Raw genomic sequence first — 72,089 nt, 5'->3', positions numbered from 1 at the left:
CTAATTTCTACAGATTAATAAAACAAAAGAGGTTTAGTATAGATAACATTGCCACTACGCTTTTAAATATGTGTAAAGCACCAAGGAAGGAATGAACTAAACCCACACATAATATTCTATCTTTGTGAGATGTGGAAAATCTATATAAAATGTTGTCTTAGTTTGGGTTGTCCCCCAGAAGCAGACCCCAATCAAGGATTCAAGCATAAAGAGTTTATTAGGGAGATGAGCCGAGGAAATACCAGTAGTGGAATGGATAAGTGACAAAGAGAAAGGGAGGAAGTAAATAAAGTGTGTTATCAAGCCAATACCACTTTGGGCACCTGGAGCTAACCCCTCTGAATTCTGTAAAATAGTGCAGAGTATGCCTCAGTATGCCTCACTTGCCCCAACTAAGAAGTGAGGAAGTCTATAGTTGGGTGAGGGCTGCTCTAGGAAGATTAACTCTCTGGCGCTTCCTGCTTGCTCTGCTGCTGGACCAAGGCTGAGGCCAAGTGTGAATGTCAAGGGGATATGGAAGGAGCAGCAACAGTGTTTCCTCCTAAGGAAAAATGATGGAAAGTGCAAGACAAAAAATTCCATACTCTTGCGATGCACTACTGAGATCTAGAAATTAGTTCCTGCAGAAAGTAACTTGCAATGACTAAAAGCAGGAGAAAGAGAGTCTGAAAACCAAATGAAGTAACCAAAGATTTCCATTAAAGCAATATGTTAAGCTCAGTAAATATTCATGATACCTCCCATAATCCCCTGGTAATGACTCAAGGGTTTCCTGACTAAGAAATAACTTCTTTAATATGATTCCCAAAATTTCAAGTCACCGTGCCAATAAACGGGCATCCAAAGATGAAGATGGTTAGGATACATTCCCTGCCGTATTTGAAATATTGATTTCGGCCTTCTCAAAATTCCATTAATTTTTAGGTTGGCTTTTTTTTTCTGGTAGTTACTTAAGTGACTCATACATGGGGATTTTAATTCTCCCTATAATTGGAAGCTTCAGGTTTGCAGGGTAGAGGGTCATCCAGAAGCTGATTACAATGTAGATGCAAATCATGTGAGGGGGAATCTGATGACTGAAGATCTTTGGCTTGGAAAATAGCGGGAGTGGGAGAACTGTCTTTGGATCATTTCAAAATCAAAAATAGAGGTAATACTGGTCTATTCTCTTTTGCTCCCCTGTGTCCATCTAAATAGACTGTATGTGTGGGGAGGAGGACATGAGAAGTGGGCCAAAGAAGGAGAGAAAGGGTTAAGTAAATAAGAACTAGAATCAGAGAGGGGTTCCTAATGAACAGAGGACAGGGATGAGCCAAGATCCAGGGAAAAAGCAGCCACCATGTTGTCATTATTGCTAAGAACAAACAGAGAGTCCAAATGACCACAGGCAGGATTTGTTCTGTAAAATAAGATTACAGAACTGAGAGTTTGGATTAAGGCAAATGGGCCAAAATGACAGCAATTGGACAATAAGTGAAGAGCGCCCTAGATGGTATGTGTTGGGGAAGTTGGGTGGGGGGAGGTTATATTAACAGACCAAAAGCTGGGAGGGACCAGAGCTTAAAACTAGGATCAAAGGATGGAAGGAACAGGAAAGCACAGCCACCAGACAGTCCATCATTCCCCAGTTGTGCCCTGTACTCTTCCACCTCCCTGCCTTTGCCTGCGTAGGAGATCCTAACTCTCCTTGCAAGTTTATTTTGAATGTTACCTCCTTCACAGGGCTGGTGGTAATCTTCCTCTGTGCTTCCTTAGTGCCCCTATGATCATTTTTAGGACATTTTGCCTTACTTCATCTCAAACAGACACATTAATTCTCTGAGAATGAAGACGTCTTGCTCACTTTTTCAGACCCCCTCCCCAATCTCTAGCACAGTGACTGCACATGGCAGTTCATCACCATATTCTCTGAACTACAAAAGCACTTTCTCCATACCTCGTGCAGGACACTTCCACAATTAAAAAAAAAACAAAACAATGATAACAATAAAAGTAGCTACTACTTATTGAGCACTTAACTATGAACCAGAAACTGACACTAATAACCTCCTGTGCCTCACTTTCTCATCTGGAAAATGGGAATAATCACACCTATTTCATGGAAATGTTGTCATGGATACATGAAGAAATGCAAGTGAGAGTCTTATCACAGGGACTGACAAATATCAAGCACTTGATAAATATTTTTCCACAACGTCTGTTTTAGTTAACAGAAGGAAAAATCCATGAGCTCAGTAGGTATAAAGGGATGCTATTGGCTGAAGGAGAAATGAAATTCTAGGGGATTGCTGAAGACCAACATACCTCGTCTTCCTTTTATGTCTACTATTTTATCTATTCTTTCTATTGGAGAAAAAGAGTCCATCTTCTGTGGGCACTAGCTTTTTAGTAAGTCATGGAAACACACTGCTTATTTCTTCCTTAGTTTGACCATGAGTCATCTGAGAGCTTGATTCAAGAAAATGCTGCTCACAAGGCCTTTACATGAGAAAGAGGTCATTTATTCAATAACCTTTTATGGGCATGTTAACATCAAGCACTGTGCTAGATGCTGGGGATACAGTGCTGAACAAGATAGCATCTCTCTTTCATGGATATTTCAGTGTCAAATGAGAAATAACTAAGCAAGTAAGTGTGAGAGGTTCATCACACAGACTCTATCTCACACACACACACATACACTTACCATGCGTAGTTTAACCCTAATTCTCAAAGATCTGGCCAGGGAAGAGGGCAAGGAACCAGGAGACACTGGCAAAATATGAACCCAAGAGATTACACCACTCCAAAATGGGAGAAAAAGAGGATAAATTATTGAGTGGGGATATGAGGGAGAGAGGGTAAGAGGTTGATATCTTTGATTTGGGAGAGTAGATAGGCTGGAGAGGACCCAGCAGATCCCAAAGCTTAAGGGAGGCAGCGTCAAATACAGTGAGCTTAGCTAAGGCAGCACCGAGAAGACAGGAGCTCCCATTTTTAAAATGTGTAGTAGAAAAAAGACAAATTAAGATGGAAAAAATATGTTTACTTGGGGCAGATAATGTAATGTTAATAGATGATAGAGAAAGCAACCGTACTCAACCCAAAGCCATTTTCTATTCTTCTCTATTAAGAAGAATGATCTTTGGATTGGACGGTATAAATCAAACAGTGAAGAGTGAATTGGAGACAAAGATGGGTGAGAAGACTTAAGAGGGTAATAAGTCTTTTTAAGTTCTTTGGCTTGAACCAGTTACATCCCAGGACTCCGGAAAAAACTTGGATGTGACATTATATTTAATAACTTTGAAGAATGATGACATTATATTTAATAACTTTGAAGAATCATGAGGTATGTGAGAGATACTAAAAGCATGAACAGATCAAGTAGGCTTAATTTTTAAAAGGGCAAAGAATTCTGTAGCTATAGGCTAATGAGCAATTTGTAAAACAAAATTATAGACTATCTTATTGAAAGGACTATTTATGAAGACTGAAAGGTGGATGTGGAACTCATGAGGGGGGAAAGATTCTCTCAGGACCAGTAACATCTGGTCATTTGAATCTCATTTGTAATGGGAACATCTGAATGGTAGACCAAAGAATGTGGTAGCCAGAGAGAATCTGAAGACTAGCAAGGTCATTGACAAAGTCTGTCAAGATATACTTGGGGACAGGCTGAATGAGAGTTGGGTACATTTTTAAGGCTTAAATATCCTTACCTCATAGCATCTCACTGCTGGGTCAAGTCAACATAGGGGAAAGTTCTCAGTGGCTGCCAAAAGGCTTTATTCTCACCTCTGACCATTTAACGTACTGATCACAGATTTGAAAGAGAAAATTGCTGGTATACATAGGAATTACAGGAAGCTGGATATGTTAAGTAATACATTGGGTGGCATAATGCTAATCCAAAGAAGTTTCAACAAACTAGATTTTCAGTTGTTTCATTGTGTGCTACCTGTCTCCTTAGCTTTTGAATTCCTCTAACATGCAGCTTAGTTCCTGACAGAAAGTTCTCAATGAAAGTTTTATGAATGAGCAAATGAATGAATGAGTGAATGAACAAATGATAGAAAGTATCTAAGATGAGATTAGTAGTGTAAACTGCTAGTTGACCACCAAGATTTGTCCTCCCCATCTTACACAGGAATGGAGTTGTGGCTGGGCACATGATTGCTCAACTAGGCTATATTTCCCAGCTTCCCTTGCAGTTAGGTTTGGTCATGAGTGAGTTTTCACTTATGAAATCTTGGCACACATGATGAGCGCTACTACTTCCAGGTCTGTCTTAAGATGTTGGGGTGTCGCTTATATATTCTCCTTCCTTTTCCCACTGGATGGAACTGGAATAGACTTGACAGTGGCCCAGCCCCAGCATCAAGGATGCCAATGAAGACAGTGCCCTGGGACAGTAGCTGAACTACAAGATGGAGAGGGCCTGAGTCCCTGGATGACCATGTGGAGCAAAGCTCCTCTGATGACTTGGATTGCTCACTTCATAGCTGTTACATGATATATAAGCCATTGTATGGAAGGTCTCTTTGTTATGGTTTCTTAGTCTTCACAAGGTTCAAGGTGAGATTGCCTAGTATATAAGCAGGGGAGCAGGGGTAAATGTCACAGAATGACCTTCTGTCAAAAGCAAAACCTAATGGCTGCACAAATACAGAAAAGACTTGAAGGTTTTAGGTTGATGGGAAGATGCATATAACTCAGTGAGCTAAAACTGTGGGGAGGGGGAAGGGAGGCTGGGGAAATGGATGCAGTTCTACAAGGGTACCATGTAGAATGAGGGCAGTGATGGTCAGATTGAAGTCTTTCTGCCCTAGTCAGACCACAGCTGGCAGCCCTCAGTTCACAGTCAGACTCATGTTTCTTCAACATAGCTCCTCCAGTACCTTATAGGAATTTGATTATACTTTAGTGTTCCATGGGTGCTACTGAATGTAGTTAAAATTATTATTTTTGCTTATAATTTTCCGGTAGACTGCATCTGAGTCAGGCAATCTGGATGCTTCCAACAAAGTGTATTCAGAGGAGATAAATTAGAATGATGAACAAATTTTAAATTATGTTCCATAAGGAGTATTTGAGTGGGAGGGGAGTGGCCCACCATAATGAAGAGGAACCTCAGACGGACAAAATAGTAAATATCCTCAAATATTTGGGGGACTGTCATGAGGAAGAGGAATAAAATGTATTTTGAAAGGGATCTGAAAATCCACAAATTGAAACTGCATTAAAAAGAAAAAGAATCACTCCATATAAACATGATGTATACACATCTAGATTTGTTTAAAAATTAATTAAGGGGGCTTCCCTGGTGGCGCAGTGGTTGAGAGTCCGCCTGCCGATGCAGGGGACACGGGTTCGTGCCCGGGTCCGGGAAGATCCCACATGCGGCAGAGCGGCTGGGCCTGTGAGCCACGGCCACTGGGCCTGCGCGTCCGGAGCCTGTGCTCCGCAATGGGAGAGGCCACAACAGTGAGAGGCCCGCGTACCACAAAAAAAAAAAAAAAAAATTAATTAAGGAATGCCCATTTAGACTTACAGAGAAATTCTTCCCTCTATAAAAATGATCCACCTCAGTGTCCTCTTAACAGTAAGTTACTTTATGCATTTAAGGTTTTTATCTTTTGAAATGTAGTTGATTTACAGTGTTGTTAGTTTCAGGTATACAGCACAGTGATTCAGCTATACATAGATATCTATTCTTTTTCAGATTCTTTTCCCTTATAGGTTATTACAGAATATTGAGTATAGTTCCTGTGCTATACACTAGGTCCTTATTGGTTATTTATTTTATATATAGTAGTATGTATCTGTTGATCCCAAAATCCTAATTTATCCCTCACCCCCATCCCATTTGGTAACCATAAGTTTGTATTCCATGTCTGTGGGTCTATTTCTGTTTTGTAAGTAAGTTCATTTGTATCGTAGTTTAGATTCCACATATAAGTGATATCATATGATATTTGTCTGTCTGACTTACTTCACTTAGTATGACACTCTCTGGGTCCAACCATGTTGCTGCAAATGGCATTATTTCATTCTTCTTTATGGCTGAGTAATATTCCATTGTATATATACACCACTCCACCACTCCTTCACTATTGTATAGTTCTGCTGTGAATATTGGGGTGCATGTCTTTTTGAGTTATAGTTTTCTCTGGATGTAGGCCCAGGAGTGGGATTGCAGGATCTTATGGCAACTCTGTTTTTAGTTTTTGAAGGAACTTTCATGCTGTTCTCCATAGTGGCTATACCAATTTACATTCCCACCAAGTGTAGGAGGGTTCCTTTTTCTCTACACCCACTCTAGCATTTATTACACATTTCGATGATGGCCATTCTGACTGGTGTGAGGTGATAACCTCCTTATAGTTTTGATTTGCATTTCTCTAATAATTAGCAATGTTGAGCATCTTTTCATGTGCCTCTTGGCTATCTGTATATCTTCTTTGGAAAAATGTCTATTTAGAACTTATGCCCATTTTTTGATTTTTTTTTATATTGAGCTATATGCACTGTTTGTGTATTTTGTAAATTAAGCCCTTGTCTGTTGCATTGTTTGCAAGTATTTTCTCCTGATCCATAGGTTGTCTTTTTGTTTTGTTTATGGTTTCCTTTACTGTGCAAAAGCTTTTAAGTTTAATTGGATCCCATTTGTTTATTTTTGTTTTTATTTCCATTACTCTAGGAGACGAACCCAAAAAGATGTTGCTGAGATTTACATCAAAGAGTGTTCCAACTATGTTTTCCTGAAGGAACTTTATAGTAACTGATCTTACATTTACGTCTTTTAGTTTTGAATATGATGTTAGAGAATGTTCTAATTTCATTCTTTTGCATGTAGCTGTCCAGTTTTCTCAGCACCACTTATTGAAGAGACTGTCTTCTCCACTGTATATTATTGCCTCCTTTGTTGTAAATTAATTGACCATAAGTATGTGGGTTTATTTCTGCACTTTCTATCCTGTTTTGTTGATTTGTATATCTGTTTTTGTGCAAGTATTGATGCGTTACTGTTATGATAACTGTAGCTCTTTGTAGTACAGTCTGAAGTCAGGGAGCCTGATCTCTCCAGCTCCATTTTTCTTTCTCAAGATTGCTTTAGCTGTTTAGGGTCTTTTATGTTTCTATACAAATTTGAAAATTTTTTGTTCTAGTTCTGTGAAAAATGCCATTGGTAATTTGATATAGATGCAATGCAATCCCTAGATTGCCTTGGGTAGTATGGTCTTTTTACAATACTGATTCTTCCTGTCCAAGAACACAGTATATCTTTCCATCTGTTTGTGTCATCTTCAATTTCTTTTATCAGCGTCTTATAGTTTTTGAAGTACAGGTCTTTTGTCTTCTTAAATAGGTTTATTCCTAGGTATTTTATTCTTTTTGATGGGATGGTAAATGGGATTGTTTCTTTCTGATCTTTCATTGTTAGTGTATAGAAATGCAAGGGATTTGTGTGTATTAATTTTGTATCCTGCAACTTTACCAAATTCATTGATGAGGTCTAGTAGTTTTCTGGTAGCATCTTTAGGATTTTCTATGTATAGTATCATGTAATCTGCAAACAGTGACAGTTTTACTTCTTTTCCAGTTTGTCTTCGTTTTCTTTCTTTTGCTGCTCTGATTCCCGTGGCTAGAAGTTCCAAAACTATGTTGAATAATAGTGGTGAGAGTGGTCATCCTTGTCTTGTTCCTGATCTTAGATGACATGCTTTCAGTTCTTCACCACTGAAAATGTTTGCTGTGGGTTTGTTGTATACGTCCTTGGTTAAGTTGAGTGAGGTTCCCTCTAAGCCCACGTCCTGGAGGCTTTATATCATAAATGTGTGTTGACATTTGTCACAAGCTTTTCTGCATCGATTGACTTGATCATATGGTTTTTCCTCTTCAATTTGTCAATAGGGGGAATCACATTGATTTGCGTGTATTGAAGAATCCTTGCATCCCTGGGATAAATCCCACTTGATCATGAGGTATGATACTTTTAATGTGGTATTGGATTCTGTTGGCTACTATTTTGTTGAGCCGCTTTGCATCTAAGTTCATCAGTGATATCGGGGTGTAACTTTTTTTCCTACTGTCTTTGTCTGGTTTTCGTAACAGGGTGACGGTGGCCTCGTAGAAAGAGTTTCAGAGTGTTCCTTCTATGCCAATAGTTTGGAAGAGTTTGAGAAAGGTGGGTGTTAAGTTCTTTTCTACATGTTGGATAGAAATAACCTGTGAAGCCATCTGGTCCTGGGCTTTTGTTTGTTGGACGATTTGTAATCGGAGTTTGAAGTTCATTACTCGTACTGGGTCTGTTCATATTTTCTATTTTTTCCTGCTTCAGTCTTGGAAGGTTGTACCTTCCTAAGAATTTGTCCATTGCTTCCAGATTGTCCATTTTATTAGCATAGAGTTGATTGCAGTAGTCTCTTACAACGTTTTGTATTTCTGTGTTGTCTGTTGTAACTTCTTTTACCTTTCTAATTTTATTGATTTCAGTCCTCTCCCTCTTTATCTTGATGAGTCTGGCTCAAGATTTATCGATATGGTTTATCTTCTCAAAGAACCAGCTTTTTGTTTTTTTGATCTTTGATATTGTTTTCTTTGTTGCTATTTCAGTTATTTCTTTTTTTTCTACCTTTTTATTGACAGTCCCAACTACCTTCAGAGTTTGTTGTCTACATAGTAAATGATCAGTTCAAATGAACACAACTTCTTCCTTTTATCTTATTGTCTTTTGAGCTTTTGAATGTTACTTCATTTTTTTATACAGCAGGTTCTTATTAGTTATCCATCTTATACATATTACTGTATATATGTCAATCCCAATCTCCGAATTCATCACACAACCACCACCAACCCCTCCACTTTCCCCCCTTGGTGGCCATACATTGCTTCTCCACATCTGTGTATCAATTCTATCCTGCACACTGGTTCAGCTGTACCATTTTTCTAGGTTGCATACATGTGCGTTTATATACGATATCTGTTTTTCTCTTTCTGACCGACTTCACTCTGTATGACAGTGTCTAGATCTATCCACGCCTGTACAAATGAACCAACATAGTTCCTTTTCATAGCTGTATAACATTCCATGGTATATAGGTACCACATCTTCTTTATCCATTTGTCTTTGGGTGGCCATTTAGGTTGTTTCCATGACCTGGCTATTGTAAATAGTGCTGCAATGAACATTGGGGTGCATGTGTCTTTTAGAATTATGCTCTTCTCTGGGTTTATGCTCTGTAGTGGGATCGCTGGGTCATATGGTATTTCTATTTTTAGTTTTTTAAGCAATCTCCTTACTCTTCTCCCTAGTGGCTCTATCAATTTGCACTCCCACCAACAGTGCAAGAGCGTTCTCTTTTCTCCACACCGTGTCCAGCAGTTGTTTTTTGTTGATTTTCTGATGATGCCCGTTCTAAATGGTGTGAGGTGATACCTCAGTGTAGTTTTGATGTGCATCTCTCTAATAATTAGTGATGTTGAGCAGGTTTTTATCTGCTTGTTGGCCACCTGTATGTCTTCTGTGGAGAATAGTCTGTTTAGGACTTCTGCCCATTTTTAGATTGGGTTGTTGGTTTTTTTAATACCAAGCAGCATGAGCTGTTTACATATTTTTGAGATTGATCCTCAGACCGCTGATTTGTATGTAAATATTTTTCCCATTCTGAGGGTTGTGTTTTCGTAGTTTCCTGTGCTTAGCAAAATCTTCTAAGTTTTCTTAGGTCCCACTTGTATATTTTTGTTTTCATTTCCATGACTCTAGCAGGAGGATTACAAAAGATCTTCTTGTGTTTTATGTCCAACGATGTTCTTCTTATGTTTTCCTCTACGAGTTTTATAGTGTCCAGCCTTAAGCTTAGGTCTCTGTTCCATTTTGACTTTATTTTTGTGTACGGTGTTTGGGAGGGTTCTAATCTTATTGTTTTACATGTCTCTGTCCAGTTTCCCCAGCACCACGTATTCAAGAGACAGTCTCTTCTCCATTGTGTATCCGTGCCCCCTTTGTCAGAGATTAGTTGAGCATAGGCGTGTGGCTTTATCTCTGGGCTTCCTATCCTGTTGCATTGATCTGTATTTCCGTTTTGGTGCCAGTCCCATGCTGTCTTGGTTACTGTAGCTTTGTAGTACAGTGCGAAGTCACGGAGCCTGATTCCTCCAGCTCCTTTTTTTTCCATCAAACTGCTTTGGCTACTCGGGGATTTTTGTGTCTCCATACACATTTTAAGATTTTTTGTTCTAGTTCTGTAAAAAATGCCATTGGTAATTTGAGAGGGATTGCACTGAATATGTTGATTGCTTTGGGTAGTATAGTCATTTTCACAATATTGATTCTTCCAATCCAAGAACATGGTATATCTCTTCATCTGTTTGTATGATCCTCAGTTTCATTCATCAGTGTCTTATACTTTTCTGTATACAGGTTTTCTGTCGCCCTAGGTAGGTTTATTCCTAGGTATTTTACTCCTTTACTTGCAGGGGTAAATGGGAGTCCTTCCTTAATTTCTCTTTCTTTTTTTCTTCATTAATGTATAGGAATGCAAGGGATGTCTGTGCGTTCATTTTTTGTCCTGCAATGTTTCCAAATCCATGGATTAGCTCTACTAGTTTTATGGTGGCATCTTTAGGATTCTCTAAGTATAGAATCATGTCATCTGCAAAGAGTGACATTGTGACTTCTTCTTTTCCAGTTTGTCTTCCTTTTATTTCTTTTGCTGCTCTGATTCCCATGGCTAGAAGTTCCAAAACTATGTTGAATAAAAGTGGTGACAGTGGGCATTCCTTGTCTTGTTCCTGATCTTAGAGGAAATGCTTTCAGCTTTTCACCATTGAGTATGACATTAGCTGTAGGTTTGTCAATTACAGCCTTTATTATATGTTGAGGTATGTTTCCTCTATGCCCACTTTCTGGAGAGTTCTCATAAGTGGATGTTGAATTTTATCAAAAAATTGTTCTGCATCTATTGAGATGATCATAAGGTTTTCGTTCTTCAGCTTGTTAATTTGTGTATCACACTGATTTATGGATATTGAAGAATCCTTGCATCCCTGGGATAATTCCCACTTGATCATGGTGTACGATGCTTTTAATGTATTGTTGGATTTAGATTGCTAGTATTGTTCTATTATTATTATTTTTTGTGGTACACGGGCCTCTCACTGTTGTGGCCTCTCCGGTTGCGGAGCACAGGCTCTGGACGCGCAGGCTCAGCGGCCATGGCTCACGGGCCCAGCCGCTCCACGGCATGTGAGATCTTCCTGGACCAGGGCAAGAACCCATGTCCTCTGCATCGGCAGGTGGACCCCCAACCACTGGGCCACCAGGGAAGCCCATAGATTGCTAGTATTTTGTTGAGGATTTTTGTGTCTATGTTTATCAGTGATATTGCCTTGTAAATTTTTTTTGGTGGTATCTTTGGTTTTGGTATCTGGGTGATAGTGGCCTCATAGAATGAGTTCAGGGGTGTTCCTTCCTCTCTCTGCAATTTTTTGAAATAGTCTCAGAAGGATAGGTGTTAACTCCTCTCTAAATGTTTGGTAGGATTCGCCTGTGAAGCCATCTGGCTTGTTGGGAGTTTTTTAATTACAGGTTCATTTTCAGTACTTGTAATTGGTCTGTTCATATTTTCTATTTCTTCCTGGTTCAGTCTTAGAAGGTGGACAAATTCTCAGAAAGGTACAATTTCTTCTATGTTGTCTGTTTAATGGCATGTAGTTGCTTGTGGTAGTCTCTTAAGTTGGTTGTAACTTCTCCTTTTTCATTTCTAATTTTGATTTGGGCCCTCTCCCTTTTTTTCTTGATGAGTCTGGCTAAAACTTTATCAATTTTGTTTATCTGAACCAGCTTTTAGTTTCATTTATCTTTTCTATTGTTATTTTAGTCTCTAGTTCATTTATTTCTGCTCTGATTTTTATGATTACTTCTGATTTGGGGTTTGCTTTGTTCTTCTTTTTATAGCTACTTTAAGTGTAACATTAGGTTGATATTTTTCTTGTTTCCTGAGGAGAGCTTGTATTGCAGTAAACTTCGCTCTTAGAACTGCTTTTGATGCACCCCATAGGTTTTGAACCATCACGTTTTTGTTTTCATTTGTCTTTAGGTATTTTTTTATTTCCTTTTTGGTTTCCACAGTGATCCACTGGTTGTTTAGTAATCCACTGGTTGTTTAGTAAACATATTGTTTAGCCTCCATGTGTTTGTTTTTTACAGTTTTTTTTCTTATAGTTGATTTCTAATCTCATAGTGCTGTGGTCAGAGAAGATGCTTGATATGATTTCAGTTTTCTTAAATTTACCAAGGGTTGCTTTGTGGCCCAGCATGTGAACTATGCTGGAGAATTTTCCATGTGCACTTGAGCAGAATGTGTATTCTGCTGCTTTCAGATGGAATGTTCGATAAATATCAATAAAGTCCATCTAGTCTAATGTGTCATTTAAGACCTGTCTTTCCTTATTGATATTCTGTCTGGATAATCTGTCCATTGATGTAAGTGAGGTGTTAAAATCCTCCACTATTATTGTGTTACTGTCCATTTCTCCTTTTATATCTGTTAACATTTGCCTTAGGTATTGAGGTGCTGTGTGCATATATATTTACAATCATTATATCTTCTTTCTTTGTCTCTTGTAACAGTCTTTATTTTAAAGTCTATTTTGTCTGATATGAGTTTTGCTACTCCAGCTTTCTTTTGATTTCCATTTACATGGAATACATTTTTCCACCCCCTCACTTTCAGTCTGTATGTGTCCTTAGATCAGAAGTGGGTCTCTTGTAGACAGCTTATATATGGGTCTTGTGTTTGTATCCATTCAGCCAGTTTGTGTCTTTTGGTTGGGGCATTGAGTCCATTTACATTTAAGGTAATTACTGAGATGTATGTTCTTATGGCCATCTTGTGAATTGTTTTGGATTTTGGATTTGTTTTTGTAGGTTTTTGTTTTTCCCTTCCTCTTTTGTTCTCTCGTGCTTTGATGACTATCTTTAGTACTGTGTCTGGATTGCTTTTGTGTATGTGTGTGTTTATCTATTGTAGATTTTTTGTTTGCAGTTGTCATGACGTTTTGATATAGCAGTCTATATATATTAAGAAGATTGTTTTAAATTGCTGGTCTCTTAATTTCAAATGCATTTCCAATATCCTGTATCTGTACTCTCCTCTTCTCACAGTTGCTGGTTTTGATAGCATATTTAGGTGGATGATTTCCTACCTTTACTGTATGTTTGCCTTTTCTGGTGAGCTTTCCCATTTCATAATTTTGTTTCTAGTTGTGGCCTTTTTCTTCCTAGAGAAGTTCCTAGGAACGTGTTGTAAAACTTCCATTTGTTGTGAAGCTGCTTTGTCGGTGCTGAATTCTTTTAGCTTTTGCTTGTCTGTAAAGCTTTTGATTCCGCCATAGCATCTGAACAAGAGCCTTTCTGGGTAGAGTATTCTTGGTTGTAGGTTTTTCCCTTTCATTACTTTAAATATATCATGCTACTTCCTTCTTGCCTGCAGAGTTTCTGCTGAAAAATCAGTTGATGGCCTTATGTGGATTCCCTTGTATGCTATTTGGTGCTTTTCCCTTGTTGCTTTTAATATTTTCTTTACCTGTAATTAATTTTTGTCAGTTTCATTACTGTGTGAATCCGTGTGTTCCTCCTTGGGTCAGTCCTGTATGGGACTCTCTGAGCTCCCTGGACTTGGGTGGCTGTTTCCTTTCCCATGCTAGGGAAGTTTTCAATATTATCTCTTCAAATTTTCTCTCAGGCCCTTTCTCTCTCTCTTCTCCTTGTGGGACCCCTATAATGCAAAACGTTGGTGAATTTAATGTTGTCCCAGAGGTCTCTGAGACTGTCCTCATTTCTTTTCATTCATTCTTCTTTATTCTGTTCTGCGACAGTGATTTCCACTGCTCTGTCTTTTCCATTTGAGTTTCAAGGTGAATGCAGCCTCAGCAGACAGACAACTCCACTGCAACCTCATTCATGAAAGAATCTGAATCAGAGGCATTCAGCTAAGCCATATCTGGATTTCTGACTCACAAAAACTGAACTGGATTGGAGACAAGATGTGGACTAGAAGGACCTTGAAGTAACCTCCTCTCATGAGCACACCAAAGTCACAACGAACTGTTGAAGAGCCACTGATAAAAAAAAAGACTGGAACCTACCAAAGAAAGAAAGATATTCTATATCCAAAGACCTAAAGAAGAAACCACAGTGAGATGGTAAGAGGGGCACACTTGCAATATAATTAAATCCCATATTAGCCGGGTGGGTGACCCACAAACTGGAGAACAATTATGTTTTATATGTTCTCCCACAGGAGTAAAAGCTCTGGGCCCCACATCAGGCTCCCCAGCGCACGGGTCTGGCCTTGGGAGTAGGAACCCCCAGAGCACTTGGCTTTGAAGGCCAGCAAGGCTTGAGTGCAGGAGCTGCACAGGACTGGGGAAACAGACTCTACTCTTGGAGGGCGTACACAAGGTCTCACGCACACTGGGACCCAGGGCAAAAGCAGTGACTTCAGAGGAGCCTGGGCCAGACCTACCTGCTGGTCTCATAGGGTTTCCTGGGGAAGCAAGGGGTGGCTGTGGCTCGCCCTGGAGACATGGCTGCTGGTGGCAGAGATACCCAGTGAGTGTTCATCTATATGAACTCTTGCTGGAGGTGGACATCTTGCCTGGGTCATTAGCACCAAAACCTGGCCCTACCCAACAGCATGTAGGCTGCAGTGCTGGCACACCCCAGGCCAAAAACCCAACAGGTGAGGGACACAGCCCCACCCAGCAGCAGAGAAGCTGCCCACAGCCACCTCTTGACATGGACCTGCCCACCAGAGGGCAAAGACCCAGCCTCACCCACCGGGGGCAGACACAAGAACAGAACAGTCCTACAGCCTGTGGAACTTAGTCTGCCAACACATGTCAGAACCTACCCTGGACCAGCTGGCCCTTGGGTGACAAGAGGGGCATGTACTGCTGGGACACAGAGGGCTACATCTGCAAGGTCAAGAAGTGTAACTAACCTACCACATTCATAAAAATACAAATAGAAATTTAAACAAAATGAGATGGCAATGGAATATGTTCCCGGTAAAGGAACAAGATAAAACCCCAGAAGAACTACTAAGTGAAGTAGAGATAGGAAATCTCCACTTCAAGAAAGAAAGAATTCAGAATAATGATCATAAAGATGATCCAAGAACTCGGGAAAAGAATGGATGCAGAGACTGAGAAGTTTAGTTTTTAACAAAGAGTAGGAAATGTAAAGAACAACCAAACAGAACTAAAGAATACAATAACTGAAATGAAAATTACACTAGAAGGAATCAATAGCAGAATAAATGAGGCAGAAGAACGGATCAGTGTGCTGGAAGACAGAGTGGTGGAAATCAGTACCGTGGAACCGAATAAAACTTTTGATTTGTGAAACCTTACAGGAATATATACTGCATCCCTCAAATCCCTGGCACAGCACAGTCAGCTGGGCTAATGTGAGGAGAGTTTCATAAAGAAATTGCTAACAAACGTGTGGGAGGCGATGGGGAAAATCACCAGGCACAATGAAGTACCCCAAGGCCAGTACCAACAGGGCACAGAAGAGCCAACAGGAAGCAGTTACTGGAACCTGTACACAGTGAGAGTTGAGTGAAATTGGCCCCAGTCCTTCCTGCAGCAGAGGGATGCAGCTTATGATGATCCTACAGGACAAAGTGGGGAAACAAATACCTGGAACTTCACTCTCTTCCCTTCCTGCTGTCAGCCATGTCTTCTCGTTGGCTGAACCCAGCCAGAAGCCAGAGGCCAGGAAGCATACTGATGGAATCCATGCAGGTCAGCCTTTGGGTCCAGAAAGGAGAGTAGAAAGGGTGGAGAGTTGGTCTGCAGAAGCAAAAGGAGGTGATCAAGGAAACAATGTGAACCTGAAGTTTATGGATCAACTTCTGTCATACAACTTTGCCTTTTGTTCCATATCTGAGCAATACTAAGGTCACCTTGGGTAGAACAGTGTCCAAAACAAGCTGTGTGACCTAATCTAAAGTGAAAAAGAAAATTCAGCACATGGGAAGTGAAGCCCGTGGTTTCTCATCTCTCTTCTTTTTGAAACACACTGACAGACTGATACGCTTCTCTTACATGCTAAACCTATGGGAAACCAAACGAGGAAAATAAATTTTGCTCTTGTGAAAAATGCCTACAACAATAAGATGCAGATTTTACTTTCATGAAGCATCAAATGATCCACTGTAAAAGCTTGAACAGGTCAGAATTCAAACAACAAATCTAGCTGCATGAAGTTAGGGCCCTGAAAAACAAAAAGGATACAGTAATGCTCTTGGGCTTAAACATTTTGTTTAGCGTTCAGACAGATACTCTTTCACTACCCTCTTTTGCTCAGAAAGAGTAAAACCTGTCTCATTGGCAATTTTTATTTCACCTTGACACCCTTTTGTAAAAAGCCCCTCTCATGATTTTTTTAAAAGGCCTTGGGCAGATTCACACATCTTCTGTGGCTGTTCATGCTCTCACGGCACTTTTTTCTTCTCTTGCTTACAGCATTCATCATTTTGCATCTAATTGCTTAACATGTCTGAGTCCCTTGCTAGACTGTGAGCCCCGAAGAAGAAGGATCGTGCTTTCTTTGTCTCTGCATCCTGCAGTCCCTGGAGTACCTTCCCCTGAGTATACACCCAACGAATCTTTGTCACATGAATTAAAGATGAAGCAATCTTGCCTTCCACTTTTTTTCTCTTGAGGGTAAGGATTGTCAAACTGAAAAAGAACACCATCCCTCCTGTGCATTCTCAAGAGTGAAGCTCATCGTTTGGGTTTCCTTTTTAACTATTTTGTACTCTAACTGTTTCGTACTTGTATTTGCATGTACTATAAAAGCATAGGTAAGATTTTGTTAAACTGAAGCACTTAGAGCTGAGGTCCATAAGCTTTTTCTTTTTTAAGCGTCACATAGTAACTATTTTAGGTTTTTGTGGGCCATATAGTCTCTGTCAGAACCACTGAACTCCTCCCTGTGGCACAGAAACAGCCTTTGACCATATGTAAATGATTGGGCATGGCTGTGTTCCAATATAACAGGCGTTCCTCACAACCTAGTGTCCTAGTGCTGGATTCTAGGTTGTGAGCAACGCTGCCATGAGTAACCTTCTACACACGGCCTTTCTTTTATGTACATGTGTATCCTCAGGAGCAATGTTAAGAGGTGGAATTACTGGGGCAGGGAAGAAATACATCTGGTACGAATTATTATGTATGAAATAAGCTATTAGGATGTATGGTACAGCACAGGGAATACAGCCAATATTTTATATTAACTAAATGGAGTATAACCTTTAAAAATTATGAATCACTGTTATACACCCGTAACTTATAAAATGTTGTACAGCAACTATACTTCAACATAAATACATAAATAAAGCAATCAATCTGCAAGTTTGGTAGGTATGGCCAAATTTGTATTACCTTTTCCAAAAAAAATAATTAACAAAAAAATAAGTATATTTGTAGCTTCTAGTGTCAGAATCACAATAGGAATTAAATCATCAAATACTTACTGAGTATCTAAATATCATCCATGCCTATCCTACACATGGGAAAACCAAAAGAATAAGACACTGTCTCTTCAGGTAAAAGTTCTAAAACCTGGTCGGTAGAAATCACTCAAAATGATTTTATGACTGGAGTGTTTTTTAATGATTGGCTAGTTAATGACTTACCCAATAGAAGATCTACCCCAAATTCATTATCATCATGGCTGAAGACATCCATGGCTAAAAGTAGTCATCCAGATCTGGACTAATGTAACAGTTTATTTTTGCATCTTTAGAATCTCTGTTTTCCTGTTTTGCCTTATATTAAGGATGTCCATATAAGTTTTTATGTCCCCCACCTTGCTACATACATAGACTGAGTCGTCTGTCTTTTTTCCTCAAGTCTTGTTTCCAGGAGACGTTTGATGAGTAACTCGGTCAACCCAGCAACACAAAGGCTGCCTGAAGCATGAAGTGGTGGTGGTGGTGCTGGAGCAATTGTGGAGGAGGTGCTGGTGGAGAAGGAGGAGGTGCTGGAGGCAGTGGAGCTGATGGTGGTGGCGGCGGCAGCAGAGGTGGTAAGAGAGGAAGAAGAAATGAATAAACTGAGTTGTTCTACAATACTGGAGTAACAACCATAACTAGTTTGATAATGAGCATATATTTGCAACATTAAAAGTGCTTTATGCATTATCAAAGAAGGAGTAAATTAAGGGCAATATAGCTTTAGTTTTAATTATATCACATTGTCTTCTTAATCTTGGAATTTGGTTCAGTTAAATATAACTGTTTCATCTGCAAGTTTTTCCCAGTACTTTAATTTCTTTATTAGAACATGGTAATATTATAGGATCTACAGTGAATTTGGTGGCCATGTGGCTTTTTTAGTTTCTTTATAACTGAACAACCCAGATGTTTAAACATGTAATACTGTTGGTAGAAATTAAATACAGAGTAAGCTGGTTAATGCCCAAACCAGAAAATTCAGTTAACTAGACTAATTCCCCAACATTTCTGAAATAATCAGTTTACTCACATGTTATGGGCGCTCTCTACGGCATATTGAGTTGAGCTAAACTGACTCTTCATTTCCATTTGTATTAGTTTCCTAGGGCTGCTGCAACATAGTACCACAAATTGGGTGGCTTCAAACAACAGACATTTATTCTCTCACAATTCTGGAGTCTGGAATTCCAAAATCAAGATGTCAGCAGGGTCATCCTCCTTCTGAGGGCTCTAGGAAACGGTCCTTCCTTGCCTCTTCTAGCCTCTGGTGGTTGCCAGCAACCCTCCACATTCCTGGGCTTATAGACCCATCACTCTAGTCTCTGCCTCTTGTCTCATGCAGTGTGTCTCTTGTCTGTGTCTCCTCTTCTTGTAAGGACACCAGCCATACTGGATTAAGTACCCACCCTAGTCCAGTATGACCTTATCTTTACCTAACTGCTTTATCTGCAATTACCCTATTTCCAAATAAGGTCACATTCTGAGGTAATGGGGGATTAGAACTTCAACGTATCTTGTGGGGGGGGGGGGGGCGGGCACAATTCAACCTGTAATACCTTCCCATAAGCAGATACTATAATTTAGTCCCAATGAACACCTATCCATCCATAAACTGAAGGAAAAAACAATTTTTCATTTCATGGTCACCTGGTTCAGGGCAGAAGAAGGTGATGTGCAAGTTTATATTATGTGCCTCATGTAACACCGTTGATGTCAATGTAGGAAAAACTACCAAAAACAGTACTAATATCACTTGTGAATACATATGTATGTGATGAAAACACATACAGTAGATAGTGCCAAATCCATGGTGGAGGTTGCTTCTGGGAAGGAAGGGAGGTAAAGACAGGAAGGAGAATAGGTTTGGGACAGAGATAACAGAACATTTCAATTTCAAGTGGTAAAAAGTAACACTAGAAGAAAATATGTTAATATTTAATTAATAAATGTTAATGTTTATTGGTTCAAAGTGGCTACTATCTGTCACATAATCTGTAATCATTTCTGAATCTTTAAAAATTTTTCAAAAATACATAAATTAAAAAATAATATAATTATTGTCAAGTAATAAAGAACTAGGTATAAATGAGCAAGAGATCATTTCCTCCTAGTCCTACATTGTGGTTAATCACCTGAAGGGAATTTTCCCAGCTCTGATGAGGATGACCTCAGCAACATATAGTTCCAGTAGTACTGTCTTCCAATCTAAATTACCTGCACAGAAGGTTACCCTCTGAAATGGAAAGAAACACAATTTCATTAGAGGTTTGAGTTGAGATGACCAGAGCATACTGTCTAATGTCTCTGACCCTAGACTAGCAGTGGTTCTCACACTTGGTTCTCACATCTGGCTCTCCTGAATGGCTTGTTTAAACACAGACTGCTGGACTCCACCACCAGAGTTCTGATTCCATGGGTCTTGGCCAGGCCTGAGAATCTGCATTTCTAACAAGTTCCCATGTGAATCTGATGCTGTTAGTCTGGTGACCATACTTTTGAGAAACACTGATCTAAGGAAAAAAGAAAACTTAATTAAAATGAAGGCTGATTTAAATGTGGAGAATTTATAATTACAGCAAAGTTTTAAATCCATGGTAGAGGCTTTTTAACATGATCATTTTATTTGACAAATAATATTGGTTTTATTAAAATATTCATTAATTTACTTGAGGCCCAATAAATCCAAGGGAAAGGAAGAATCCAACACAGCATTAAGAATGCCAAGTGTGGCTACCAAAAAAGAAAATTACAGGCCAATATCTTTGATGAATAGAAATATAAATATTCTCAACAAAATATTAGCAAACCGAATCCAACAACACATAAAAAAGATCATGACCAAGTTGGATTCCTCCCAGGGTCACAAGGATGGTTCACCATACACAAATCAATGTGATATACCACATCAACTGAAGAAAAGACAAGAACCACACGATCATCTCAATAGATGCAGAAAAAGCATCTGACAAAATTCAACATCCATTCATGATAAAAACTCTCACCAAAGTAGGTATAGAGGGAACATATCTCAACATAATAAAAGCTATTTATGAGACCCACAGCCAACATAAAACTCGATAGTGAAAAGCTGAAAACCTTCCTGATAAAATCTGAAACAAGACAAGGATCCCCACTTTCACCACTTCCTTTCAACATAGTAATGGTAGTTCTAGCCACAGCAATCAGACAAGAAGTAAAAGGTATCCAAATTGGAAAGGAAGAGGTAAAATTGTCATTATACACTGATGACATGATACTATATACAGAAAACTCTGAGGACTCCACACAAAAGCTACTAGAACTAATCAACAAATTCAGCAAGGTAGCAGGATACAAGATTAACATACAGAAATCACTTGCATTTTTTTTTTTTTTTTTTTTTTTTGCAGTACACAGGCCTCTCACTGCCATGGCCTCTCCCATTATGGAGCACAGGCTCTGGACGCGAAGGCTCAGCAGCCATGGCTCACGGGCCCAGACACTCCGCAGCATGTGGGATCTTCCCGGACCGGGGCACGAACCCATGTCCCCTGCATTGGCAGGCGGACTCTCAACCACTGCACCACCAGGGAAGCCCCAGTGGCATTTCTTTACACTAACATTGAAGTATCAGAAAGGGAAAGTAAAAAAAAAAAGAAAAAAAAAATCCCTTTTAAAATCACATCAGAAAAATAAAATACTTAGGGATAAACCTGACCAAGGAGGTAAAAGACTTATATATTGAGAACTATAAAACATTGATAGGGCTTCCCTGGTGGCGCAGTGGTTGAGAGTCCGCCTGCCGATGCAGGGTACACGGGTCCGTGCCCCGATCCAGGAAGATCCCACATGCCGCGGAGCGGCTGGGCCTGCACGTCCGGAGCCTGGGCTCCGCAACGGGAGAGGCCACAACAGTGAGAGGCCCGCGTACCGCAAAGAAAAAAAAAAAAAAAAAACATTGATAAAGGAAATTGAAGATGATATAAAGAAATGGAAAGATATCCCACACTCTTAGATTGGAAGAAAGTTGTTAAAATGGCCATACTGCCCAAAGCAATCTACAGTTAGTCCCCTACATATGAACGAGTTCCATTCCAAGAGCACATTCATAAGTCTAATTTGTTCATAAGTCCAACAAAGCCTAGGTACCCAACTAACACAATTGGCTATATAGTACTGTACTGTAATAGGTTTATAATACTTTTCACACAAATGATACATAAAAACAAACAAAAAATAAAACATTTTTAATCTTACAGTACAGTACCTTGAAAAGTACAGCAGTGCACTACAACAGCTGGCACTTCTTAGCAGTACCAGCTGCATCACCACTGCTTTCATGCTTTCTTCCGCACATCCTGGGCCTGAAATAAAGATACTGTACTACTGTGCTCTATACAGTACTGTAAAGTACACAAAAGCACAACCACTTGTAGAGGATGCACACACGTGACAATGTACTCCAGACACATGAACTAACTTATGAGATTGGACGTGTGAACGTACATTCGCATCTTTGAAAGTTCGCAACTTGAAGGTTCGTATATAGGGGACTTACTGTACAGATTTAATCCAATCCCTATCAAATTACCCATGACATTTTTCACAGAACTAGAACAAAGAATCCTAAAATTCATATGGAACCATAAAAGACCCAGAATTGCCAAAGGAATCCTGAAGAAAAAGAACAAAGCAGGAGGCATAACCCTCCCAGACTTCAAACAATACTACAAAGCTACAGTAATCAAAACAGCACAGTATTGGCACAAAAACAGACATATGGATAAATGGAACAGAATAGACAGCCCAGAAATAAACCTATATGCCTACAGTCAGTCTTTGACAAAGGAGGCAAGAATATGCAATGGAGAACAGAGTCTCTTCAGCAAGTGATGTTGGGAAAGCTGGACAGCCTCATGTAAATCAATGGAAGTTAAAACACTCCCTCACACCATACACAAAAATAAACTCAAAATGGCTTAAAGACATGACACCATAAAACTCCTAGAAGAGAGCATAGGCAAAACATTGTCTGGCATAAATTGTAGCAATGTTTTCTTAGGTCAGTCTCCCAAGGCAATAGAAATAAAAGCAAAATAAAGAAATGGGACCTAATCAAACATAAGCTTTTGGAAAGCAAAGGAAACCGTAAACAAAACAAAATGACAACTTACAGAATGGGAGAAAATATTTGCACACGATGCAACCGATAAGGGCTTAATTTCAAAAATATACAAACAGCTCATTACAACTCAATAACAGGCAACCCAATCAAAAAATGGGCAGAAGACCTAAAGATATTTCTCCAAAGACGACATGTGAATAGCCAATAGCACACGAAAAGATGCTCAGCATTGCTAATTATTAGAGAAATGCAAATCAAAACTACAATGAGGTATCACCACACACCACTCACAACGGCCATCATTAAAAAGTCGACAAATAACAAATACCGTAAAGGGTGTGGGGAAAAGGGAACCCCCCCATACTGTTGGTGGGAAAATAAATTGGTGCAGCCCCTATGGAAAACAGTATGGAGGTTCCTTACAAAGCTAAAAATAGAGTTGCCATATGATCCAGCAATCCCGCTCCTGGGCATATATCCAGAGAAAACTAATTTTAAAAGATACGTGCACCTCAATGTTCATAGCGGCACTATTTACAATAGCCAAGATGTGGAAGCAACCTAAATGTCCGTTGACAGATGAATGGATAAAGGAGATGTGGTAAATATATACAATGGAATACTACTCAGCCATAAATAAGAATGAAAAAATGCCATTTGCAGCAACATGGATGGACCTAGAGATTATACTAAGTGAAGTAAGTCCTGGATGGACCTAGAGATTATACTAAGTGAAGTAAGTCAGACAAAGACAAATGTTATATGATATCACTTATATGTGGAATCTAAAATATGACACAGGGACTTCCCTGGCAGTCCAGTGGTTAAGACTCCACAGTTCCACTGCACGGGGCATGGGTTTGATCCCTGGTCAGGGAACTAAGATCCTGCATGCCTCCCACATGCCGTGTGGTGCGGCCAAAAAGTAAAACAATAATAACAATAATAATAATAAAATAAGCTATAAGGAATATAGCCAATATTTAAAAAAAGAAGAGGGAATTCCCTGGCAGTGCAGTGGTTAGGACTATGCAATTCCACTGCAGGGGTCACAGGTTTGATCTCTGGTTGGGGAACTAAGATCCTGCATGCCGCGCAGCGCAGCCAAAAAAATAAAAATTAAAAAAAAGACACAAATGAACTTATCTACGAAACAGAAACAGACTCACAGACATAGAAAACAAAGTTATGGTTACCAAAGGGGAAAGGGGTGAGGAAGAGATAAATTAGGAGTTTTGGATTAGCAGATATACACTACTATATATAAAATAAACAACGTCCTACTGTATAGCACAGGGAACTATATTCAATATCCTGTAATAAACCATATTAGAAAAGAAAAGTATATAGCCGAATCACTTTGCTGTACACCAGAAACTAACCCAACATTATAAATCAACTACAATAAAAAAAAATTTATTTTAAAAGAACGCTCAGTGTTGGATTTGTTTGATAAAAATGCAAAATATTTCTAGAAAGATGTGTACAATATGCAATACGTGCATAAATTAATGGCTAGTTTCCTGGTCATCTGTTTGGGGAACAAATAAAGACAGAAAACCTCAATCTCTCATGTTGCAGCCTCTAGTCCTACTACCTACAATAACTGCTTCCACCTGATCCCCGAGCATTTACTTTGCACACCTGTGACACCACGAGATAGCCTTCCAACTCACAGCTGCCAACTTCCCAGATGTTTGTCATTTTATATTTTGCTGCTGGTTTGCCAAGATCCCCTAGCATTATTCAAATGACTGCAATACACAAACTTTGATGATGCTCTCTGAAAAGAAGCATCTTGCTCTTAGAGCTCTTTCAAAGAGCCCAGTATCACAATTCATATTTGAGCATTTATTTTCACAACCTTTGATGGATAAACCATCTTCCTAAAGTTATGTTTTGGTTTCTCTTTACAATCCAAAAATCTTTGAAGAGGCATGCATGAAAATCCAGGAGTAAAATTATAACAGCCAACGATCATCTGCCTTTAAAATGCTATTTTCACAAAGGTAAATTTATCAGATGGCTTCCAATGTTTTCCGTGGGGAGCAAAACAACTGTCAATTGAAGAGCAGTTGGTGTGGCTTTTCCCCTATTATAGCGTCCGATGGAACTAGAAGTCTTAGCAAATTAAACACTATGAAACAAGAAAGAAGGAAGAATTGTGACCGCCCCCATCAAAGTTCCTCAGCTTCATTCAAACAGGACTTCACGCGTAAGTCTTTGCACACCACTTCCTTCTCCTTTCCTCTGAGCGTGGATGCTGGATGTTCAAAACATCACAGCATAGCAACAGCCCAGAAAAATTACTGTGGTTATGTGGTTAGGGCAGAATTCAAAAGGTTTTAGCCCCAGGATCTAATTCAACAAAATAATTTCTACATGAATTCAAGAACTTTCCCCTTTGGTTATGGAATGAAGGCTCAAGATCATCAGCCAATAACTATTATCCAGTGCCCCTAGGCTCTCAAACACCGCGGCTGACACATGGAAAAATAAAAGAGAGAACTTGCAATCTGTGACCTGAGGCAGTTATTTTAAACATGGGCTCACTAAAGCTTACCAAAATATTGGCATAAGCAAAGGAGAAGCAATATTGCTACAGAACAAGTATAGTAATAATAGACTACTAATCACAATGAACAGGAATAGGCTGCTGTACCTAATGCAGTTTTCTATTCCAGGGAACATTAACCAAAACATTTTTTCCTTTTTATGGTTCCAATATTGTTGCTAGCACATGGTGGTACTGGGTTTTGTGCACTGGCTTGCTCCATTCTGCTCCAATTCCATTCTGGGCCTTCCTGGCTCACAGAGACTTGAAAGCCACAAGGTCTATTTTCCAGATCTCTTACAACTAAAATTGTGGATGAGATTCAGATTCTGCATAACAGATGCATGCATCCAATGCTTGGATTTGGAACCAAGTGCTGTAGCAACAGAGGCCAGGTGCAAGGAATTCATTCTTGTGGATGCAGATCATAACTGAGGTGGCCTGGTTCCAATGCCAGCAGCTGAGGCTGTAGTTTCCTGACTTAGCAGAAGTGGCTTCCCTATCACAGCAGAGGCAGTGGCTCCCACATCAGCACTTTAGTGGTAGTGGTCCACTCAAAAAACACCTTTCGGTTTATGGCAGGAGGAGCAGTGCCCCTGGAGACTCAGTTCTGTGGTTTGCTTTCAAAGTGGGTTCTGGCAGTCTACCTCTCCTCAGCCCTTCCAACTATATTGCTACTTTATACCCATTATTATTCCCTTTCCACTCAACCCAGCTATAATTGATTCTATCTCTGTAACTAATTTCCAAATATAATAGATATTTACTTCCCTGCCTTAATACAGTAATAATATATATGCTTGATGAGTAAGTGCCTTAAAAATCTTCAAAATCAATGGATGTGTGGACACAGCGAGGGAAGGGGAGGGTGGGATGAATTGGGAGATTGGGTTTGACATAAACACACTACCATGTGTAAAATAGCTAACCAGTGGGAACCTGCTGTATAGCACAGGGAGCTCAGCTCGGTGCTCTGTGACGACCTAGATGGGCGGGATGGGGGGTGGGGATGGGAGGGAGGTCCAAGAGGGAGGGGATGTATGTATACATACAGCGGATTCACTTCATTGTACAGCAGAAACTAACACAACATTGTAAAGCAATTATACTCCAACTTATAAATAAAAATTTTAAAAAGGCACAAAAAAATCTTCAAAATCATTGTGAAGAAAATAAAAGTGTTATTCAAATGAAATTAATGAATGCCAAATCACTTTGAACTTCCAGGAGTGACAATTTCATGTCAACAAATATCTCCTGTCACACTGTCATAGCAAGTAAAATAGTATAGGTATAGAGAAATAAGCAAATGAAGAGAATACTGAAAGCATAACCTCTAATTAAATCAATAAATATGGCTGCATGAGTTTAATATTGGTAGTGGGTGTAATATTTGGTAGTGGGTTTAATATTTCAATAGTTGCTGGTAGAGACTCCAGCAACTTTCCAGGAAAAGACAATGTGGACTTGGCCTGGGGTGGTAAGAAGGGGATGGTAAGTAGAGCAAAGATGGTGAGTGTTAATAGTTTGGGTTCCCCCAGAAGCACACCTTGAGAGGACAGTTTGAATGCAAGTAGTTTTGTAAGAGGTAAAAATCTGTAGGGGAGCAAGGAAGTGTATTAGTTTTCTATTGCTGTTGTAACAAATGTGATGGCTTAAAAAAACACAAACTTGGACTTCCCTGGTGGCGCAGTGGTTGGGAATCCGCCTGCCAGGGCAGGGGACGTGGGATTGAGCCCTGGTCCAGGAGGATCACACATGCCATGGAGCAGCTGGGCCCACGCACCACAACTGCACCTGCGCTCTAGAGCCCACGAGCCACAACTACTGAGTCCGTGTGCCACAGCTACTGAGGCCCGCATGCCTAGAACCCATGGCTCCCCAACAGAGAGAGGACACCTCAATGAGGCCCGTGAACCACAATGAGGAGTAGCCCCCACTCGCCACAACTGGAGGAAGCCCGTGCGCAGCAACAAGGACCCAACACAGCCAAAAATAAATAAATATAAATATATGTAAATAAATAAATAAAGTTAAAAAAAAAACACAAACTTATTCTCTTACAGTTCTGGAGGCAAGAAGTTCAAAATAAGTTTCACTGGGCTAACGTCAAGGTGCCACAGGGCCGATTCCTTCTGGAGGCTCCAGGGAGAATCCATTCCTTTTCTTCATCCAGCCTTCTAGTGGACGTCAGTATTCCTTGGCTTCTGGCCTCTTCCTGAATCTTCAAAATGCATCACCCAATCTCTGCTTCCATTATCACACTGCCTCCTGCTCTCACTCTGACTCCTCCAGAATCCCTCTTAATAAGGACTCATGTGACATTACAAGAAGAGAAAATTACAGACCAATATCTCTGATGAACACAGATGAAAAGATCCTCAACAAAATATTAGCAAACCAAACTCAACAGTACATTCAAAGGATCATATACCATGATCAAGTGGGATTTATCCGTGGGATGCAAGAATGGTTCAACATACACAAATCAATAAATGTGATACACCACATTAACAAAATGAAGGGAAAAAATCTTATTATTGTCTCAGTAGATGCAGAAAAATCATTTGGCAAAATTCAACATCCTTTCATAATAAAAATTCTCAATAAATTAGGTACAGAATGAATTGTACCTCAACATAATAAAGGTCATATATGACAAGCCCACAGTTAACATCATACTGAATGGTGAAAAGCTGAAAGCTTTTCTTCTAAGATCAGGAACAAGACTAGGATGCCCACTCTCTCCACTTTTATGCAACATAGTACTTAAAGTCCTAGCCAGAGCCATTAGACAAGAAAAAGAAATGGAAGGCATCCAAACAGGAAAGGAAGAAGTAAAACTGTCTCTGTCTGCAGATGACATGATCTGAAATATATAAAATTGTATAGACTCTACCAAAAGAACTGTTACAACTAATAAACAAAGTTGCAGGAGGCAAAATCAACACTCAAAAATAAATTGTATTTCTGTACACTAACAATGAGAAATCAAACAGAATATCAAGAAAACATACAAAACAAAATAAAATCCACTTAGAGGAGCAATCAAGATGGCAGTCGTAGGACATGAAGCTCACCTTCTCCCACAAATACATCAAAATACATCTACATGTGGAATGATTCTCACAGAATATCTACTGAATGCTGGAAGAAGACCTCGGACTTCTGAAAGGGCAAGAAAATCTCCACGTAACCAGGTAGGACAGAAGAAAAAAGAGAGAAAAAAAGTGAGAAAGGAATCGGGACAGTACATACACCCCTGGGAGGGAGCTGTGAAAGAGGAAAGTTTCCTGCACCCCAGGAAGTCCCATCACCGGAGGAGAGATCAGCTGGGACAGAGGGGGAGCTTTGGAGCCTCAGAGAAGAGTGCAGCAACCGGTTTGCAGCAGCTAGGATGGAGAGAGACCTGCAGAGACTGTGAGTGCCACCGCTCTGCACTCCCCAGCCTGAGACGTGTATCCGCCAGTGCAAGCAGGGGCTGGGTGTGGAAGCTCGGGCTTCGGAGATCAGACCTGGGGAGAGGAATGGGGTGGGCTGCACAGAAACAGACTGAAGGGGCTGGAGTCTGGTGCAGCCGAACCTGAGGGTTTACGTGGAGGAAGCCTGGGCCGCCTTAGAGGCCAGGTGCCATTGTGGGGGCAATGCATGCAGAGAGGGGTGGGACCTGCCATTACACCCTTTTTCCCTGTGTGAGCTCTCAGTCAACAGGACACCACTTACACGAGCTCCAGGAGTGGTTGTAAGCCACCACCACCCCCACCCCCTCATCTTCAGGAGCAGTCTCAAGCTGCCTCTATTCCCATCATGTGCTTCAGGGGTACGCGTGAGCCAACACACCACCAAGAACCTCATGACTGGGCACCAGTCGCTGCATCTGCACACCCCATATCAAGGGGATAACAGCCAGCACACACTGAGGAAAGAGGCAACAGGCATCCATACTAAAAAGAGCCCATGCACCAAAAATATTAAACTCACACAAGCTACACAGGGACACTCCCACATATAAATAGCCCTCCAAGACCCCAGTAGATAACTGTGTCTCCTAAACTCACAGAATAAGAGAAATAGAAGTAAAATGAAGAAGCAGAGGAATCACTCCCAGTTAAAAGACCAAGAGAATTCCCCTGAAAGAACAAACAATGAAACATACCTCTTCAGTCTAATAGACACCAATTTCAAAAAGGAGATAATGAGGGCTTCCCTGGTGGCACAGTGGTTGAGAGTCCACCTGCCAATGCAGGGGACACGGGTTTGTGCCCCGGTCTGGGAAGATCCCACATGCCACAGAGCAGTTGGGCCTGTGAGCCATGGCTGCTGAGCCTGCGCGTCCGGAGCCTGTGCTCCGCAACGGAGAGGCCACAACAGTGAGAGGCCTGTGTACCGCAAAAATAAAATAAAATAAAAAATTAAAAGGAGATAATGAAAATATTGAAGGAATTAAGAAAGGCTATTGACAGTAATTCAGAGTACCATAAAAAGGAACTAGAAACTATAAAGAGGAGCCAAGAAAAATCAGAAAACTCATCTGCTGAGACAAAAAGTGAACTAAAGGCAATGAATAGCAGAATAAATAATGCAGAAGAAGGGAGAATTCCCTGGTGGTCCAGTGGTGAGGACCCCGCAACTTCACTGCCAAGGGCATGGGTTCAATCCCTGGTCAGAGAACTAAGACCCCCACAGCTGTGTGGCGTGGCCAAAAACACCCAAAACAAAATAAATAATGCAGAAGAACAAATAAGTGACCTGGAAGATAGAATAATGGAAATCAGCCAATCAGGACAGCAGATAGAAAGCCAAATGAAAAAGAAATAAAACATAAGAGACGTATGGGATAATATAAAGCATGTCAACCTATGCATAATAGGGATTCCAGAAGGGGAAGAAAGAGAAAAGGGGATCGAAAATGTATTTGAAGAAATTACAGCTGAAAACTTTCCAAACCTAAAGAAGGAAACAGACATCCAGGTGCAGGGAGCACAGAGCATCCCAAACAAGGTAAACCCAAACAGACCTACACAAAGACATATTACAATAAAAATGGCAAAAGTTAAAGAGAGGATGCTAAAAGCAGCAAGAAAAAAAAGAGCTAATTACAAGGGAACCCCCATATAAAGCTATCAGTTGATTTCTCTACAGAAATGTTGCAGGCCAGAAGGGAGTGGCAAGAGACATTCAAAGTCCTGAAAGGGAAAAATCTGCAACCTAGGATACTCTACCCAGCAAGATTATCATTTAGAATAGAAGGCGAGAGAAAGAATTTCTCGGACAAGTGAAAAACTAAAAGAATACAGCAATACTAAGCCTATCCTAAACGAAATGTTGAAAGGTCTTCTCTAAATAGAAAAGAAGTAAGAATATATAGGAAAGAGAGAATCACAATTGGAAAGCACATCACCTAAATAAGCCAGTACCCAGATTTTAAAAAATCAAAAAATTTCTGTGAAAGTGATGATAACCACCATGAACAGCAAAAGGATGAACGTGAAGATGTAAAAGAGGACATCAAAATCATAAAATGTGGGGGAGAAGCATAAGAAAACGTAGTTGTTGTTGTTTGTTTTTTCATTTCCTAGAATGTGTTTGAGCATAAATGACTACCAGTCGAAGGGAAGTAGATATAGGATGGGGTTAACATACTTGAAAAACAGGGTAACCACAAATCAAAAACATAGAATAGACTCACAAAAACCCATAAGAAGAGAACATAAATATAATATAAAATAAAATCATCACACCACAAAAGGAAAAAGAAAAAGGGACAAAGAAGAAATATAAAATCCAGGGGGAAACAAGGTTAAAATGGCAATAAATACATATCTATCAATAATTACCTTAAATGTCAATGGACTAAATGCTCCAATCAAAAGACACAGAGTGGTGGATTGGATAAAAAACAAGAGCCTATAATATGCTGCCTACAAGAGACCCACTTTAGGGCAAAGGACACACATAGATTGAAAGTGAGGGGATAGAAGAAGATATTTCATGGAAACAGAAATGAAAAGAAAGCGGGGGTCGCAATACTCCTATCAGACAAAATAGACTTTGAAACAAAGGTCATAAACAAAGATAAAAAAGGACACTATATGACGATAAAAGGATCAACACAAGAAGAGGATTTTACAGTCATCAACATATATGCACCTAATATAGGAGCACCCAAATACATAAAACAAATACTAACAGACATAAAGGGAGAAACTGATAAGAATACAATAATAGTAGGAGAATTTAACACCCCACTCACATCAATGGACAGATCTTCTAGACAGAAAATCAATAAGGAAACAGAGATCCTAAATGATACAATCAAACAGTAAGACTTAACTGATATTCCCAGGACATTACATCCAAAAAAAATTAAAAACCAGAATACACATTCTTTTCAAGTGTACATGGAACATTCTCTAGGACTGACCACATACTAGGGCACAAAACAAGCCTCAGCAAATTTAAGAGTATAGAATTATCTCAAGCGTCTTTTCTGACCACGACAGCATGACACTAGACATCAACCACAGAAAAAGAAATGAAGGAACAAAAAAAGAGATTACATGGAGACTAAATAATATGCTATTAAAAAACCAATGGGTCAATGATGAAATCAAAGAGGAAATTTGAAAATACCTTGAGACAAATGACAATGAAAACACAACCATAACAAAATCTATGGGATGCAGTAAAAGCAGTTCTTAGAAGGAAGTTCATAGCGATACAGGCCTTCTTCAAAAAAACAAGAAAAATCTCAAATAAAACAACATAACTTACAACTTAAAAGAATTAGAGAAAGAAGAACAAACAAAACCTAAAGTCAGCAGAAGGAAGGAAATAATAAAGATCAGGGAGGAAATAAATAAAACAGAGACTGAAAAAATAGAAAAAATCAATAAAACCAAGAGTTGGTTCTTTGAAAGGATAAACAAGACTGACAAACCTCTGGCAAGGCTCACCAAGAAAAGAGAGAGAACCCAAATAAACAAAATATAAAATGAAAAAGGAGACACAACAACTGATACCACAGAATACAAAAAACCATAAGGGATTACTATGAACAATTATATGCCAACAAATTCAACAACCTAGAAGAAATGGACAACTTTCTAGACAAATACAGCCCACCAAAACTGAATCAAGAAGAAATAGATAATTTGAACTGACTCATCACTAGAGGTGAGAGAGAATCTGTAATTTAAAAAAAAAAAAAAAGAAAAACTCCCTACAAACAAAAGTCCACGACCAGATGGCTTCACAGGTGAATTCTACCAAACATATAAAGAAATACTTATACTGATCCTTCTCAAACTTTTCCAAAAACTTGAGGAGGGAACACTCCCAAAGACATTCTATGAAGCCACCATCACCCTAATACCAAAGCCAGACAAAGATACCACCAAAACAAATTACAGACCAGTATCTTTGATGAATATAGAATTTTCAAAAATTCTCAACAAAACAGTAGCAAACCAAATCCAACAACACATTAAAAAGATCATATACCACCACCAAGTGGAATTCATCCCCAATTAACGAGGATAGTTCTACATACACAAATCAATGTGATAACACCACATAAACAAAAGACAAAAACCACATGATCATCACAATAGATGCAGAAAAAGCATTTGACAAAATTCAACATCCATTCATGATAAAAACGCTTATCAAGGTGGGTATAGAGGGAACATATCCCAACATAATAAAAGCTATATGTGACAAATCCACAGCCAATGTAATACTCAATGGTGAAAAGCTGAAAGCCTTCCCACTAAAAGCTGCAACAAGACAAGGATGCCCACTCTCACCTCTTCTGTTCAACATAGGATTGGAAGTCCTAGCCACAGTAATCAGACAAGAAAAGCAAATAAAAGGTATCCAAATTGGAAGGGAAGAGGTAAAATTGTCATTATATGCAGATGACATGATTCTATATATAGAAAACCCTAAGGACTCCACACAAGAACTACTAGAACTGATCAACGAATTCAGCAACGTAGCAGGATACAAGATTAACATACAGAAATCTGTTGCATTTCTTTACACTAAAAATGAAATATCAGAAAGGGAATGTAAAAAAAAATACCTTTCAAAATCACACCCCCCAAAATAAAATACTTAGGAATAAACCTGACCAAGGACGTGAAAGACTTATACTCTGAGAACTATAAAACATTAATAAAGGAAATTGAAGATGATTCAAAGAAATGAAAAGATATCCCATGCTCTTGGATTGGAAGAATTAATATTGCTAAAATGTCAATACTACCCAAAGCAATCTACAGATTTAATGCAATCCCTATCAAATTACCCATGACATTTTTCACAGAACTAGAACACATAATCCTAAAATTTATATGGAACAATAAGAGACCCAGATTTGCCAAAGGAATCCTGAAGAAAAGAACAAAGCAGGAGACATAACCCTCCCAGACTTGAGACAATACTACAAAGCTACAGTAATCAAAACAGCATGGTATTGGCACAAAAACAGACATATGGATCAATGGAACAGAATAGAGAGCCCAGAAGTAAACCCACACACCTACAGTCAATTAATCTTCAACAGAGGAGGCAAGAATATACAATGGAGAGATGACAGTTTCTTCAGCAAGTGTTGCTGGGAAAGCTGGACAGCCACATGTAAATCAGTGAAGTTAGAACACACCCTCTCACCATACACAAAAATAAACTCAAAATGGCTTAAAGACTTAAACATACAACATGACACTATAAAACTCCTAGAAGAGATCATAGGCAAAACATTCTCTGACATAAATCATAGCAATGTTTTCTTAGGTCAGTCTCCCAACGCAATAGAAATAAAAACAAAAATAAACAAATGGGACCTAATCAAACTTACAAGCTTTTGCACAGCAAAGTAAACCATAAAAAAAAAAAAAAAAGACAACCTACAGAATGGGAGAAAATATTTGCAAACAATGTGCCCGATAAGGGCTTAATTTTCAAAACATATGAACAGTTCATGCAACTTAACAACAAAAAAACAAACAACCCAATAGGAAAATGGTCAGAAGACCGTAAAAGACATTTCTCCAAAGGAGAAATACAAGTGGCCAATAGGCACATGAAAAGATGCTCAACATTGCTAATTATAGGGAAATGCAAATCAAAATTACAGTGAGGTACCACCTCACACTGGTCAGAATGGCCATCATTAAAAACGCTACAAATAACAAATGCTGTAGAGGATGTGGAGAAAAGGGAACCCTCCTATACTGTTGAAGGGAATGTAAATTGGTACAGCCACTATGGAAAATAGTATGGAGGTTCCTCAGAAAACTAAAACTAGAGCTACCATATGATCCAGCAATCCCACTCCTGGGCATACATCCAGACAAAACTCTAATCCAGAAAGACACATGCACCCCTATGTTCATAGCAGCACTATTTATACTAGCCAAGACATGGAAGCAACCTAAATGTCCATCGACAGAGGAATGGATAAAGAAGATATGGTACCTATGTACAATGGAATACTACTCAGACATAAAAAAGAAAGAAAGAATACCATTTGCAGCAACATGGATGCAACTAGAGATTATCATACTAAGGGAAGTAAGTCAGAAAGAGAAAGACAAATACCATATGATATCACTTATATGTAGAATCTAAAATATGACACAAATGAACCTATCTATGAAACAGAAACAGACTCAACGACATAGAGGACAGACTTCTGGTTGCCAAGGGAGGGTGGGGTGGAGTGGGAGGTTGGGGTTAGGAGATGTAAGCTATTGTATATGGAATGGATAAACAACAAGGTCCTACTGTAGAGTATAGAGAACTGTATTCATATCCTATGATAAACTATAATGGAAAAGAATATTAAAAAAAGAATGTATATATAACTGAATCACTTTGATATATAGCGGAAATTAACACAACATTGTAAATCAACTATACTTCAATAAAAAATATAAAAAATAAAGCCCACTTAGAATTATTTACATTGATAAGAAAATTCAGTAAAGTAGCTACACACAAGGTAAATATACAGAAATTAATAGTTTTCCTTCCCCAAAGTAGCCAAATAGAATAAATACTTGAAAAACAGATCATACCCACAAGAGCAACAAAAACATGAACTACCCATTTATTTAATATGCAGAACCCCAGTGATTAAAAACTATGAAATCTGGGACTTCCCTGGTGGCACAGTGGTTAAGAATCCACCTGCCAATGCAGGGGACACGGATTCAAACCTTGGTCCAGGAAGATACCACATGCTGCAGAGCAACTAAGCCCGTGCACCACAACTACTGAGCCTGTGCTCTAGAGCCTGCGAGACACAACTACTGAAGCCCACGCACCTAGAGCCCGTGCTCCGCAACAGGAGAAGCCACGTACAGCAACGAGAAGCCCACGTACAGCAATGAGAAGCCCACGTACAGCAACGAAGAATAGCCCCCCGCTTGCTGCAACTAGAGAAAGCCTGTGCGCAGCAACAAAGACCCAACACAGCCAAAAATAAATAAATAAATATATTAAAAATAAATAAAAGTTATAAAAAATATAAAATTTTATTAAGACATATAAAGACGGAGTTAAATGTATAGAATTGTGCCATACTCCTGGCTGTCACTGACAGAATGTCATTGTCAATTCTTCCTAAAATGATTTACATATAATGCAATTCCAATCAAAAATATTTTAAAATTAAAAAATGGAATTATCTCAAAAATGTGTGTTATGATCCGATCTTTTACTCTAACCATCCTTGTAATTTCAAGTAAGGTGAAAAAGAGAAAGACTTGGCCTATGACAGCATCAATGAGATTAGAGGAATATCCTGCACTTTGGAAGAACACAGGTGTTCCAGAATCAGGACGCATGTTCATGTGTCCCATCCTGTCTCAAGCAAGGCTACTGCTCTTCAGTCTGTACTTCTTCTAGAATAGAGTTACCTGGTGATTACTTCCATCAACTTTTTTCCCTTCTCAACTAGTTGAAATTTAATATTTATGTACATCTGAATATTTGCCTGCTTATCTACTGATTATGGACATGGTGGATGACCCCAAGGCCCAATATATCTAAAATAGTCCAGATTCTTCATATGCTGAAGATCATGAGATGCCAAGAGCGCCCAAAGATGGGAGATGAGTTGAATCACCATTTGCAGCATCAGGTGGCTTATCACAGCCCCTACAGGGTTCCTCCAGCCCCACTGTTATGCACTGTGAAGAAGCTTAATGGTAGGCTGCTTTAGAAGATTCTCGAGCACTCACTAAGCCTCCATAAAGGACTCACACCCTGGAGACAGGATTCAATTATTATGTGGGTCCTATGCAGCCCACTGGTTGCGTGAGGGTCCTAATCCTCCCATGGAATTGGTCCTTGTCCTCCTTTCATTATCCCAGGACTCCAATGTTCCTGGGAATGAGGTCATTCAGGACGCGTGGGTCCCTCAATATGTGACTCCAAGACCCCCAGGGCATAGTTCTTATCTCCATGGTCAAAGCCAGGCTGCGGGTAAGTCTGGCACTGTGGCTAGCACGAAGAGGGACCGAGCAAAGGAACTGGAAGCTGCACATTTTCAAATGGCACTGAGGAGAGCTTGGTCCCATGGACACACCTAATTCCAAGGGGATCTCGGAGTGTAGATTCTACCACCTGGGAGAAGAGGAGAATGGGTTCAGGGGGCAACAAGCTGCCTTTCAAAACCCCTCTGTTAATCTCTGCATGGATCAGAGCAGCAAAGGGGCACAGGCTTAAACATTTCCAAACAAGGGGCAGAGCTCCTGCCCCATCATTTGCACACTGGGTGCCTGCATTTTAAAAGCACCTCCCCAGGGACTTCCCTGGTGGTACAGTGGTTAAGAATCTGCCTGCCAATGCAGGGGGCACGGGGTGGGGAAGATCCCACATGGGTGGAGCAACTAAGCCCGTGCACCAAAACTAATGGGCCTGCACTCTAGAGCCCACTCGCCACAACTACTGAGCCCGCGTGTCACAACTACTGAAGCCCGCATGCCTGGAGCCCATGCTCCGCAACAAGACAAGCCACCACAATGAGAAGCCCGCGCATCGCAGTGAAAAGTAGCCCCTGCTCGCCACAACTAGAGAAAGCCTGCGCACAGCAACGAAGACTCAACGCAGCCAAAAAAAAAAAAAGAAAAGGACTTCCCCTTTGAAAGTATTGCCTGTCACAGTGTCATGCTTTCCCAGATGCACTGCTGAGCAAAGCCTCAAGCTACATGACAGAATGTGCTAACAAAATCTCAGGCATTTGGGGAAGGACCTTTACCCAACACACAAATTTAGCGAATTCCCTTCTAGGTTTGGCTAAGTAACTTTCTCCCTCTTGCTTTTTATATTTCCCTCATGGTTCAAAACAAATCACTAGGGGAAGAACTTGTCAGTTTTTAACCGATCAAGTCCAAAATGGCTTCCTAAATGTATTTTTCTCTGGCTTTGTGTTCTTCATTTATCACGTGCTTTGACGTTGTTACACCCAAGGCCATCTTCCAGTCCCACTTTTACCGAAAATGAATCACATTTATTTCTAACTAAGACACCCTTGGGGGAAAGGGAGAGAAGAATGTACTTGGTTTCCTTAAGTATAGAGCCAAGAAATGCAATATCCCTCCTCAGTTTTTGGAAGCTCCTTCCTGAGGCCATAATATATTCCTCCAGATAAGCACAACTAAGAGGTGCTGCAGCAGCAGCAAAGGAGACGTTGTTCAAAAATACCATCTTTTGACTAAAAATATAATCGTCTCGTTACTGACATTGATCAGAATAATCTAAACCACTGCATTTCACATGAAGATTGAAGAATGGTCTAAATGGAGCCTGGCATCAATTCTAAAATGGGCAAGTGGTTGGAAAAACAAAGTGGTCCTTCCTTAGGCAGCTGAGTCTCCGCTGCTGATGACTTATCCGTGTAGAATAACACCTTAAAACGGATGAACCGTCATGAATAAAGAGGTTTCTTTGTGGCTGCCTTTCTATAAACCACACACCACTTCTGTTTACTTTTACTAAAGAATGAGATGAATGTAAGTTGAAGAGTGTAGCAAATGAAGTGGCTGTTAACAGATATGTTTAAGGGATAAATCTTTAAAAAAAAAATCACATTGCTTTTTATAGTGGTAGAAAAGGATAACAGATGCTAGCAGTGCCACCAGAGGCAATTTATCTGGATCTCAGAAAGACAGTTGATGACCTTTGGTACAGTACACTAATAAATAAGATTAAGGAATTTAAATCCTGAATTAAAAATCAGTGTTAACCTGGAAATTATCCTAGCTGGAGTTTGAGCTGCAATATTTTAAAGGCAATGGTACCAAATATGTCATACTAACTAGGACAGAAAGAAATTCCTGCTATTTGCTTAGGTAAGATAAGCTGTCAGGTAAAAATTCTATTCTAAACAAGAAAATTCTTTTAAGGAAAAAAATGTATGTTTCTCTATATAAGGCTAAACATAGACTCTAAGTCTAATAATATTTTAAAGTTTAATGTGCGGCCTTCCGTGGTGGCGCAGTGGTTAAGAATCCACCTGCCAATGCAGGGGACATGGGTTCGAGCCCTGGTCCAGGAAGATCCCACGTGCCGTGGAGCACCTAAGCCCGTGCGCCACAACTACTGAGCCTGTGCTCTAGAGCCCACAAGTCACAACTACTGAGCCTGCGTGCCACAAGTACTGAAGCCCGCACGCCTAGAGTCCCTGCTCCGCAACAAGAGAAGCCACTGCAATGAGAAGCCCGCACACCGCAACAACGAGTAGCCCCCGCTCATCGCAACTAAAGAAAGACCACACGCAGCAATGAGGACCCAACGCAGCCAAAAATAAATAAATAATAAATAAATAAAATAAAGTTTAATGTATAGTCATTTCTCTTTTATAAAAGGAAATCACTCTTGCCTGTCACTGGAAATTGGAATTCCTTAAATTTTTTCTTGGAAATCTGTTTGCAAAAACAATGTGATTCTGAAGTTGCAATACCAAAGGCATGGCAAAGAAGGCTTTTATAACCTGGTTCCAACATATCTTTCAACATTAATTCCCATCACACCCTGCTGCTGCCATGCTCTCTAGGCTCTAATTATTAACGAATAGCCATTCTTTCTGGAACAGGTCATTACTCTCCATCTAATTTTGTCATGTTTTATTCCCTCCACCTAGAATGCCTCCCCTACCTTCCCCACTATTCCCCTGGCATCCTGGCAAAATCTTACTTATCTGGATCTCATTAAGAACCAGTGCGTATGTCTCTTCCTTTATTGAGATGGTCCTTAATGATCCCAAGCAGAGTTGATTCTACTTTCCTTTGTTCTCTTAACAGTGTATACATCAACTCCAGCCATGGCCACACTCTATTGCCATCTTCCTGTCCAGGGTATGAGGTAGGACAAAGAAATGATCACAAACATCTTTGAATTCCTGGAGTCTTCCCCATAGTCACTGCCCAGTGCATGTGGGATAAAGGAACTTACACGTAATAAGTGCCGTTGGTGCTGTGCCCACAGCCCCTTGGCTCTTACTTTTCAGTGCACATAGGCTCAACTTCCAACTGTGAATGCCTGCAACATTTTGTCAGGGGACTTTCTCTGGCTGCCAAAGCTTGTGCTGCCCATGCTTAGGCTCAAAGTACAGAGCAGGCTACAGATACAGGAGCAGCCTTCAACCACTGGCTGACATGAGTTGGTGGGCAAGACTCCAGCCCTCTCACCCCTTGGGTGGGATGACTCCAACTTCCATAATCTACACTGTCCACCAGAATTCCCCAGACTGGGATTAAGCTCAAATTGCCCTTAATTTAATGTCTTGATACCATACCCTGCAATGAATTCCTTACCTTCCCCATGCTCCTACTGGTGTTTCCTGGGACCGCCTTGCACATTAACTCCTAGCACTCAATCCTTGTCTGCAGGTCTACTTGCTGGGGAACCCAAATTAAGAAAACAAAATACTGAGTTGAACGTGGCACAGAGTTTCAAGAGGCTATCAGTTAAGGTGAGCGTGTCCTTTTAGAGACTGCTTGCTTGAATTTGCCCTTTAGATCAAATGTACTCTTGCAGAGATCACCTACCCTAACACTGGTAGTCTTGACTTCTTCGTTGAAAAAACAGAAAGCTATTACAGCTTTTTGAGCAGAGGAAGAGCATAATATGTGCGGTGTTTTAGGACACTTATTCTGGCAGCAGATGGATGGATAGATGGATGGATAAGCAAGAAGACATCAAGGAAGCTAACAAAGCAGCTGAAACCTGCAAAAGGGCCTTCACCAAACCTGGCCAGGCTGGCACCTGATCTCAGACTTCCATCCCCCAGAACTATGAGAAATAAATTTCTGTTGTCTCTAGGCCACGCAGTCTACGGTCCTTTATTATAGCAGGCTGAAAGGACTAAGACATGTACTGTGGTTATGCAAGATAACATCTTTTAAAAAGACTTTTCTTCCCATGACGACATCGTAAGGGAAAACTGGCTGAATGGTACATGGAAACTCTGTACTATTTTTGCAGTTTCTTGTGAGATTATCATACTAAATGAAGTCAGACAGAGAAAGACAAATACCATATGATATCACTTATATGTGGAATCTAAAATATGATACAAATGAACTTCTTTACAAAACAGAAACAGACTCACAGACATAGAAAACAAACTTATGGTTACCAAAGGGGATAGCGGGGAAGGGGGATAAATTAGGAATTTAAGATTAACATATACACCCTACTATATATAAAATACATAAACAACAAGGACCTACTGTATAGCACAGGGAACTATACGCAAAATTTTGTAATAACCTATATGGGAAAAGAATCTGAAAAAGAATACCTATGTGTGTTAATGAATATGCTACCCAAAAAAGTTCTTGGTGAAAATGAAAAATGTGTCTTTTGGGACTTCCCTGGTGGTACAGTGGTTAAGAATCCGCCTGCCGATGCAGGGGACACGGGTTCGAGCCATGGTCCGGGAAGATCCCACATGCTGCGGAGCAACTAAGCCCGTGCGCCACAACTACTGAGCCTGCGCTCTATAGTCTGCGAGCCACGACTAAGCCCACACACAACTACTGAGCCCACGTGCTGCATCTACTGAAGCCCGTGCGCCTAGAGCCCTTGCTCCGCAACAAGAGAAGCCACCGCAATGAGAAGCCCGCGCACCGCAAGGAAGAGTAGCCCCCGCTCACCGCAACTAGAGAAAGCCCGCACGCAGTAATGAAGACCCAACGCAGCCAAAAAATAAACAAAAAAAATTTTTTGTTTAATGTGTCTTTTATTTTTACTTAAAACCGAACAAACTTTTTGGCCAACCCAATACATATATAACTGAATCACTTTGCTGCACACATGAAACTAACACAACACTGTAAATCAACTATACTTCAATTAAAAAAAGATGTTATAACAGGAAGAAAAGTTTTTTTAAAAGATGCTGTCATAAGGGGAAACTGGGCGAACGGTACATGGAAACTCTACTATTTTTGCAATTTCTTGTGAGTCAAACTACATTATAATAAAACATATACAGCAGTAAATTAATTTTTAAAAACATTTGGGCCAAAGTCTGGACACAAGTGGATAAGTACCAACCACTATGTCCCTTTGCTCAGAGGTCTAAGCCTTTCAAGTCCACTCCTTGTCACCGGATGACAGTTCCCCGTACCGCCTACCTTTCCCCTGCGCATCCAAGGCGAAGTGATTTCTGTGTGGCTCTTGTCCACCCTCTGCTACTTGGCTTCTGGAGCAACATCCTTTTCTGTTTAATCCCCAATTCCTCCTAACTGGATCACATCAGCATCAAAGCCCACCTGCCACATAGCTCGGAGGAATCCCCAAGTCTGCCCACCACCCTCAGTCCCCTCTGCTAACCCTGGTCAGTGAGCTTTCCCACCACCCCTGCATCTGTATCCATCACTGCTGCAGCTGTCTTACCTTCTCTGGTGAGGAGAGAAGGGGATTCCTATTTTGTATCCTCTTATCTCCTCTCACACACACATCAACTCCCCTAGCCAGTCTGGAGGGCCTTTCCTCCATGCAGGAATCTTTTTTTTCCTTTTCTTAGGGATCTGCTTTAGCACTTCAACTAGAATCATCCTTGACCCATCCATGGGAATCAGCCATCTCCCCTGCACATCAGGCACCCACACCCAGCAGCCTGAAGCCCAGGTACCCGGGAGACTTTGGGTGATGTGCTTCCCTCCACCACTCAGCATACAGAACCTGGCTCAGAGCAAGAGTGCTTGACTAATTGACAAAAATCATATCCTTCCTTTCAAATATTAAAGCAGGTAATCCCCTCATTTTACTTTTTTTTTTTTTTTTTTTTTTTTTTTGCGGTACGCGGGCCTCTCACTGTTGTGGCCTCTCCCGTTGCGGAGCACAGGCTCCAGACGCGCAGGCGCAGCAGCCATGGCTCACGGGCCCAGCCGCTCCGCGGCACGTGGGATCTTCCCGGACCAGGGCACGAACCTGCATCCCCTGCATCGGCAGGCGGACTCTGGGAAGCCCCCCTCATTTTACTTTTAATCTCATTGTTCTCTCCTCCCTCTTTAGGGTAACCCCTTAACTCAAAAATTTTTTGAAAGAGTTACTTTGGCAAAGCCTGCCATTGCCTAGGCTCTGAAAAACCAACACAACATCGTGCATACTGTATTTCACTGGATGTGAACATGTCCATCAAGACCCAAGGTCCTGATTAGTCCAACAAATTGCTATAGTATCCATCTAGAAACTGGGTGCAGGATGGAGGATTTCAGAGGTGCGGACATTGGAAATTGGTCTATAAAGCCCAACTAGTCTATAAATGAGCCCCTTGTTCAATTTCTGCTGTCAGTACTGTAAAATCAATTCGGCAGCAGAGCCACAAATACCTACGGGAATTCATGTTACGCTGATGTTTTTTCTGGCATCAGGCCTTCCTGCTGTCGTCAGGTGTCAAGATGCTCTCTGGCTGGGATGGCGTTGGTCCTGTCTGTAACACCCTCCTCTCCCAGCACCTGCGTGATGTTCCTCAGCACTGTCATCGGGGCTTCAAAGAGTTCCGCTTCCTTTGTCGTGGATGAGGAACTTTGACTCCAAGTCCTTGGAGCTGTTATGAATATTTTATATTTATTTTTATATGTTTACCAAAATACTTCTGTATTTACATATGTAATATATTTATATTTTATATTAAGCATATTTAGCCTCAGCAGCAACAATCTCAGAATAAAGTTTTTCCTTGAATCTCAAATTTCTGGTAAATTCATACCCTTTCTATGCTTTTATCTAAGGTTTGAGAGTGAGGTAACTTTTGAAACATTGTTAAGTAGTTTAAAAAAAAAAAAAGGTTTCTACAATCCAACTATAACTTGGGTAATGTTGAGCCAAAGACTAAGAAATCTAAGTTCTGCTACTAAATTAATTCTCTCCCAGCTCAGTTCATAAGATAACTTGGAACCTGATTGGTATAAGTTTGTTACCCAGATCAGCTACATCATTTGTAGCACCCAGTGAAAATGAAAATGGGCCCCTTGTTCAAAAATTAAGAATTTCAAGATCCCAACAGCAGAGCATTAAACCAAACATAAAGCGCTCCTGAGCACGGGAGCCTGTACAACTACACAGGTTTGCGTCTCACCACTAAATTCCACTGTTTCCTTGGAAATGGCTTGGAGCCTCAAGGTTGAAAGCCAGCCCTGTGTATCTGAGTTAAGAAATCAAAATTTAAACATGTTTGGTGCTTAACCAGACAAGCTGGGGAAGCCAGTGTTTTAGTTAGCCATGTCTGGGAAGCCGTTGATTATATAGTTCACCCAAATAGGGATGTGTTTATTTCAGGCTCCAAGAAGTCTGGGAGTAGGTAGCCAGGGCTGGTTCAGCAGCTCATAGATGGCAGGAGAAAACAGGCTCCTTCAGTCTCTCCCATTCTTAGCAACAGGGCTGACACCTCTTAGCATCAGAGGTGTTCCAAGCGGGAAGGAGGAGGCGAAACAGCACAGCAGATTCTGCATATATCTCATTTGGTCAAGACTAACGCATGGGTCCAATATTAGCTGGAAAGGAGGCTGGACATATGAGTTCTTAGCTTTCCAGTCTCCAGAGTTAGACCATAAGGCTGGAATAGTTGATGCAGAGCTTAGAATACACAGGTTGGAACGTAAGTCGGCTGGAACACAGTATCTGCCACCACTTAGGTGCTCCTCTAGAGCAGTGCTCCTCTAATTCAATGTGCCTATAAGTTACCTGGGAACTTTGTTCAACTGTAGATTCTGAATGAGCAGGTCTGGGGTGAGGCCCGAGATTCTGCCTTTCCCAAGTGATGCCAATGCTTCTGACCCGTGCACCACACTTTGAGCATTGAGTCCCTAGGATACTGAGGGCCAGGAGAAGAAAAAGGAGATAAAAAGGAATAAACCTGAAGTAGAGGAATAGGCATCGATATGCACTCGTAGGAAAAAGGAAACTCAGTTCTCCATAACTGAGGCAGAGCAGTATGGAAGCCTCCTGACGAGAATGCCCAGATGAACTTCCCAATCAAAGGGACAACTTGTTCCTGTAGGGTACTTGCATCCTGAAACCAATAATGGGACATTTAGGAAAGATTCATTTATATTGATAACGTTGACGGTTTGGAAAAAGATAGCTCAGCCTACCTGAGTGAATTAATAAGCACAGTGAGTTTCAAAGCCTGGGTCTGTAAGTAGAGGCATAAAAATAAAAGCATGAAAATGGAAAAAGCTGGAAAGTACAGGTTAACTCTCCAAGCTGAGATTGTCCCAGCAATTATCTTAAGGGTATAAGACTCAAATTGACAGTGTGAATTCAACTCAAACGGACAGGGTGCTTCCAGAGAAGAGAGTTTTGTTTTGTTTTTGATAATTTCAGGTGATGATACCACAGAGTTACCCACGGTCAGCAGTGACAATGAACCATCCAGGATGGTATTATCCATCAGGATTCCATACTTGCAAGGAACAGAAACCAAGTCTGGCTGACTTGAACATAAGGCAACTTACTGGAGGACTATAGATGCTTACAGAAATGATGGGTCTTGGGAATGGACAAGAACCAAAAGAATCCCAGAGGATTAGGAAGCAGAAACCCCAGCCACAGCCTTAGATCAGACAAAGTCTGTTTAGCACACCATTCCTTCCTGCCCCTGAGTTAAAGTCCCAGAAGAGAACTTCCAGTTGGCCAAGCTTAGGTGATGTACTTTTTATTTTGGCTGGGTTGGGTCCTCGTTGCTGTGCGTGGGCTTTCTCTAATTGCGGTGAGCGGGGGCTACTCTTTGTTGTGGTATGCAGGTTTCTCATTGCAGTGGCTTCTCTTGCTGCAGAGCACGGGCTCTAGGCTCACGGGCTTCGGTAGTTGTGGCTCGCGGGCTCCAGAGCGCAGGCTCAGTAGTTGTGGAGCACAGGCTTAGTTGCTCCGTGGCATGTGGGATCTTCCTGGACCAGGGATCGAACCCGTGTCCCCTGCATTGGCAGGCGGATTCTTAACCCCTGCACCACCAGGGAAGTCCCTTAGGTGATATACTTTTATCCTGCCAGGTCCTCTTGGCTTCTGTAAAAATTTGTTGGCATTTAGAATTGCTCTCCCACCAAGACTACACTATGCAAAAACCTAACTCCCCCAAAAGAAATCCAAATGATACCAGACAGATGAGATGGACGCTGGGCGATCAAAAACAGTAACAAATGCTGTAAGTGGAAAATACGGTTTCTCTCAAGTACAAACTCCAACTGGTTGGTGGTGGCTGCCTGGAGTATATGCTGAGAAGGTTTCTGAAACCATGTCCAAGCATAATGGGAAAAGGTGCCGTGACTGATTAGTGGAGTTGACGATCGCCACAGAAAGAGGAAGTAGTGAAGTATGTCCCAGCTCTTTGCCATTTTTTGCATAGCAGACATCTCCCTCCTCCATAAAAGCTTTCTCTCACCATTCCTGCTAGAAATAAACCCTCCCTCTTTGGCTCATATTATATTCCACTCCTGAATAGCTGAGCAACTACTAGCAACAATCTGAGCCCCTCTGTGTCTCCACTTTTCATGGGTTAATGCAATGTTAATACCCAATTCAAAGGGTGGTTTTGAGTGTTATATACACTAAAACATGGCAAACATTTTGCCTAATGCCTGGCAAAAAGTCAGCACTCAGTATTAGTATGCCCCCAATATGAACCTCTTTATGACCAATGATACATTCAGCGCTGTGTCGTGGCTCTTCGTGTGTAAGTACACAGAGGTAGGATCAAGGGACGCTGGACTTTGAAACCTCCTACTCATACCTTTTCCACTCACTGGCTGTGTGGCCTAGTCTTATTTATCACTGTACTTCTACCACCCAGTAGAGTACTTTATCACTTACAGCAAGAGCTCAAGGAACAGGTATTGAATGAATGAGGTTAACCTCTCTGAGCCTCAGTTCTCCCAGCTATAAATTGGGATCCGACCTGAAAACATCAACATTGCCTGGTACAGTCTTTAACCCCCTATTTGCTGCCTCAGAAACGTTAAGTTTCCTTCCTGTCTCAAAAACTGGTATTTTCAGTGAATTAAAAAAATGGCCCTGGACTGTGATCCATTTCATATACTCAGATTAAAGCAGTGAGTAGCTGTATTAAATTAGATTTGAACACATATTTTAAAAACATAAATGTATGAGCCACAAAGGAACCCACTTCAATTTTAACTGAAGGTAACTGAAATATACATTTCTATAAGGAAGAAGCCAGACCAAAAGAATCTTCTTTGTTCCTTCCCCCTTCATTATTCCAAGAGGTGTCAAATTATTGACATACACCCAGAAAGTGGTTTTCATGGACTTCAGAGGAATAGGAACAAAAGTACACTATTAAAATAAAGCAAATGGGCTTCCCTTGTGGCGCAGTGGTTGAGAGTCCGCCTGCCGATGCAGGGGACACGGGTTCGTGCCCCGGTCCGGGAAGATCCCACATGCCGCAGAGCGGCTGTGCCCGTGAGCCATGGCCGCTGAGCCTGCGCGTCCGGAGCCTGTGCTTCACAACGGGAGAGGCCACAACAGTGAGAGGCCCGCGTACCGCAAAAAATAAATAAATAAATAAATAAAATAAAGCAAATGCTTACTATTATTTTTAGCTCCAAAACTAGAATGGATAAAAATTGAAAACTGCGTATTTCTGCAAGCTCTAAAGGACTGGTCATTCTGAAAACAAATGTATACTTCCTTTAAGATACACTTGGAAGATAAAATCACAGTAATAAGTTGAAACTCAATGTGGTCTCCTTTCACAATAGGATTTAACTAGAGGGAGAAATTTTCTAGCAATCTGTACTTCTGTACAAACACAGGTACATGAAAGAATAGTTTGGGAACTCTGTTTGCTCCACAATAAAAAATAAAAGCTGCTCTTTTCATTTAAAAATGTTTCAATTACCTTTTGCTTCCTTCTGTTCTACCTTACAGATGATTTCTTTTCTTCTTTCTTGGTTGCTTTCCATTTCACTTATGGAAAAGGAAGCCAACTGCATAATTCTTATGGTAGATCTATACCCTGTTGATGACAGAGCTCTCTTAATTTTCCAATTGTGGGTTTTAGCTACATTAGGCAAGAACTCTGGTTTTTGTCCTCTCTAAAGAATACAGACAGAAATTGAGCCATAGCAAAACACCCATTTGAGTGTTCGTGTGTTTGTGTCAATGTGTCTGTGTGGGCATATACAAAACACAGAGGAAGCAATAGGCTAATTTAAATGATGACTGTTTTTAACAAAAATTTCTCTTTACTAAGAGGAAGCGAAATGTCACGTGGGCCACAGGTTGATCATCAGAAAAGCACGGCTTTCAGTTCTCATTTCTCGGCTAAATAGGTCTGTGAGTGTGGTAGTCAGCCTCCAAGATGGTGTTCATGATCTCTTCCTTCCGCACTTACATGGTCCCCGCCCACATTCCATCAGGGTAGGTCTATGTAATTGACAGAACACGGCAGAAGTAATGTTTACCACTGCTGAGGCTAGAGCATAAGAGACATTGTGGCTTGTCTACCTGGCTCTCTTGGCTCACTTACTCTGAGGGAAGCCAGTTGCTGTGTTATGAGAACACTCAAGCAGCCCTGTGGAGAGGCCCTGATGGGGTTCAGGGAAGGCCACTCCAGAATGTGCCACTTTGGCATGTGGATTATTTTGAACTGAAGACAGTCAAGGTCCAACAGACTCAGGAAGAGCTTTTTACCTCCCCCTTAACTCCATATAAGAATTTACATACGGTTTCCCTGGTGGCGCAGTGGTTGAGAGTCTGCCTGCCGATGCAGGGGACACGGGTTCGTGCCCCGGTCCGGGAAGACCCCACGTGCCGCGGAGCAGCCGGGCCCGTGAGCCATGGCCGCTGAGCCTGCGTGTCTGGAGCCTGTGCTCCACAACGGGAGAGGCCACAACAGTGAGAGGCCCGCGTACCGCAAAAAAAAAAAAAAAAAAAAAAAAAGGATTTACATAGAAGTCCTGGTCCTAGAAGATACCTACAAAGCGTATGGCTTAGGTGTGGTGAGCTTGGGGGGTGGGAGGGGATGTCAGCAGGGCCTGTTTGTTCAAAGCTTTCTGCATGTCCCATTGTCTCTGCAGGCATGACAAACATTTGTTTACCAAACATTTGCTTTTCTTACCTCCCTGTGAATTGCCTTCCTCCTCTTTTCAGCCCCAGATCCCTACCCCCTTCTCCTTAGCTCAGGATGGCATATAAGCTTCAATTGCCTGACTGTCTTTGACCCTCACATGTCTATGTGGCTCCCATACATACAATTAATGTGTCTTATGTCAATTTACTTATTACACCAGCCAAAGAACCTAGGATAGAAGAAGGGAAACTTTCCTCCCCTACAGCCCACATGGTGAGGAACAGAGATTTATGACCAACAGTCACTTCAGTGGGCTTGGAAGGAAATCTTCCAGCCCCAGTCAAGCCTTCTGATGACTCAAGTCTTGGCTGACATTTTGACTATGACCTCATGAGAGATCCTGAGCCAGAACCAATTAAGTAGTTCCTCAGTTCCTGACCCTCAGAAACTATGACATAATACGATCGTCCTTTGGTATCCACGGTGCGTTGGTTTCAGGACCCACTGCTGATACCAAAATCCCTGGATGCTCAAGTCCCGTAGTCGGCCCTCCATATGCATGGGTTCTGAATCTGCACATTCAACCAAGCACACATCACAAATGTTGTTACATTATCTGCAGTTGGTTGAATCCACCGATGTGGAACCCCCGGATATGAAGGGCCAAGTATACTGAAAACAATCTGCATATAAGTGGACCTGTGCAGTTCAAACTTGTTATTCAAAGGTCAACTGGAAGCATTCATTCTCTTAAGCCACTAAATTCTGGGGTACTTACAGTAACAATAGGTAACTAATACAATTACCCAGTAGGAGGAGCCATTTTATGTTGCCATTTCTCAGGTTATTTTTATTCAGTCAACAAATATTTACTGCCTAACATGCCAGACATTATTAAAATGAGAGTTGGACTAAATGCTCCTTCCAGAAATAACATTTTGATGTTCATGGATAATCACAGAATCTGTCAGACTATTCTTTCAATAGAATCTGCAGTTTGCTAGATCGAATGCTCACTTTTAGAGAAGTCCAAACACTACCTGAAACCCATACCATTAATTGGATGACCCAACAATCATTCCCTTATCACTTGTTGCTTTCACACTAACACACTGGAAACACTACTAATTGGTTTTTTTCAGCTTCCCTTGCCATCAGTGGTGGCCATGTAACATAATGCTGGCCAATGAGACAGAAATAGTCATTTGTTTAAAGGGTTTCCAGGAAAGATTTTGATAAAATAGGCAAATAATGCTGCCACCACTCTTCCCTCTTTCTTCCTGCCTTGGCTATGGCCCAATGCCTGGAGCTGTGGCAGCCATCTTGTAACCATGAGGAAAAGGCCTAGGGAATTAAGACATATCGGGTCTTGACATAGCTGACCTGCCAAATCAATACCAGTAGCTCCCTGCCTCCAGAGATGTAGTACTTCCTATTTAAGTCATAAAAGTTCCGCTTTGTATTTCTTATAGCCAAATTCAGTCTGAATTGATACAACTGATACAATACCATAGAAAGTGATTGATTTCAAAAGAAATAAGGAAGAGTTTTCCCACTAATATATCTCCTTTGCTCTGAATTCCATGAATTGTTGAGATATATTTTTCTTAACATCAACACCAACAACAAAAAAGCCTCTCCCTGCCTTCCTAAACAATAGGCAATAGTGTATTCATAAGACAACATTTCTTGAGTCCTCACCATGAAAAAAGCACTGTTCTAGAAGTATTAATTCATTTAATCTTCATAATTCCTTGAGGTCAATACTATTATTTTCTACATTTTACAGATGAGGAAACATAGAAGTTAAGGAAACTTGCAAGGTTTCATAACTAGTGAAACAGTAAAGCTGAAACTTAAACTAAAATCAGGTAGTTTCTTTTTTGTTTTGTTTTAAAGTTTTTATTAAGAGAATTTCCAAACATATAAAAAGTAGAATAGTTACAATGAACTTTCATATACTCATCAACCAGTTTCAACAACAATCAAGATTTTGCCTTTCTTATCCCTCTCTGCATTTTTTTTTTCCTGAAGTGTGTTAAAGACTCCCTGGACATCATATAATTTCACCTATAAATATTTCAGTGTATCTCTAGCAGATAAGGACTGTTAAAAATACCATTATCACACCTAACACAATTAAAAATAATTCTTTACTAATTCTAATACTTGGTATATGTTCAATTCCCACCCCCTCCCCCATCTCAAAAAACTTTGGATTGTTTCATCAGGTCCAAACAAGGTCTACTTACTGCATTCACTGATATATAAGATCATTTAGTTTTTATCTTCACCATTTTGCTTCCTTACCTGACATAATCAGATACAGAAATAAACACAAGAAAAAGTGGCCTCCTCCAACTGCCCCCCCAACAAAATGCACAGGATCTTCCACATTTTTAATTTAAGCTCCTTTAATATTTTCTCCTTCTGTAACTTTAAATTTTATGTATAGCCAGCAGGTGGGAAAGAGCTGGGCTAAGCAATAGAGTAAGATGTTAGATACATGAGTTTGGATGGAGGGAAAAGTAACAGTAACAGCTGTCATCATATCTAACACTCATTAAGTTTCTGCCTTAAACTATGCACTACTCTGGTAGGTATCAAATCATCTTTTTTTTTTTCTTTCTTTCTTTCTTGGCCATGCTGCGCAGCATGCAGGATCTTAGTTCCCCGACCGGGGATCGAACCTGTGCCCCCTGCAGTGGAAGTGCGAAGTCTTAACCCCTGGACCACCAGGGAAGTCCCACCATGTCATCTCATATATATAAAGATCTAGGGTTGTTTCCCCAAGGGTCGGTTAGGGCTGATTTTCAAATGACCACTCAAATCAACGGAGACACAAGTATCCACGAATTAAGAGAAAACCAAAGGCATCCTCAGATGAACCTTGGGGAAATGTAACCAAAGCTCTTTAATAGAAAGACGAAAAATTAAATAGCTATGCTTTATGGAACCCTTCCTCTGTGCCAGACACTGCACTGAATGCTTTACAACCATCATCTGTAATCTTCACACAACTCTAAGAAGTAATTCCTACCGTTAGCTTTTGGTTCCCTCTGTCCCCTGGCCACACCTGCTGGGAGGTGAGAGGAGGGGATGCAGAAGCTGGGAGTAACTAGATAAAATCTCTCAGGCACCAGTCCCATCCTCTATGTTCTATACATATGAAATAATTGGACTCTTGGCTCAGAGGCCAAAGATGAAGGACGGCAATAGCAGTAGTCAAAGTAACATCAATTGCACTGGTTCCCAAGCCCCAATTCCCACACTGATGCCTGAACATGCAGTGAGGAACTCTGAGCCTTGGAAACACAGCTCTTTGATAAGAGGGCTGCTACTAAACCTGCCCTGGAGAGAGACAAACTTCATTACTATCCCGGAAAGCAAGCAAATCTGCCCTCTACTTTGGAGAAAGACACTATCTCTATCTTGTAAGGCTTTTCATTACACAAGTGTCCTTTGAAAGACAGTCTAGAATGCAAATCTGCAGATGCCTTTGCTCAGAAGATGTGCAGAAATGCGAGACACCCATGGAGGATTATCTCCCAACAAACAAATGATCCACAAAGGTTTTCACAGGGTCATTCCAGCGTTCCCAGGTATGAATGTAGGAACTGAAATTAGGATTGTACATATTACTGAGCTTCTATTTACTTAATCATTTGGAAAGCAATCATAGAATGTTCATAGCCTAAGATGCCAAAAATGATTCACCTATTTTGAAGAAAATATAGTATGGAAAAACATTTATAAATATTAGGTGTCCTTCAGGGCCTGACACGTAGAAAGACTTCACAGAACCCACATATCCAACCACCATCTATATTTAGTCATCGACATCCTATCACTGCACTCTCGAACATTCAGTCATTAAAGTCATCAAATGTGCTTTCTGAGAATAAAGTTATTAATGATATTGATGATGAAGTTTATGAATAAATGTGTCAATACTCTAACTACTAAGCTGCTGAAAAAGCATTATAGACTAGGTGCAACTGGTTTAGTTCAATCATCAGTCTGTTAGATTAATGCCTAAATAACCCTATTAGGTTCCTCTTTACATATGAGGAAACCAGGACTCCCAGAGATTAATTAGACCCCCTCAGATCACACAGCAGGTTGATGGCAAGAACCACATCTGTCTCATTCCACATGTAATCCCAAAATGTATCCACAGGATTCTTTTGATCACATTTCGACACATCAAAGTAGTCTTGGAAGCCAGGAACTTTCATAGGTTCTTAGTAAAAGAACTGGATGTAGGGTCTGAGCCAAAAAAAAACACTATTTTTTTTTTCTAAAATAAACACTCTCCAGTCAGGAATTGAGACCTGAAAATACCTTTTCCCAAGTGGAATGGGGAAGTATAAGCTATGATGTTTGTAAAAGCTATTCAATGATGAACTAGTCTCTGGGTAATCCTAAATCTCTTTTGGTAGTTCCCTGAATGTTATGAGGTTAATTATAACTTGGGAATGACACCTATAGTCCTCAGTCATTTTTCTAGTGCCAACAAGAGCCCAGAAAAATTATTTAAGCCACATCACATATGTTGAGAAACAAAGTTCAACTGACTAAATTCGAAGATCTAATTGGATTTATTCAAGGATTCTTTTCTCACTAGTGCTGACTAGGAAATTCTAGATTGATTGGCTTAAAATTCCACAATTGGGAAAGACTGAAACTGCAATTAGGTCAGGTATAAAGTCTTCATGGGGCTTAGCACAAGTGACTCCATTTGAGGCTTGGTGTTTCTTTTTAACACATTTATGAGGAAAAAAACAACAGGATTATTTATTAATTAATAGGAATCTCCATCCTTGGAATTTTTAAACTACCTTTAAACATACAGAAAACATAGGAAATAAATCCTAATCATGTTTAACATAGGAAATAAGTAACACATAGGAAATAAATAGGAAAACATAGGAAAAAGAAATAGAAAACATAGGAAATAAATCCTAATTATGATATTATAAATGTCACAGTGTAAGAGCCCCATAGTTTGATACAAAATATCTTTCTAACGATGTATGCAAATTCCAGTGTGAGAAAGTCAAACGATAGGATTACACAGGAATGAAAGGGAGCAGAATTTGCCACCGAAAATATGCCTCTTTGGGATAAGGATTATTTTAAGAAGGCTGGTTTTTTTCCCAGCAGACATGCGAAAAGCTCTGAAAACCAAGTGGAAGTTACCCTTTAGTAAGAACAATTTACAGTTACAAGGGAAATCTCCATATGTAAGGATGTCTCCCTCTTAGTACCAGGAAGAGGAGGACGACTAGGTCTTTAGAAACTCTTATCAATGGAGAAAGCTTGGACTTAAATGTGCAAAACATCCTTACCTTTGTTTACTGTGCTTTGCCTTGAAAACCTGGCTCTCCCCTTGCCCCACGTCTTTTGTCTTTAGCTGCAGATGGTATCGAAGGTGGTGGCATGGGCCATCTGCGGGAGTGACTCAGCCTTCCTGGTTCTCTCATGTATACAAGAGGCATACATGATATTAAACTTCTGTTTGTTTTTCTCCCATTAATCTGTCTTTTATTACAGGTCTCATCCAAGAACCTAGAAGGGTGAAAGGGAAATTATTTTCCCCCCTTACAAGAGGATGTAATTCCCAGAGATATTAAAAAATATCAGAAAAACTCAAAACACATCGATCATTTTAACACACTCTTCAATAGTATATTTTCACCATTTTGGAGATGTTTATTATTTTTATTCATTTTCTTCACAATTGACGAAGTCTACATGTCTAAGTCTGATGAGCGTCTAAATAAAGTTAAAGATTATCAGCTTTCAGCATGCTTAAGGATCTATATTGTGTTTGAGATGCAGGCTTCTCTCACTGACATTTTTATAAAATAATAAAGAAAAATGTAACAAAACATTCAAATAATGGCACAAGCACTGCTGTGCAAAGATGGAGATGCTTCCAAACCTGACTGTGGATGGTACCGAACAAAACTTGGGTCCACTGGCCCGCAAGCAGTAAAGCCAATCTCCTGATGCCAGGCTGTGGTGAAGGGAAGGGCAACGTTTATCACAGGGCAGCAAGAAAGGAGTTCAGGACAGTTGGTGCTGAAAAAACCCGAACTCTCCGCAGGGTTTCAGCAAAGCATTTTCAAAGGGCAGGTGAAGGAGGGGCGTCCCAGGGTTTGTGATTAGCTCATGCACAGTTCTCTGATTCTTAGTTGATGGCGAAGTAACAGGGCGGTGTCACAGGGGTTTGACAATATCAGTCCTTAGGCTCCGGTAGGTCTGGGACCACGTGCTCCTTATCACTGAGTAGTTAATTTCTTCAATTTGGTGGTGGTTTTAGCATCTGTAAAACAGCTCAGGAGATATGCATCAGATACTATTGTCTAGGTACTTCAGAGAGGAGCTACAGCAGAGGATGGGGGGCGGGGGCGGGGGGTGGTCTGTCCCGGGAAGGCTCCATAGGGTCCTGCTGGGTTATGCTGAATGACAGGTAGCCCCAATATGTGATGGCTTGAAATCCTCATTCATCACCTGTTGTATGAAAATTTCAATTTGGCTCAGGAAAGGCAGTTTAAAGATTTCCCAAAGAATAATGGATTAATATGTAGGATGGATAAAACTCAAATGACAAAGGTCTGCACAGCCCCAAGGTAAAATACTTCTGAACTTCCCAGGTATGATGGTAGCAAGCTTGCACTGATTCTCCATATCCATTACGCCTGCAGACTGTCCACTGATGCACAGCACAGTTCGATTCAGAGTAGCCTTGGAAGCTGAGCAAAGCAATTAATGACACCCGGTTCTCTGGGAGAAATTCTGAGGGCTGTAGGGGAGATGAGCCTGACTGTGAAACTGACAGAGTCGGAGAGGAAGTGGGTGGGGGTGAGATGTAACTGCCTGCTCCAATAGCCACTCCTATTTCAGAAAGAACAGATCTGACAACACCTTTTCTGCAGGAAAACCATTTTCTGAGACGTTTAGGATTATAGATACCAGAAATTTGGCTAAGGGCTGTACCCATCAACTCCCCCACCCAGGTTAAAATCTGAGTCAGAAATTGTGACAATCCCTACTTGGTCCATAAACCTAACCAGGGGGAATAGCATCATCTTCACTGTTCGAGGTGTAGGGGGGCAACTGCCACCCCAAAATGCGTCTCTTTGGCATGAGGATTAATTTAGATTATTTTTTAAGAAACAAAAGACTCAGGAAGTCTTTCTACCTCACCCTAAAGAATTTAAAGGGCCTGTTCCTGGCATAGACCTATCACCAGAGATATCTTCAAACAATTACAGCTAGATGTGGTCGGGGAAGCTCTTAAGAGATCAGAGTCCACTGTGTGTCCCACTGTCTCTGCCTGGCCCAGCAAATATTTGTTACCAAACACTTGCTTTTCCAGCTCCATGTGAATTGCCTCTCTCCCTTCTGAAGTCCCAAACCACTACTCTCAACATTCTCTTTTGTCTTGAGCTGAAGATGGTATTTAAGGTGAGGGTTTCAACTATTTTGGCGAGTGACTCAGTTTTCCTGGGTCTCTCCCATGTATACACGTTATTAAACTTTTGATTTTCTCCTGTTAATCTTTCTCATGTCAAGTTAATTCTCAGACCAGTCACAAGAACCTAGAAGGGTGGAGGAAAATTTCTTCTTCCCCAACACAGGCTAGGTCTTTCTTTCAAGGATACACTGGCAGGGGGATAAGAAAAAAAGAATTGAACATGGAAAGAGCAATAAAAATATTTTGCAACATTAAAGATTGATCACATAGCAGCTATTTTTCAAATGATCATGGTACAGGTACTCTGCTTGGCACTTTACATACTCATCTAATTTAATTTTCAGACCCTCGTCATAAAACAGAAATTATTTCCATTCTGGAGGTGAGGAAACTGAAGTGTGGGAAGGATAGCTAAATCTCCCAAATTCATGTGACTGGTGGGTGACAATGTTAGGGGAACCACTGACCAAAACCGCCCGCGCTGGCCAGGCACCATAGTAACCACTTGCACGAGTTATCTTACAACAGGAGGTCCTCATAAGGAACGCGAAACTAACAAGCTACCACCAACTGGAAGAATTTGGGGAAGGTCAAAAGGAGAGAGGAGACGCCAGTCCATCTGTCCTACCAACCTCCCAGAATCCTTCTCGCTGGAATGCATCTTGGTTGAGTGATGCATGTGCCACCAGGAAGGACCCTGAGTCAGAGTGACTGGCCAGAGACAACCCGGAAACTAATCTCATCACCATAAAACCCGAGACTGCGAGCCACGTGGCAGAGAAGTCCTCCTGGGTTCTCTTGCCCTCCTGCTCTCCACCCGGGAGCCCCTCCCCAATAAAGTCTCTTGCTTTTTCAATTCATTTCCGAGTGTTAGAGAAGAGCCCACTCTCGGGCCCTGGAAGGGGTCCCCCTTCCTGCAACAGCAAGGCTGAGACTCAAATAAAATTGAGTCTCTGCTCCTAATCACAACCCCAAACCATCTTCCAGGGAAATATGGATCTGTGATTCTCAATACTTTCTCACCCTTACTCCATTATAAAAACAAATCACGGAGGGCGGGGCGGGGGGGGGGTTCCTGTTACAATGCAGCTTCTAATTCAGGAAATTTGGAGTGAAGGCCAAAAATCTGCATTTCTAACAAGCTCCCTGGGAACGGTGATGCTGCTGGAGCTCAGACCACAGTTTGAGTAGCAAACTGCGAAACATGGCACTGTGGGAAAACAGAAGAAAACTGGGCTTTCAAAAAATAGAGAAGAAAATGCGAACTCTCTGAAGTAGGCAATTCAAGGTGAAATGAAAGCACAAAAGGCCGGAATGAAAATAGAAGGCTCTGAGAAGGCAAGCGCGAAGTGAGAGCCGAAAACAATTGAAAAGACTCCAAGGAAACTACCAAGGCAGAAGTGTCCACCGGAGCTAACAAAGGGGTGGAATCTACATTAGAGAACAAACAAATCAAAAATGTGTAAGGCCAACTTGAACGGCACTCCAAAAATGACGAGGAAAAAGAATAGACGGATGAAAATGTAAGAGATTATAGCTATGGGGACAAAGACGCAAGCTTCTGCAAATAGGCATTGCAAAGGGGAACCAGGACAACGGGGGCAAACAGTAAACGTGAAGATACAGGAGAAGAAAACATTACTACTTAAGATACTAAGACATAACACTAGTTCTGAATGATGAAGGGTCGGACATCCTCTGTGGCAGACACTGCTGGTGTCCCACCCAGTCTCACCTCCACCCACTTCAAAGTCCACCTGTAGCTAAAGTGGGTGGTCCTAGACCCCCTGGCAGCTCCCTGCCTCAAGCACCCATGTCCCTCTCTGTGACCAAGGAAGCGCGTTCAGCCTGTGCACTGGGCAGCCCAGTCTCAACACCTCGGTCAAATCAATGAAGGCGGGACAGGAGTCAGTGGCTAAATGCTCCAGCTTCCGCTTCACAGGCTGGGACAGTTCTGAGGAGTCTCCTACATTGTCTTCCAATAGGCCCAGCAGGATTGAGCCCCAGTTGCCCACAGCTGTAACACACACATTAACTTGTTTCTCAGGTTTTCTCTCTTCCTTACCTCATTCCCCACTCCTTCACTAGTGCATCCTGGGGTCACCTCCCAATTGAGTGATCGGTTCCCAAGTCCTTGTCTCAGGGTATGCTTTTGGGGAAACAGGAGACGTGACCCAAAGATGTCAGATGAAAATACCTAACTATATTTAAAAGGAAAGAAATTCCATATTTAATAGTGTGTTATCTAAAGGATCAAGTGCTCCCACCTGCCCACCATTTTGAATTCAGGATGGAGGAGGCAATGATGTGGGTGACATATAAGCCTTCCCACATCCCATCCCTTATACCACTTCCCCCTCTTTGGGCTCCACCGTACAAGGTTTATAATACCCAGAATGTTCTAGAGCATGATTCCTGGTCTCCCACTCTTATCTGTAAACTCCTCACAAACTAGAACTGTGTTTTATTAGCTTTGTGTCCCAAGCACCTAACACAGTACCTTGTACAGAGATGGGTCTCGATGACTTTGTTAAGTAAATGCTGGATGAATCACTGGGTCCAAATACTGCTCTGCCACTAACAAGATGCGTGACCTTGGACAACTCACTTAACCAGTCTGAATCATAGTTACATCCATCTGTAATATGAAAGAACTCAACTCTATGTTCTCTGAGGTCAAGTTACTATATGAAATCAGATAAGCGAAATGTCTCCCTACTCTCCCATCTCTTAAGTCTGATTAATGAAGCATAAAGCTGGCTACACTAATAAAGGAGCATTCAAATCTTTTCGAACCACATTAATCTATAACTAAGATATATCCTAAAATCCTAGCATTTAGCAACCTCTTTGGGGGCCGAAGTAAAACTGTACTGGTGATTATGACGTACTCTCAACGACCAAGGCACTGTCTAGACCTATGTTGTCCAATATGGCAACTGTCAGTCCCATATGCCTACTGGGCACTTGAAATGTGCCTAGTCCAAAATGAGATGTGAAGTAAGTATAAGATACACACTGGCTTTCAAACATTTAATACCAAAAAAATGAAGAAAAAGAATGTAAAATATCTCAACAATTATGTTATATTGATTACGTGTTAAATGATCATATTGGGCTAAATATATTATTAAAATTAATTTTACCTTTTACTTTTTTAAGGTAGCTATGAGAACATTTAGCATGAAGGAAGTTTAGTGACTCATTCTATGTCTACTGGGCGGTGCTGCTCTAGAAGCTATCAGAGATAGAAAGATGAGTGGCTTAGTCTCTGACCTTTAAGATGACTTAATATAGTGGAGAGAGAAATGGAGAGGAGGAATAGATCCAAAAGTAACCAATACAAGACAGAGCGACTGTGAGACAAAAGAATAGAGAGACAAAGTGCTACCCGAGTGAAGGGGAGGGAATCATTCCATCGTGGGGTTTTATTTGAAGGGGGATTCTGGGCGGGGTGGGCGTGGATTTATGCTGTGTTTCGGCATCATTTTTCTCACAGAGATTTGGGTATTATCACAATAGGCATTTGCTAACAGTTGCAGAGGAACCAGAGAAAACCAACCGAAACCTGGACTCAAAGATATTATTGTCCTTAAAATCCTCTGAGAACAAGAAAAAATCTTGTTTTTATTTCCTGCCTGCGGTGTTAAAATCTATGCACGGATGGGATGATACAAATTCTCCAAAATAAAGCACTACGGCTCGACTTTCCCTATACTGCTGTAAAAAGACAAACTGTTGCTCACAATGCAATCTCTTGAATTGGCTAAATGGTCTTTCAAATAAACATATTGAGAGATGGGTCTCCCGGGTGCTTATAAATTTCTCCAGTCCCTTAATGAATGTTATCAGTGTGACTTCATGACAGCTGGATGGAAAATGAAAAACGTGATGTGGAGCAGAGTTGGCTGGGATGGGTTTAATAGACATCCACTTTGTAATTCCAGATTCACAATGGTCTTACGCAATAGCAAGTGAGACCTACAGGCAGAAAACAGAATTCTACCTTTAACAATCCAATAGCTAACATGTAAAAGAATGAAATGAGAACATTCTCTAACACCATACACAAAAATAAACTCAAAATGGATGAAAGACCTACATGTAAGATGGATACTATGAAACTCCTAGAGGAAAACATAGGCAGAACACTCTTTGACATAAATCACAGCAATATCTTTTTGGATCCATCTCCTAGAGTAATGGAAATAAAAACAAACACAAACAAATGGGACCTAATGGGAGCAACCTAAATGCCCATCGACAGATGAATGGATAAAGAAGATGTGGTACATATATGTAATGGAATACTACTCAGCCACAAAGAAGAATGAAAAAATGCCATTTGCAGCAACATGGATGGACCTAGAGATTATCATACTGAGTGAAGTAAGTCAGAGAAAGACAAATATATGATATCACGTATATGCAGAATCTAAAAAAAAAAAAAGATACAAATGAACTTATACACAGTAGAAACAGACCCACAGACATAGAAAACAAAGTTATGATTACCAAAGGAGAAAAGGGGATGGGGGAGGGATAAATTAGGAGTTTGGGATTAATATATACACGTTACTATATGTAAAATAGATAACCAACAAGGACCTACTATAGAGCACCAGGAACTATACTCAACATTTTGTAATAACCTCAAAGGAAAAGAATCTGAAAAAGAATATATGTGTGTATATATATGTGTATACATGTGTTTACATATATATATATATATGTATAAAACTGTATCACTTTGCTGCACACCTGAAACTAACACAACATTGTAAATCAACTATACCCCAATAAAAAAAAATTCAAACAAACAAAAGAACAACAATCCAATAGCTACTCCTTCTTTTCCTTCCTAACAGAATTCTGCTTTTGCTGGAAGAGGCAATATGACCGGCTAAAAACTTCTTTCCCCAGCCTCTCTTGGAGACAGGATAACCAGATAACACAGTTGAGGCCAATGAAGCGTAGTAGGAAGTTGAGCAGGGCTTCTAAGGGAGCTCCTGCACCACGGCAGACTCAGACACGGCATCCTCCACCGTGCACGCTCTGCTCTGCCCTTCTTCATGCCTGCAATGTGGGCACAGTCACTGGGGGGCGGGGAATAGCTGATTACGGCCCCGCAAGCAGCAATCGCACACTGAGGATGGCTGAGGAAGGAGCTGGAGCCTGGAGCCGGGGAGTCATTATGGAGCCACCAGGCCTAGAATGTCCAACTCCAGACTCTTTGTTATGTGAAAAATATTAAATAACTATTTGTTTAAGCCACTTCGGTTGTGTACCCAACCAATGATTACAGCTTCTTTGTTTGGTTGGTGATTTTCACCAGATGGGTTGATGTGTGTGATCTACCAATGCAACATTAATGGCAATGGCAGTGTCCATCATTACTGATTAATGGAACATGTAACCTAAAAAAATAAAACACATAAGCTGCAAGAAAGGTTATACTGGGCGTGACCTGTGGTTTTTCTGGTCCAGTGTTGTCACGGACTGTATTCACTAACACATCTTAAGAGCCTGAGGACGATGATAAACTTGTATTGAGTACTTGCTATTGACCAGGCACTGTTTTCAATGTATCATAGATATTATGCATTTAATCCCTGGACGGATTCTGTGGCAAACGTAGTTATTTTTCCCATGATACAGATGAGGGGAAGGGAGGGCATGTGGAATTAAATGATGTGCCCCGAATCCCAACTACTAAGTGGTAGATGCATCAGAATTCAAATCCATGTGAGCTGATGCTAGAGCATACCCCTCTACCACCTATATTTGATTGCCTGCGGCTCACAAAGAGCCCGAAATGCTTCCCTCAATGATTCTTTAAATGCCTAGGGTAACCATTCTTTTTTTAAAATTGAAGTATACTTGACTTTCAATATTATATTAGTTTCAGGTATACAATGTACATTATATCCGATATAAAATTATTATAAAATATCGACTATATTCCTTGTGGACCATTCTCTCTCTCTCTCTCTCTTTTTTTTAAAGGGCTTCAAATGCTTGGCTTATTTATTTATTTATTTTTGGCTGTGTTGGGTCTTCGTTTCTGTGCGAGGGCTTTCTCTAGTTGCGGCAAGCGGGGGCCTCTCTTCATTGCGGTGCACGGGCCTAGCACTATCGCGGCCTCTCTTGTTGCGGAGCACAGGCTCCAGACGCGCAGGCTCAGTAGTTGTGGCTCACGGGCCTAGTTGCTCCGCGGCATGTGGGATCTTCCCGGACCAGGGCTTGAACCTGTGTCCCCTGCGTTAGCAGGCAGATTCTCAACCACTGTGCCACCAGGGAAGCCCTCTCTCTCTCTTTTTAAAAACACCTACCTAATGTTTTAATGTCTTGAACCTATTTACAATTTTATTCAATGCTACTGATACTTCTCCTGGCTTCTCATGGTATGTTTCAAAAGCATCACCACCACCACAGGCAGGGTCACCCAGGACGTATCTCCAGCTGATGGTGGGTTAGAGATAAAATAACGACACATACTCTTTGGTTTGGAACAGGCCAGTTTATATATCCACTGTCCCAGCATCTTGTCAAGTTTAGCATTTGTTCTGGATTTTTCATTTTTAATGAAGTGACATTATTTTTTAACAGCTTTATTGAGATATCTTTGTATATATTTAAAATATATAATATATAAAATTGTATATATTTAAGGTGTCCAATACGATGTTTTGATATACCTCTATCTTGTGAAAAGATCACCACATCAAGCTAATTAACATATCCATCATCTCTGCAGAGTTATCACTGTGCGTGTGTGGTGAGAAGATTTAAGATCTATCCTTCTAGCAAATTTGAAGTCTACAATACAGTACTGTTAACTATCCTCACCGTTCTGTACGTTAGATCTCTAGAATTTACTCACCTTGGGACTTCCCTGGTTGTGCAGTGGTTAAGAATCTGCCTGCCAATGCAGGGGACATGGATTCGAGCCCTGGTCCAGGATGATCCCAAACGCCATGGAGCAACTAAGCCCGTACGCCACAACGACTGAGCCTGCGCTCTAGAGCCCACGAGCCACAAGTACTGAGCCTGTGTGCCACAACTGCTAAAGCCCATGCACCTAGAGCCCATGCTCCGCAACAAGAGAAGCCACCGCAATGAGAAGGCCGCGTACCGCAACAAACAGTAGCCCCTGCTCGCCGCAACTAGAGAAAACCTGCGCGCAACCAAAAATAAATAAATAAATAAATAATAAAAATTGGCTATTATTAAAAAAAAGAATTTATTCCCCTTGCATAACTGAAACTTTGTACCCTTTGACCAATATCGCCCCATTTCTCCCTTCCCTCATGTCCTGGCAACCATCATTCTACACTCTCCCTCTGCTATGGCCTCCTGCAGTAGTGTGCGACACCCAAAGGCAGCCAATAGAATTCACCTTTTAACAAGTGATTAAGTATTAAACATGGCTACTGATAACCAATCGCTTCTTTTCCAGTCTTTTCCAGATACAGATTTCTCCCCACCACCCTTTCAAGGACAGCATGCAGAGCACCACTTGATAAAATGAAGTGCTCTCAGACTAGAGCATCTAAGGACAGGGCATCAGTCACCTGTTACTGTCTAACAAACCACCCCAAAACTTCATGACTTAAAACAACCACTGTTTTCTTTGCTCATAAGTCTATGTGCCGGCAGCTTGGCCTGGTAGCTCAAATATCACTAAATGATCTAGACAGTGCTTATCAAACATTCTGGTCTTGGGATCCCTTGAAGACCACAAAGAGCTTTCATTTAACTGGATTATAGTTATAGATATTCACCATATTAGAAAACAGAATTTTTTTTTAACCATGAATACATAAGCACACATTTTCTATTAACCATCAGCAGTGATGTCATCACACATCACACAACCTCTGGAAAATTCAAATACGCACTTGTGAGCAAAGGAGAGCAAAGAAGGCACTTAGGATTATCCCCATCTTAGGATAAGATGTCTTAGGATTACTATGCAAATAGTTTTGAACTCACAGACCCCCTGGAAGGGCCTCAGGGACCACCAAGAGTCATCAGACCACACTTTGAGAACTGCTGGCCTAAGATGATCTTGTGCACATGTCTGAAAATTGGTACCAGCTGACCCCCGGGCTTCTCTCTCATTATACAGTCTCCCATCCCCCCCCAGCCATGGTGATCTCAGGGCAGCAAAGAGACTAAAAGAGGAAGCTACAAAGGGTCTTGACGTCTTGATCAGCAATCCCTCAAGAGTGCTTCCACTACCCTCTAATGGTCAAAACAAACCACGGGGCTATCCCAGGTTCAAAGGGAAAAGAAGTAGGACCCAGCTCTCGGTGGTAGAAGTGCAAAGATATGGCCTTCTTGGCAAACAATCTCCCTCGGACAGTTAACCCCTTCTAGAACGAGGTGGTGGTAGGGCAAATAGTTGACACTGCTGACTCAGCTGGTCACATGAGCCATCTGGTAGTACATGGTCTGTTATCGGCCTGAGAAATACACAAACGAGTCAGGTCACCACTAAGTGGTGCTGGTGGGAACACAAGACAATTTAGGGTAAGACTATGCGAAATACGTGTGGAAAATAAAGGCTGGGGCTTCCCCGGTGGCGCAGTGGTTGAGAGTCCGCCTGCCAATGCAGGGGACACGGGTTCGTGCCCTGGTCCGGGAAGATCCCACATGCCGCGGAGCGGCTGGGCCCGTGAGCCATGGCCGCTGAGCCTGCGCGTCCGGAGCCTGTGCTCCGCAACGGGAGAGGCCACAACAGTGAGAGGCCCGCGTACCGCAAAAAAAAAAAAAAAGAAAAGAAAAGAAAAGAAAGGCTGGACAACAATCCTGTCGTAGAGTATGCGGAGAGTAGTCTGAATGTTCTTTTTATAGTGCTCTTGTCATTTATCGTATGAGGTAAATCATAAACATTGATTTATTTTATTGTTTGGCAAACCTTTTTTTTACTTTGTAGCTAACAAAAAAGGTTTAATGAAATATTAAGTACTGAATTTCCTTTCCTCAAGCAAGGTATTGACACATTTATAATTTGCACAAAATATTTGTTAACATTTACCATCTACAGTGAGGGTATCCTTATGATATCATTTTCCACCTGAAAACCAGAAGACCAAACCTACTAAGGGGGCCTCAGCATCTCTTCAAAATTTGCCATTTTAAAACCTCTGTAGCTAAAGATAATTTAACACAAGCAGCTGCCGAAGTTCTGAGGATCTAGCCCTCCGCAGCAAGGCTGCTCATTTTGACCAGCTGACAACTCTTCATTTGCTCATTTTCAATTCCAAATGTTCTGGTGCACATAACATCACAGGTAATGTGTCAAGTCAATTAGCAGAAAAGAACTCCCCAATTAAATGAGGCCAGATTTATATCAATGGTTTCCGATGTTTCAAATGGAAAGTCAGTTAATACCAATGACAGTTTTTCCATCAGTTTCATGAAAACAAAGCAAAGTTCAAGTCATTCTGTTGAAAGTGAAGCAGCTGATGCTGTGAACACTAGTACACATTCAGTTATAAAGCTCAACACGGAAGGTAAAAGTACTTGTTTTTATGTGAAATATATACTTCTTATTTCGTGGAGGGCAGTGATACGGTACAAACAATGGCATTAGTTCATTAAGAAACCTATGGAAAAAACGGTTCTTGGAATTGGTTTGCTGCATACATTATTCATGATCTGATGGTGCTCAAACAAGCAGGAGTATTCCACCCATCAAAATAGAAGCTGTAGCTGACAAAATTGCAAATGTGTCTATAAATACACAAAGCAAATGAACTTCAAAATTTTTTGAAAAAGGCAGTGTTAAATGCAAATAATAATGATAATAATCAGCACGGCAATACATGCTTTCTTTCTTTGCTAGCCTCATCCACCCGATTTTAGAAATGTTTGAGCTTCTGAGTCTTCCCACGGCATAGGATTTTTGCGAGTGTGCAAAGAGTTCTCTAACTTTTGGTTACATTTTTCCAAAATCTACTGAAAATCTTTAGTCAAGTATTCAACAATGGAGAACCAAAATATTTGGCTTTCAACAAACTGTAGTAATTGAAATGAAGCCTGTAAACAGAAGTCATTAAAACATATCCATACAGGTTAAAACAGTTATCACCCTCATCTAAGCAGAAATTGCTTTCATGTATTTCCAAAATAATTGTCTAATAGAGTTTAAATGATATCTAGTGTTAAATGACAATTTGTTCACACACACACACACACACACACACACAAACATATCCATGCAGATGCAAGAGAGAAAGCAAACAATATAAATGATGAGAACTCAGATCATGTACATGATTTAACTTTGAGAGTCTATTACTGTGTTTTGGGATATCTTGTTGAGGAAGAGCCTTTAGATGGCGCTCCTCTCATTAACTGGGTTAATCCATAGATTCTTCACTAAATGAATTCAAATTGGTAAAGCTTACAATTTTGCAGCATCTAAATTTGGTGACATACAAAAGAATTAAAAAGAGACAATTTTTTGGATAAGTTTTGTCTGTAAAATATTTCTTGAACATACCTGGAAGCAAAATGATAGTACCTGTAAAAAATTAGTTGGCCTTAAATGCTTACACATTTCAATATCCACAAACATAGAGATGAGAGGATCCCCCTTTAGCAGAATTTGTTCAGAATCTATAAAGAGGGTAAATTCTCAACTAAAAATATTGTGGTCTAAAGAGAAAGAGTTGATTGATCTGTCAACAACTTCAAATTATCAACCACAAAAATGCAACTTTAAAGAAAATTACAGCCAATTTTATGAAAAAATGATTAAAAACAATAAAACCATATTAAAACACATTCTTTAGGACTTTCCTGGTAGCGCAATGGTTAAGAATCCGCCTGCCAGTGCAGGGGACATGGGTTCGAGCCCTGGTCCGGGAAGATCTCACATGCCTCAGAGCAACTAAGCCTGTGCGCCACCACTACTGAGCCTGCGCTCTAGAGCCCATGAGCCACAACTGCTGAAGCCCACGCGCCTAGATCCCACGCTCAGCAACGAGAAGCCACCGCAAAGAGAAGCCCGCGCACCGCAACAAAGAGTAGCCCCCGCTCACCACAACTAGAGAAAGCCCGCGCGCAGCAATAAAGACCAGCGCAGCCATTAAATAAATAAATAATTTACCAAAAAAATACATTCTTTAGATAAACATCAGTGACACAGTTTCAATGCAGAAAGATAGCTAAGAAACTAGTAAAAATGTATAAATTACAAACATTAACTCATTATGTTATATACCTGAAAGTAATATAATGTTATATATTAGTTATACCTCAACTTTTTAATGTATAAATATATACAATAATTGCTCTGCTTCTGTTATTCTTTAATGTCAAAGTTATCAATGTAAAAATGTTTTCATTTTGCTGTAATGTATACACATATATATTACTTTTATTTTGAAAGATTTTATTTCTAATAAAACTATTTTTAGATCCATCAGTATAACAAAACCAAATCATTTGTCAATAAATAAATATTTATTTTGATGGTCAATAAATAAATATTTATTTTAGATCTTCCCCCTTTCACTTTGAAAGCGTCCTGGTTTGGACTAACTTATATGGTGACCCTAGTTATAATCGTATGGTTTATGTTTCCGCAGGGCTATCTAATATTGGGTTAAATTGTATTAGAATAAGAGAAGCTTTGATGCTATCATAAGAGGGGCTGAAGAGATGCTCAATTTTCACTCAGCATAAAAGATCTTTTTTTTTTTCCTATGTCTTTTTCGCCTGATAGCTTCAGGGAGCAGGATTTGATGGTATATCATCCTGTTGGTTATATTTCTCATTCCTTCCTACTATATTCCATCTTCATGATGCTCAAGGAGGGGTTCTTACTACAGAGTCCCCAAGGGCTCTTCTTGTGAAGGTTAGGATATTTGCCCTAGGCCAGCACAGTGCCCCTTTCCTGAGTGGTCACACCCTGCATGACCCACTCAACCTTATTTGGATCAAGTTCTGAACCAGAAAAGCCACTGGAGAAAGCCAATTGTTATTCCCTTACAGCCCTTCTCTTCTTTCTTTCTCTTTCCTCTCCTCATCCCCACCACTTTTAATAAGTTACCACAGTAAGTAAAAAAGCAATAAAACCCTTCTGTCATTGAATTATAAATAGGAAAGTGTCCTTCTTCATTAATGAATGGTTTTTTGAACTGAAATGTTTTACATTCAGTTTGGTTATTATTTTCGTTGGTCCTTATTGAGGCCCCACTTCAGTTATTTCCCAGCATGTGGGCAGCTGCTGCATAATATTTTGAAAATGGACTGGCTCAGATCACTACAATGGGAGAGGTCAAGTGTGCCTACATACTTCTGTCGTTTCTATTTTTACAACTGTAATGATCATCACAATTCCCGTTTCTGTTGTTTGTCCATGTTTCTGTTGCTTCTGTTCTAGAGTGTTTTCATTCTCTACCCTGCACGTGAGTTAGGGTGATGCTGGTTGCCCAGAAATCTCAGTGGTCTAAACCATCAAAACTGATTGCTCTCACAAATCAAGCCCAGTCAGCTGGAGGCTGGGGATGCGGGTTGGGTCTCTGTTCCACAGAGTCTTCCAGAGACCCAGGCTGACTAAGACTTTGCAACTTTCAAGGAAGTTGTAAAGAGTCAAACCTGAAACTGAACCACATAGCTTCCACCTACATTCCATGGACCAGCGCTCAGTCACGCCTAAAAGTACCTAACCGCAAGGGAAGCTGGGAAATGAAGTCCAGCTGTGGGCCTAGGAGGAAAGAAAACAAGTGTGGCGAAGAGCCCACTAGCGTTTGCCACAAACCAATGACACATAGTCACTGTAGTTATTAGAACCTCAAAACAGGCTGAAGGAAAGTTTTCTGAAGAAAAAAACCTTAAAGTATAAGCTCACTGCCAAATGCACGTTATGACTGCTTGTTAAATGATGAAAATTGCCTTTAATTACCAGGGGAACTGGCAATTCATTTTAAAAAGTAGCAACATGCCTTGTTTAGGGACTAAAAAAGTTCGTCTCTGAAGAGAATGTGTGATACAAATCGACTCCCCTTTGTCTTACTATTGATACTTTTGAGTATTTGACTGCCCCATATGCCCTGACTGCCCATTTGAAAACAACTGGCAAAGCTACAGCCCTATGCCTCAGCCCTGCTGAACCTCTGGAACAAATTTTACACACAATTACACAGTGTTGAAATCTGGCGCTCTTTGGAATCGCTTGTCTACAACATCATAGCAGAACGGAATTCTCTAACGTAAGTCTGAAACTGCTTATCACTGCTACTGCAATGATAATTTTGCAAAATCTATTTGTATTTTGCAAGTTTGTTGCAATCATTGCAATCCTTCACCGTCTTTGACAGAATTTCCATTCTCATTTTACAAGTGAGGTAGCAAATGACGCTCAAAGTTCTCGTTTTGCAGTCCTGAACTGGGCCCCCTCTCCCGTATCTTTATCTGCAGATAGATGATAAGTAGATAGATAGATAGATAGATAATCTGCATCTGTAGTTTCATCATCCTTCTTGTTAATGTATTTGTGAACATGTTTCATCTACAAGTGATTAAAAAAAAATTGACCACATCTGCTTTCATGAATCTCTGCCCTAATAAATGACAATCACATTGGTAGAGCTTACTTCCGAAATTGTCTTCATAAAAGCATTTACATGATGGCAAAGGAAAATGGTATGATCCAAACTAGATTACTGTTTAAGCCAAAAAAATACTCATTTTACCTGTGTTAGCTCATTTGTTCCTTCATTTTTTTTCATTTCTCCATTCATTCCTTCAGTCAATCATTCACAAATATGATTCCATCATTTTAGTCAACTGAAAAACAGCTACATCTGTGGGGTTCTTTTCAGAGGACACATTCTGAGCAACATGAACAGGGTTCAAGTTCCACAGACACAAAACTACAAGCAGAGAACTCTTGTTACTAAGTTGTATTCATGACATATTTGTACGTGCTGCACAGATATCCAGTTCACACATTCATTTATTTTTTCCAGCTGTACTGAGGTATAATTTTAAAAAATTGTAACATATTTACAGTGTACAATGTCATGATTTGATATACACATATATTGTGAAATGATTAACATGATCAAGTTAATTAACACATCTGTTATCTTCTATGGTTACTTTTTTCCCCTTTTTTGAGAATGCTAAGATCTACTCTTTTAGCAAAGTTCAAGCATACGATACAGAATTATTTAATATAGTCACCATGCTGTACATTATAGCCTCAGAATTTATTCATCTTATGATTTAAAGTTTGTACCCCCTTTGACCAGTATCTCCCAACCCACAGCCTCTGGCAACCACAGTTGAACTCTCTGTTATTCTGTGAGTTTTTATTTATTTATTTTTAGATTCCACATATAAGTGATAGCACACAGTGTTTGTCTTTCTGTCTGGTTTGTTTCACTTAGTATATTGCCCTCCAGTTTCATCACTGTTGTTGCAAGTGGCAGATTTTCCTTCTTTTTCATGGATGAGTAATAATATTCCATTGTATATATACATCACATTTTCTTTATCTACTTAGCCATCAGTGGACACTTAGGTTGGTTCCATAGCTTGGCTACTGTAAATAATGCTGCAATGAACATGGGGGCACAGATATCTCTTCAAGATAGTGGTTTCCTTTCCTTTTTATTTATACCCATAAGTGGGATCACTGGACCGTGTGCTAGCTCTATTTTTCTCAGGAGTCTCCTTACTGTTTTCCACAGCGACTGCACCAGTTTACATTCTCACCACCAAAGCACAAGGGCTCCCTTGTCTCTACATACTCGCCAGCACTTGTTACTTCCTGTCGTTTTGATAGGGGACATCCTTATTTATTCATTTACGCATCTGTTCTTCACTTACCTATTGAGCAGGTACCAGTGCTGGGCACTGTCTTAGATGCTGAGGGTCCCAAGATGGATCCCAAGACAGACAAAGTCTATCTCTCATGGAACTTCCATTCCTGTAGAGAAGACACTCAATAAGCAGATATATGGATGGATAGATGATATATATATAATATTTATAGAATTATCATATACATATTCATCGTTAACAACCGTAGATAACAATGATATATATTATATCATGGGTAAAGCCAATCTGTGACTTTTCCTGTCTCGATAACAGCCCTATATAAACACCCACATTCTACCTCTGCCCTTTTAGCATTCAGCACTTCAGGAACATTCTGGCGATTGGTGAACAAAAGGGCTACAGCATAATAAAAGGTAACAAAGTTCATGAATGACTGGGATACACATACAAGTGTTGCGTTTTGCCATTTTTAAATTATATTATTTTAGAAAAGAAGACTCCAGGGCCCAAGTTGTTGCTGGTTGAGTTGTTTCTCTTCTTCCCGAACACAAATATATAGAATTCTAAAGGCACTGAGAGATCATCTTCGCTCACCATATTATGTTACAAATGAGGCGAGTTAGGTTCAGAAACATGAAGCAATTTGCCCGAGATTACAGAAGTAGTCGGGGGAAGAGCTGGACTGGATTTCTGTTCTAGTTTTACATCCCTGGGAGAGCACAATAATAACAATCTATTTTATAATACTAATGAGAAGGCAGACTCAGCTATATAAAGTGCGAATTTGAGGTTGTAAACTAGAAAATTGAAAAGTCTATTGAAAGTCGTTTTCTTTTCTTTCTCTCCCTGCCTCTCTTAGGGAATGAGACAGATTTTCTTCACAAAGTTGAATGACTTTCTGACATGGTTGGGAAACTGAATCGGAGCCGAAAATTGAGAAAACAACACACTGGAGAAAAAGAAATTAAATTCAGGATTGTCCCCCTAAACACAAGCCAACTGGAAGGCACTTTTTCAGAAAAATATACCGGGAGTCCTGAAACGCTCACACCCTTTGACTCAGAAAT

The sequence above is a fragment of the Lagenorhynchus albirostris genome, chromosome X, assembly GCF_949774975.1.
Source record: "Lagenorhynchus albirostris chromosome X, mLagAlb1.1, whole genome shotgun sequence".
NCBI lineage: Eukaryota > Metazoa > Chordata > Mammalia > Artiodactyla > Delphinidae > Lagenorhynchus > Lagenorhynchus albirostris.
The sequence above is the reverse complement of the archived record's forward strand: the minus strand, read 5'-3'. Positions refer to the sequence as shown.